Here is a 72,089-nt window from a genome sequence, read left to right as displayed (position 1 = left end):
TCCTGGAGAACTATCCCACCCCCTTTATCCGCTGATTTGATAATCAAATTGGTGTTGTTCTTAAGGGAGTTGATTGCTAACTTTTCATCCAGTGAGATGTTGTAGGGTACAAAGAGATGGGATTTCTCTATATTGGAGATTTCCTTAAGAATTACTTTCTCAAAAGTAATGATTTCTTTCGGAATCATATTGGATGTGGGTGAAAAGGTTGAGGGTGGTCGAAATGGAGTCGTGACACTTTTGGGTTCCGAGGGATTGAGTTCAAAGTATGAACGTAATCTCAATTTTCCCAAATTCATATTGTAATTTTAAGATTGTTCTATTATTTAGGGCTGCTGGTCCGGGCCGTTCTGAGTATTAACTCAACAGATACTAAATAAACGCTGCCTCGGTAAGCCGTATGTATTCTTCAGCCGCTTTAGAGGCATGCGCAATACCACTTTTTCGTATCATTATTGTTCCCGATTGGCACTACCACCATAAGGAATTGCATCTCACAACCCATTCGAATATTGAGATTAAGTAGGCACTATCGCAATAGGCACCATCTAAACCTCTGGACACACACATGTACAGGTCTTCGCGCTGCCACCCCTTCCTCACTCGTCGATACCATGTAATTGTCGATATATTAGGCACCACCCTCCAACTTGACACAAGTCCTAAACACCCACTGGTCCACGTTTCCGCGCCACCGCCACCTTGTCACCCATGGCAACCGTGAAACGTCTTCACTTTGGTATCCTCTGTATACACCTTGCACAAAGAGTCACTTGTTTCATAATTAAGTATGCTCTGTTCTTAAAGTGTGTATATTTTTTCTCCATTTTTTCTCCTTATTTCTTCCTTATAGGCATTTTGAGGTTTAGCGATTAAGGCAATTATTTGTTTGTCCTGATGATGGTCCCCATGACCCTTTAGGGGGACCGAAACGCCGTCAACTTGCTTAAGCACCCTATACGAATATTTGATTGCTAAATTGTTGTAATGGTGCAACCTGATATTTTCTGTGTAATGAACATGTAAACAGAAGAACGCTTGTTTGCCTTAAAACCTTTCCTTTCTATCACCAACTGTCAACACCCCGCAAGTGTTGGGCACAGGCTTGTGTACCGCACAGGGTTTTGTGGAAGGTATTCTTGTTTTATTCTGGAATTCTGTTTATTAAGTAAACGTGAAGGACCTCTGTCCGGTTGGACATGTCATTCTGAAATATAGAACTGATTCCGTCTATATTTATTGACACTGTACTAGAATGTACATGGGACCGATGTTGTTTGAAAAGAATTGCTCCCCGAGGTCCCTTGTTGACTAAATTGGGGCCCCTTGTTGTTGACAATATATCCAGGTAAACAATGACACCATCTCAATTCCTTCTCTGACAACCAAATTTTTTTCAGTTTTCCTTTTCCTCTGCCTCTGCTGCATCCTGTAAGTCTCTCACTTCCTCCCATTTATTTATTCCCTGTAGCATCAGAAGTTGGCAGCTGTTTCCATTTCCCCCAACCTTTATATTGATTGCTATTCGGTATCTTGCGCAATGTTGGGCTAACTGGTCAGCATATCGATTACCTGCTGTCACTTTGTGATCGCCAGATTTGTGAGCAGCACACTTGACCACAGCTAATTCTTTTGGTAACTGGATTGCTTCCAGTAAATCCTGCACATAATTTCCATTTCTGATAGGGGTGCCTGAAGAAGTCAGGAACTCCCTTTGCATCCATAACTGGCCAAAGTCGTGCACAACCCCATAACCATACTGGCTATCAGTATATATGGTTATCTTCAAGTTCCTCCCAAATTTACAAGCTTTTGTCAATGCAACCAATTCAGCTACTTGTGCAGACTTGACTCCGTGTAAATAAGATGCTTCCACTGGACCTCCTAAAGTACACACCGAGTAGGCAGCGCTTAGGCCTCCTTCCTCATGTCTCATGCATGAGCCGTCTACAAACAGCTCATAATCTTCATTATTCAAAGGCTCCTCTTTTATGTCTGGGTGTGGTTTAGTACTAAACTCTGTTAGATCAATGCAGTCATGTTCAATTTCTTTCCTCCCTTCTGCTGCGAATGAATTAGGCAGTAAAGTAGCTGGATTCAGAATATTACACCTAGCAATGGTTACGTTTCCTGCACCTACAAGGATTCTCTCATACTTAGTCAGCCGACTTGGTGCCAGATACTGAGTTTTAGTTCTTGTCAGCAAAATTACAACAGAATGTGGAACATAAACAGTTACTGGATGACCCATAACAATGGACTCACTTTATTCAAGACTCGTGCATGTTGCAGCTACAGCTTTCAAACATCCAGGTAATCCAGCTGCTACTGGGTCCAATGTGGAAGAAAAATATGCCACTGGACGTCGAGTTAAACCATGAATTTGGGTCAGGACTGAAAGTGCACAATTGTCTCGTGTGTCACAGAAAAGTGCAAAATCCTTTGAATAGTCAGGCATTCCTAATGCAAGAGCTGTACACAGATATTCTCGCAATTTTACAAAAGCAGTCATGCTTTCGTCATCCCATTCCACAGGATCTTTTGCTCCTTTCTTTGTCATTTTTATCAATGGTCTTGCTAGGACTGCAAATCCCACAATCCACTGCCTACAGTATCCTACAACTCCTAGAAACATTCTGATTTCTTTCTGGGTGTTTGGCAATTCCATGTTTCGAATTATTCTAATTCTTTCTGTGGTAACTTTCCTGATACCTCTCTCTATCTGGTGCCCCAGATATTTTACTGATGAGGTACAGAATTGCAGTTTTTCTGGCGACACTTTATGTCCTCCTTCACCTAAATGGTTCAGTAAGGCAATGGATTCGACAACACGGTCTTTCCTGCTCTTAGACGCCACCAAGAGGTCATCTATATATTGCACCAGGACTGATTTTCCGGGCAATACTAGAGTTTCAAGGCACTTTTTCAAAATTTGATTAAAGATAGAAGGGCTTTCTGTGTACCCCTGAGGAACACGATTCCAGACGTAGACATGGCTGTCGAATTCAAATGAGAAAAGAAATTTGCTGTCTGGATGCAATGGAATTGAAAAGAATGCATGACATAAGTCAATGACGGTAAACCATCCAGCATTCCACGGTATTTGGTATAGAATCACTGCAGCGTTTGGCACTACAGGACAGCAAGGAACCACGATTTTATTAACCTTGGGCAGGTCCTGTACGACCCTGTACTTACCACTAGGTTTCTTTATGCCAATTATTGGTGAATTACAAGGACTGCTCAATACCTCTTGCAAAATGCCTGCTTCTAGCAATCGTTTGATTTCAATAGCAACCCCTGCCTTCACTTCTGCACTCATTTTGTACTGTTTGGTATTTGGGTAGACTGCATCTTCCTTTATGGCTATTTTAATTGGGTCAATATTTGCCATTAATCCTACATCCTTTCCAGTAAAATCTCATACCTCTGGTTTCACTGTCTCTTGGAGTTCTTCAGGTAAGTCTTGTATTGTCAGTCTTTTAATTTCTGAGTCAGGTCTTGCTAACATTAATTTGTATATTCCGTCTTCATCTGGGGTCTGAATTTCAACACCATTTGGAGTGCAAAAGATGGTACAGTTCATTTTGCACAACAAATCTCGTCCTAATAAGTTCACGGGACTGGAATCACAAACAACAAATCTATGCATCTCTTTAAAAGTCCCAATTTTAATCTCCAGGTTCTGTAACTGGGGTACTAATTAGCTGATTAGAAACGCCCACTACTTGGATCGCTTCTCCCGAGAGGGGTAGGTTTGGAACGTCTGCTGTTCTTACAGTAGAACGGGTTGCACCAGTGTCCAACAGGAAGGTGATGTCATTTCCTTCAATGCATGGCCCTGACTGGTCCACCGGCAAGGGGGCGCCAAGCACGCACTCCTCGTCCTCTCCCCTCAGGCACCGTCAGTAGGTATTGTCACAGAGGAATGTGTCATTTAACAGAAATTGTGAAGTTGCTGCATTTCTATCCTCCCTTCCTTCCCAAGCTTCGGTGTCTTCACTCTGTTGTGCTTTGCTCCTGTAATTTGGCCTAGGTGCACGAGGCAACTGATTCTGTTTTACCTGCTACTGGGTCTTCCGTGGTGTCTCATTCTGCGCCTGTGGATTCAAATCATTAATTTGCACATTACCATTCTGTACAGCCTTACACTCGTCTCTCCAGTGTCCTATCTTTCCGCACCCGTGGCAGGGAAATTTCTTCCATGCCTCTTCTCGGCTCATTTTTACTCTCGGCTTTACCCCACCCCCAGGGCCCTGACTCTGATTATTAGTCATTTTGCTTAACTGCTTTTTCCTGGTGCTCTGCTAATTTTACCTGTGCCCACATGACCTTTTCCTTTAATTCTTTTTGTTTATCTTCCAGCTCATCTTCACAGTATTCAGCATATTTAAGGACTTCATCAATTGGTTTAGCGTGCCAGCAGATTTTATTGTCTTTGATCCACTGTGAAATCTCAGGCCTTAACCCTAACACAAATCGATAAATGAAATGGGTCATGTCCTTCATCTCAATATTTTCCAGGCCACTGTACGTCTTGAACACCTGTAACAGTCGTTCATAGTAAGAATGTACAGTTTCATATCGATTCTGGGTAGTTCTATCTATTCGGGTCCAATAAGTTTCTTTTGCAGGCACCTTTCCTTTGAGATACAACATTACCTGGTTGTACTTCCTCATCACATCCCCTGAAGGAACCTCTGTCTTTGGGTCTCTCGGGAACTCTTCACTAGGCCAATCAACAGCAATTTTACATTCTGTCCATAAATCTACAGGATCTACAATGTCAAAGAAACCATCTAAATCTTTCAGGAGGCATTTTTGAACTTTCACAAATCTCTCGACCTGTCTGTACCATTCTACAGGTTTTTCTCGCAATTTTGGGAAGTCATTTGTAAAAGACACAATATCCTGTCGGGACCATGGAACATGTACATATCCTCCACCTGGCACTTCTCGCATAGGATATAATTTTTCCACCTTTTCTGTTTCTTTTAAAACATATTCAGATGTCATTTGCCTTAATCTACTATCTTCCTTTTTCTTTGCCCACCTGGCTTTCCATTTTTCTAAATCTCCCCATTTCTGTACCAGGTTTAGCAATTCTCTGATCTGTACCTTTTTTCCTGACACATTCATGTTTTCTAAATCTTTGTCTGAGAATTCTGCTCTGTAGGGTTTTGGCAAAACTTTAGATCGGCTAATGTCTATTCCCATGCTAGCTGTGGTGTCTACTAATTTCTCATAGTACACCCTGGTATTTCGGGTAAGGCTTTTACAGAGGAATAACAATTCCTCTTCACTAAGGGTGTTTAGTCTGTCCAATCCTACATTCCCAGCCATCAATTCCTCCAATTCTATTCTCAATTTGAATATATCCAATGGTTTCGGCTGCGGATTTGGCTTTTCTAATTCTCGGGTCCATCTGTCGAATTCTTCAGGAGTCACTACCATAGCACTTCTAGTACCGGAAGACGACTCAATTTGAACCTCTCTTGAAGTAAAAGGAGTGTTCTTTCTCTGTGAACTCCCTTCTGGTTCCCTTATCGGTAAATCCATCAAGGAAATCACAGATTCGCATTCACTTGCCTGATCGTCTATTATCAAGGGCTCTTTTCTCGGCTGTACTACAGTTGGGGTTACAATTGGAGTTTTCGGACTAGCTTGCTTATCACCGTACAAAGGAACAACTGGGCCAATAGTTACTGGAATTGTCAGAGCTTCAGGACTGGTATTTAATTGGGAGATTTTCTGAATTAGTCCTGTTCTTTGTTTAACTAAAGCCTCTCGTTCTCTATCCTGCAGTACCTTATCCATAGAGGTTTCATGTACTATCTGCGGAATTAAAGGAGGATTATAACTCGGGCCACTTGGATTTGTCATACTTGGCCCCTCACCACAATTAGGTTTCAGGAATGGGTTTCTCGTGCTTAGGGACTTGGGTTCCTCATTATAAGGTGGTGGACTCTTCATTAACAAATCCTCCAGATATTCATCGTCTGAATCACCCGTGGTCATTAAATGTTTTGTTTTCTCTGTCCTTTTCCCTCCCATGGGCTCTTCTACTGTTAATACAGGGTACTGTCCTTCTACCATCATGTTCTGTCTCCATTCTTTCATTCTTTTTTCTCGGGTCTCTTTCTGTACCTTCGGATAAAATTTAGCTAACCCGTTGTCAATTCTGTGTCTGTCTCGCTCAAAAGCCTCTATTTCCCATTCTTCTAAGGCCTCATATTGTGTTAGTCTAGGTCCGGGATGTAAATCATTCATTCGGGTCCTCAAATTAAATAAAATTCTCCCATTAAATGTACCTTCTAAAGGAAATGTGAATAAAAAATCGTTTACAAAATCACTTCCAATACAAATGCGTCTGTTATTTTTCTTCAACCAACCAAATATGCGATTTCAAACAATTTCAACCAATGGGTGCGCGGCGTTTCTCGTAAACCGAGTTCCCACGCTCCTGTGCTCACCCCTCCTTTACAATGCTATCTCAGCTACACGCCCGCTGTCTCGACCAATACCAGCGCGGCACTGAGTGACATCAGCGCAGCTCCGCAACTGACTCCCTCCTTCACAAGGTATCGTAAAATGTAATTATTTATTCAAAGTGCAAGTGCTCTGTTTAATTTACAACTCAAAACATTCGCCACTGTACTCGAGTTTCTAGAAAGAAAAGGATTTGTTTCACTGCAAGTAAAACCCTTCTGTTTACTTTTCATATACTGGGAGTAGATCCCCTCTGCCTACTCTTCACACAAGCATCAGAGAACCTGCTACTCCTTCGACTCATCCACTGTGGGATATATACTAAGCCAAAAGTTGCACCAGCGAACCCCTTTGCTAACAATGAAGCTCATATGAACCTGCTACTCCTTCCGTGTGACCCTTACTAGGTGATATCACAATAGAAGTTTTGCCAGCGAACTCCTTGCTATCATTTATTGATACATTTATACAGGAAACCCTAATTAGTGCTTCCAGTTCTGCCCAACCTGCACTAACGTTCCTCAACGTAAGTGACCTCTATGTTACGTGGCTTCTATTCTACCACTCGCTATTCTGCCCCCGGGGATTCCAGACAAACATGTAACAATCACTAACGAGTTTGGTTAGAACATAGATCAATATAGCAGCATCTCAGAGAAAATTTTAAAACATTTTATAACATTTCAAACTATAAAAACAATTTTTCCATTTGATCGATCGATTCTTTATTTAGCAGCAAGTTTTGATTTTCACAGTTAGCAGCAGTTTACCTACCTAGCTATCTTAACTAGTCCCTAACCATCAATCTGCTACCAGAAAATTACTGATAGAGCGCGCAGCTCACCCGACTAACAATTTCACCATATGCACACTTGGGCCCATAAATTTAATTTACCATATTTATTAATCGGGTAACCTACACTCTACTACCAGCAACCCAGTTTGTTCCTACCTATTTCCTATGTACCCGACTTACCAATCCTCGTCACAGGTACCTATGATCACAATGGATCAGGGAGCTAGCTGAAAAGATAAGCAGTCACCAAAATACAATAACATTTATAATATTTGCACTCCTTATAATAACCACAGACTCAGGAAGTTTTGAAAACCTTTATCTATTATTCATCAAAGGAATCAAGCCAAAAGTTCACAGTAAGCAAGCTATCAATTACCAAAATCATGAAAATCGTATAACCATGCAAAACAGAGATTATGCCAACCATTTAGAACTCTAAAGGGAAGGTAAGAACAGGGAACATGCTAGTATGAAATTTCGGAAATTAGACTTGGTATGGTGTGGCTAAAGGACAGGAAAAATAAGGAACTTGCTAGAACGTCACAGTTTGAGTACCCCTAGAAGGTGGGTAAGGCCAAAGAACTTTAATTTGTACTAAAGGAATTGGAAGTAACCATGCAGCTATAGGGAAGGGAAAAAATGGAACACGCTAATGATTCAGAGTCATTAATTTAATTCGGCTAAAAGGAGGGTAAAGAAATTGAACATCTATATTTCATAAACTGTATGTCACCATTTGCTTAAAGGATGGGGAAAAATGGAACATGCTAATAAACCGTAAAAACTTATAACTTTTTAGTATTGATCAGGATAGGGAGGGTGAGGAAAAGGAACAATGGACAAGTAAGACTTTAATTATTAAAGCAAAGAAAAATGAAGTACGCGAATGGGTTCCCTCACAGATTTATATTTACCTAGAACGGTGTGGAGACCAACCCTGGCCACGGGTCAGTTAAGGACTGTAGGAACCCCAAGGAATGCAGTCGCCAGTAGGCCAGCAGGTGCAGAATGGAAACCCAGGAGAGGAAAACCAGATTAGGATCAGGACAGGACTACCAAAGTTGAGACCAGCACCCGCAGTTCAGTTGCAACGCCTGCATTACACCTTCTCTGCAGCTATTAGTCAAAACCCCGATTGGGTTCTCGAATTCCCCAGCAAAGTGCTTCGCCAGCACTTTAAGGTTCCCAAAACCCCGATTGGGTCTGTGAATCAGTCTCACTGAGTGCTCCGCAGCACCTCTGTTTCGATCAGCTATTGAGTGCGTTGGGTCAGTGACAGGTCAGCTATTCGGACAAAGGCAAAAACAAAGACCTAATGCACACCAATAATAAACAGTACAGTTAAGATGTCCCAATGGACATAGTACGTCCAAGTATCAACAAATGTAGAAAAGGACAACGATGGTGACGGTATTCCTCTTTTAATGTAAGGATGGCCAGCCGACACGTGTTTCGTCGTCAAGCGGTAACAGTGCTTGTACGACTCATCAGGGCTGGGGAGGATACAAAATACATAAATAAAATGAGATGTCCACACGATGTTTTACTCAAAACCAATAGCTGGTGGTTCGTGTGCCATAGTTTTATGGTGCACATGCAAGTGCGGGTGTAGATCACAAGATAGAGACGGTGGATTTAAATAGTGGAAGCACACTGTGCCAAAAAGGTGAGACAATAATAGGGGTATCGTCCCCAGGGATTGTCCAGAAGGTGAAGCACGGAGACGAGTGGTGCTAGTTGGTCTCGTCTGTGATGTGATCTATAAGGCTGTGAAACGATGGTGAGGGTGTATATCCCGTGACTCTATGGTGAGCGGAGGATGACACGGTAGTGCTGAGCAGTAATCATAGGTAAAGGGAATATACGGGAAGTCTATATGTGCCAAACGATGAAGGTTAAAAATATAATGTGTAAAAAACTATTAGAAAAAGGTGAACGCGAAGGGATGAGGGGTGCGCTTCCTACCTGTAGCGCGAAGAAATAGAACCACAGGTCTGTAACAGGACCCAGGAGAAGGAGACAAAAGGGGCAAAAACCGTATAAAAAACCAATAACAATGGTGGGGACGACATACAGCACTTAAAACTAGTCGTAAAAGAAGTGTTAGGGAGGGATAACACTGACAAGAAAGAGTATACAACAACAAGGACTCACCGCTTAGCCGGTGATAATTCCGACCCGGCCTCCGCTCGAGACCAGGTTAACTCTAAACGTGGAACTTAGGTATGGCTCCAATTTCTTAAAAGGTTCGTGCATCAAATATGGCTGTATAGGGGCAAAAATAAAGTAACGAGTTTGTAATGCATCGTCTGGTGGTATCTGCTAAGAGCGTATGACAGAAAAAGGTGGAGACGGGGGGATGGGGGCACTGGAGGTGCACCCTCAAAATAACATTGTTAATGCGCTAGAGGTGCACACTACAGGTAATATACCATTGTTAATGCAATCTCACCTTTACGACTTGTAAAAAGTGCTCAGGACGTCTGTGCGTCGTCGATGTCACCAATGGGTGGAGAGCATACACTTAAAGTCGGTGGATGGCGAGGAAAAGTAGGATCCGTGTTGGTGACAGCGGATAATGCAGTCACTTTCCGGATAAAGATCTGTAGAGAACAAAAAGTTGAACCAGAGCGTCAGAAAACACGCTCTTGGACCCAACGTAGGTATGGTAGTAGCACAGAGAGGAAGAGGGATCGGACCATGTTAATGATCGATGGGGTGCAAAGTACAGAGCATAGGCTTACCCGTTTCTTAGGCGATAGCCGGCAGGACGAGTACTCCTGCGTGAAGGTTCCGGGTACGGACACGTGGTGCCGACCCGGAAGTAGTTAAGTACTCCAATAAGGAAGGACCCGTATGTGAAGAGCTAGAGCGTCACATGAACCGCGGGTTGGTGCGTCTTTACGAAAAAGTAAACACAATTCGGACGCTTGAGAGAAAAGGGGGAGGGGGGAGGGGGGTGATGAAATTCAGAAAGATGTATAGCGTCATAATGTTCTATTGAAAAGCGGGTTTAGAAAGTATAAAAAGAAAAAGAGAAACACAGGAGGTGGGGCGATCACAAATCCCTGTAAAAGTGCTTAGAATGCCCTGCAAGCAGGTGCGCTTGAGGGAATATAACTACAGTAAGGACGCTCGTGTGGGGCGATCATAAATCCCTGTAGGAGTGCTTGGAATGCCCTGCAAGCAGGTGCGCTTAAGGGCATATAAGGGCATATAACTACAGTACACCTCCTGTGTTTCTCTTTTTCTTTTTATACTTTCTAAACCCGCTTTTCAATAGAACATTATGACGCTATACATCTTTCTGAATTTCATCACCCCCCTCCCCCCTCCCCCTTTTCTCTCAAGCGTCCGAATTGTGTTTACTTTTTCGTAAAGACGCACCAACCCGCGGTTCATGTGACGCTCTAGCTCTTCACATACGGGTCCTTCCTTATTGGAGTACTTAACTACTTCCGGGTCGGCACCACGTGTCCGTACCCGGAACCTTCACGCAGGAGTACTCGTCCTGCCGGCTATCGCCTAAGAAACGGGTAAGCCTATGCTCTGTACTTTGCACCCCATCGATCATTAACATGGTCCGATCCCTCTTCCTCTCTGTGCTACTACCATACCTACGTTGGGTCCAAGAGCGTGTTTTCTGACGCTCTGGTTCAACTTTTTGTTCTCTACAGATCTTTATCCGGAAAGTGACTGCATTATCCGCTGTCACCAACACGGATCCTACTTTTCCTCGCCATCCACCGACTTTAAGTGTATGCTCTCCACCCATTGGTGACATCGACGACGCACAGACGTCCTGAGCACTTTTTACAAGTCGTAAAGGTGAGATTGCATTAACAATGGTATATTACCTGTAGTGTGCACCTCTAGCGCATTAACAATGTTATTTTGAGGGTGCACCTCCAGTGCCCCCATCCCCCCGTCTCCACCTTTTTCTGTCATACGCTCTTAGCAGATACCACCAAACGATGCATTACAAACTCGTTACTTTATTTTTGCCCCTATACAGCCATATTTGATGCACGAACCTTTTAAGAAACTGGAGCCATACCTAAGTTCCACGTTTAGAGTTAACCTGGTCTCGAGCGGAGGCCGGGTCGGAATTATCACCGGCTAAGCGGTGAGTCCTTGTTGTTGTATACTCTTTCTTGTCAGTGTTATCCCTCCCTAACACTTCTTTTACGACTAGTTTTAAGTGCTGTATGTCGTCCCCACCATTGTTATTGGTTTTTTATATGGTTTTTGCCCCTTTTGTCTCCTTCTCCTGGGTCCTGTTACAGACCTGTGGTTCTATTTCTTCGCGCTACAGGTAGGAAGCGCACCCCTCATCCCTTCGCGTTCACCTTTTTCTAATAGTTTTTTACACATTATATTTTTAACCTTCATCGTTTGGCACATATAGACTTCACGTATATTCCCTTTACCTATGATTACTGCTCAGCACTACCGTGTCATCCTCCGCTCACCATAGAGTCACGGGATATACACCCTCACCATCGTTTCACAGCCTTATAGATCACATCACAGACGAGACCAACTAGCACCACTCGTCTCCGTGCTTCACCTTCTGGACAATCCCTGGGGACGATACCCCTATTATTGTCTCACCTTTTTGGCACAGTGTGCTTCCACTATTTAAATCCACCGTCTCTATCTTGTGATCTACACCCGCACTTGCATGTGCACCATAAAACTATGGCACACGAACCACCAGCTATTGGTTTTGAGTAAAACATCGTGTGGACATCTCATTTTATTTATGTATTTTGTATCCTCCCCAGCCCTGATGAGTCGTACAAGCACTGTTACCGCTTGACGACGAAACACGTGTCGGCTGGCCATCCTTACATTAAAAGAGGAATACCGTCACCATCGTTGTCCTTTTCTACGTTTGTTGATACTTGGACGTACTATGTCCATTGGGACATCTTAACTGTACTGTTTATTATTGGTGTGCATTAGGTCTTTGTTTTTGCCTTTGTATGTTGTGTGCTTTGCATACACCTGGAGGGGTTTAGGGTTTTTCTTCCCCTCACCTTCCTGCACCCAGACCCATTAGCATCTTACACTACCGTGTGCTGTGCGCCTAGCATTTCCCTAACCTTTAAAACCCCAGGTCTCTTTAGGCTTTGTAATTTTGAATAGGGAGGCAGCCGCCACGTACTTTAACCGGCACATAAAGAATAGCACTTTCTATTCTTCATAATGAATAGAGACAAAGCTGCTGAAGAGCTTTTTGAAAATCTCGCTAAAGGCATGTCCACACACAGAGCGACAACCAGCAGTGCCCCTAGCAGCACCAAAGAAGAGGGTCTTAGGGACAAATTCGTGAGACTTGAGAAACTGAAGAAATTAGAAAATTCAAAGTGGTGGGATGGCACCACTTTGAAACACTATGTTAGACTTAAGCGCATACCGAGAGGTTTAAGAGCGCAGATCTTCCCGACCTACGATAATTTGGATGCCGATCTTTTGGGTAAATGGGAAGATGCCCTGACCAACAACTCCAATATCCTCATGGACATTCTCATTGAGAGTTCTGACCGCAAGGTCGCCAAATTTCAAGCCGAGATTGCCATTCTAGAGCAGGAGATTAAAGACCTGAATCGGCCCGAATCTACTGTTAAAAATTACACAACACTAGATGAGATTCTCCTTAAACACCAGAATGAGATCAAAAGTCGTAAGGCTAGACAATTAAAAAGAGATGAGGCTGACTACACTGACGGCAGAATCTTTACAAATGACAGGAAATACGACTACATGATTAATAAACCATCACATAAGGGTAGAGATAAAGCGAACCTAACTGATGCAAGCTCTATCTCGTCCAGCAATACTTCACTAAGCACTGTCAGTGTTAGTGAAGACGAGTCCAACAGAACTGAGAACGAAACAACACCTTTTTTATGCGAAATTCAGCGGATCAGGAGAGGCATCCGCGCACTAGACCCAAAACCCGTAGGGGCAGGAAGGGGAGGGGTAGAAGACTACCGGAAGAAACTCAGATCCGGGAACCCCCAACAGTAACTAACACACAGGAGGGGGAAGTGCAGGTTATCAATCTATCATCCAAAACCCTCACTCCTCATATGGTCTCCCTTCTCAGTAAAGGTCTCAACTTTAACCCTTTCTCCAATACTGATATCTGTAGACTTAAGATTGATGTGTTTAAATTCACACGTAAATTGAAATTGAAAAAGCATTTCTCTAACAAAATCATGTCTAATAAAAACCCTACAAACATCCCTACTGATTTTGAACCTGGTGTTTTAACTATCAATGACATTCAAGCCACACACCTTTTACTCTCCTTAACGGATTTAGAACAAACTCCTCAGGATATGGACACCTTACTAGAGGAACTCAACATTGAATCTGACTTTAGTATTGTCAGTGGGCTCAAATCCAAATCCAAATGGATTCCAACTTTACCAGGAGGCAATTCTATAGATAACTTCTACAAAAGAGTACTGGAAGACATTGACAAACTGGAACGAAAAGACACCAAACGCACTTTCAGATACAAGGACAATCTAACACCAGGAGAACGAGCAGCCATGAACAGCCTCATGAAGGATCCTGACATCATCATAAGAGAAGTGGACAAGGGAGGGAACGTAGTTATTATGAACAGAACAGACTATGATGAGGAAATTCTCAGCCAGCTACAAGACAACGTTTGTTACCAACAACTGGACTACAACCCCACAGCATCTCTTACAACCAATATCAACCGATCCCTCACCACCTGGAAAGAAACTGGCCTAATCAATGAAGACGAATATCTCTACATGAAAGTAATCAAACCTTCGTACCCTTGGCTGTACACCCTTCCCAAGGTACACAAAAATCTCCCTTTTCCTCCCGGACGACCTATCATTTCGGGGATAGGGGGTCCAACTGAAAGAATAGCAGAATACGTTGACTTGTTTCTAGGGCCCCTGGTACGCAATCTGCCCTCGTTTATTCAGGACACTAAGCACATACTAAGCATTCTTTCTGATCTTCAATGGCAACCAGGCAATTTTCTAGTTACCATGGATGTGGTAGCTCTGTACACCAGTATTAAACCAGAACTTGGACTGGAAGTCATAACTAAAATTCTACAGAAACGACCAGCCACCATGTGGCAACACACCAACATGCTCGTTTCCATGATGGAACTTATCCTAAATAACAACATCTTCATGTTTAACAACTCATGGTACAGACAAACAAAAGGAGTCGCCATGGGCTCGAAATTTTCCCCATCCTTCGCTAATCTTTTCATGGGAGCACTTGAAAATGACCTTATTTGGGGTACGAAAGGAGCGGAATTCATAGACTCAATAGTATTTTGGGGAAGATACATAGATGACTGCTTTCTGATCTGGTCCGGCACACATGACCACCTGATGGAATTTTACAGACATCTCAACCACAACACGTGGGACATGAGCTTCACCATGGTAGCGAGCCTTGACAAGATTGAATTCCTTGATTTGGAAATTTACATCCTAGACAACAAACTGAACAGCAAACTTTTCAGGAAGAATACCGCCTGCAATGCGATTCTGCATGCCAGCAGCGCCCATCCTTCTCACCAAATCAGCACTATTCCATTTGGTGAATTCCTAAGAGCACGCAGAAACTGCAGCAATGATCAGGATTTCAAAAAAACATTGAAAGAAATGCAGGAACGTTTCAGAAAAAGAGGTTACTCTGACAACCTACTCAAGACAGCAACTTCTAGGATCATGAGAATCAAAAGAAAAGACACACTGAAAGACAAGCCCGCCAACAAGACAAGTGATCTTGGGACTATCCGCATGATCACTGACTTTAGCAACCACCACCAAGCACTACGCAGAACCTTCAGCAAGCATTGGAACATCCTAAAGAAGGACAAGAACATCTCGAACTTTGTAGGAGAACATCCACAGATCACCTACAGGAGAGGTAGAACTCTGAAAAATAGACTGAGACCCACAATCCCTCGAAGCAACACAGAAGACAACTGGCTAACCAAACGTAACAAAGGCTTCTACAAATGTGGGTTCTGCTCCATGTGCCGTTGGGCAAAACACAAAACCACCGAATTTCACGACACCAATGGAGACACCTATGTCATCAGAACCAACATGAACTGTACTACACGCTATGTAGTTTACATCATCGAATGCAAATGCAGGAAAGTTTACGTAGGGAGCACTATCCGTCCCCTCAAGGAAAGGATAGCAGAGCATATAAGAGCCATACACAAACAGGATCCTAGATACCCGGTTGCTCTACACGCGGCTGCGTGCGGGGAACAATCTCTGGACAAACAAGTCTCATTCTATGGGATTGACACTGTCCCAATCGGAGTACGAGGCGGAAACAGAGAACTGAAATTAAGACGCTTGGAGGCAATGTGGATCCTCCGCCTTCGTACCGTGTCACAGGGGTTGAACTTTGACCAAGAGATGCAATTCTTTCTAGGAGATTAAACCTCTGTACTTACAACTCCTGCACACACATGTACCTTTTCAATGCCATGACACATACGCTAATCCTGTTTTTCTCTGCAGTGAACATATACATAATGTTTCTTATCTCACTATAATTCCTTGCGTTCAGCTACCCCCAATGAGTCCCACATGGGGTACCTTTATGATACTAACAGGACTATTCTACAATACAATATGAGTACATATGAGTTACGAAATTATGTCACAATGGTACTGCATTCACTTTGGTATTTATGTCATGTAACATCAGGACTTGAATGTAATTTTGGTTTTTCACAGCAATTTGTGTTACTGTTATACCAACGACTTGTTTCCAATCCTGGTATTTGTACACTCTAATGGATATACATTAGTGACATAAACGTTATAATCTTTGTCATCACGTATCACCAGCACCACTATATGGTGTGGATCGGATGCATGACCACACGATCTTGCATGCTTTTGGAGACTCACTCCCCCGCCTTCCTTTTAATATTATTCTCAATCCATTTATTTACAGTCTTCTACCCGTTTTTCACATAAGAGTGTGACGCTATACATTTTTTCCGAAATCCGTCACCTCTCACGAGCGTCCTTACTGTAGTTATATGCCCTTAAGCGCACCTGCTTGCAGGGCATTCCAAGCACTCCTACAGGGATTTATGATCGCCCCACACGAGCGTCCTTACTGTAGTTATATTCCCTCAAGCGCACCTGCTTGCAGGGCATTCTAAGCACTTTTACAGGGATTTGTGATCGCCCCACCTCCTGTGTTTCTCTTTTTCTTTTTATACTTTCTAAACCCGCTTTTCAATAGAACATTATGACACTATACATCTTTCTGAATTTCATCACCCCCCTCCCCCTCCCCCTTTTCTCTCAAGCGTCAGAATTGTGTTTACTTTTTCGTAAAGACGCACCAACCCGCGGTTCATGTGACGCTCTAGCTCTTCACATACGGGTCCTTCCTTATTGGAGTACTTAACTACTTCCGGGTCGGCACCACGTGTCCGTACCCGGAACCTTCACGCAGGAGTACTCGTCCTGCCGGCTATCGCCTAAGAAACGGGTAAGCCTATGCTCTGTACTTTGCACCCCATCGATCATTAACATGGTCCGATCCCTCTTCCTCTCTGTGCTACTACCATACCTACGTTGGGTCCAAGAGCGTGTTTTCTGACGCTCTGGTTCAACTTTTTGTTCTCTACAGATCTTTATCCGGAAAGTGACTGCATTATCCGCTGTCACCAACACGGATCCTACTTTTCCTCGCCATCCACCGACTTTAAGTGTATGCTCTCCACCTATTGGTGGAAAAACAAAGCAATGGCCGGGCAGTATTGAATTAGCGTCAAAGTACACAGACCTAGTGTAATAAATCACTGGGTTGGACAACCATTTGTGTTGATTGACTTATTATTTTTTATATAAAATATTTTGTGCAAGAAATTCTTTGGCATCAAAAGATACAACACGACATTCATAACAAAATACAAAAACCAAATTCAGTGAACTGAGAGAAAATTGTCAAAACAGTGTGAAAACAAAGAAATTGTCATACATAAATAACATGGACAACTATGGAAAGGCCTCAAATTAATCACATTACAGAGGCTCCAATCCTGGATATGAAATAAACAAGGGGACTATTATGTTTGAAAGAAACCTCCTTGTTACAACCATCACAAGATACACAGTAGATACCACATCAGGTGCTTAGGCTAGGAATAACATAGGAACAGTTGAACAATTCCAGAATGTGTTTTAGTTGAATCCTAGCGTGCCCTAACAATTTGGTATCTTGGAGGTAAGAACGTCGACGCGTTTCGAACCCAATACCATTCACCGGGTTCTCCTCAGGACAGGGACTGGGGGGTTGTTGTCACTGTGAAACAATTAAGACACTGTGTAAGTGAGGGGTCGTTTCAATAAGCTCATCGCATGGACTCACCCACTTTAAAATAAAAAAGTACCTTATTTGTGAGGTGGGGAGGTCACTCCCTACGGGAAAAATGAAATACGAGATTTACATTAGATACAGTCTACCTATGTTGTAGATATGCTGCAGACAGATTGCTACATAAAATCAAGGCGTACCTTGACAGAGGGCGAAGTTGCCGCTGAGCAAGGACGCGGTGCCGGCCGTGATCAGTTGTTCGGTGTGTAGATCTAAAATCTGGAGAGAGGGTTGGGACTCAGTATAACTCTTGTTGCCAAGATGATGCACTGGTAAGACACAGAGTGAATGAAGGAAATCCTACCTTTTTTGACGTGGCCGTTTATTTAAATTAAGCGCGTGGGAGGCGGCGGCCGCCGCACGGGCTGGCGTGCTGTTAAAGAAAGGGGGGCACACATTTAGACTGGCATTAAGATGATCGTGATTTGATGCAAGTCCGAAAAGGGGATGCATATCCCAAGCGGATGACTTACTTCTCGGCAGAGAAAACGAGCTGCAACGGTCCGGCACACAGTGACTTCTGAGAGACAGCTTGTTGCAGAAGGGGGCGTGTCTCCCTATATTTAAACGGCCAGTGGTCCCGATGCATTGTGGGATTTGAAGTTTTTTTTGAACTGTAGCAAGGGGTGCGCGGCACACGACTGGTAGATCGTCTACATAAAATTTGTAGATTAGTGAATCTCCTATTCCCGAGGTTTTGGTACAGTGCAGTCACGAGAGTAGCAACGGCATAAGCAGACTAACAGAGCGAACAGACAGTTCATTTATAGATTGCTGAGTTCATTCAAATCGTTCAAGCCTGACACTGCAGTGTTGAATTTCAGGATGAGGTACGCCTCTTTCTGTGCCAGTCTTGCATCAGGGTCCCCTCCGGCGCCCGGGACATTCTTTATGCTCGCCATCCACCGACTTTAAGTGTATGCTCTCCACCCATTGGTGACATCGACGACGCACAGACGTCCTGAGCACTTTTTACAAGCCGTAAAGGTGAGATTGCATTAACAATGGTATATTACCTGTAGTGTGCACCTCTAGCGCATTAACAATGTTATTTTGAGGGTGCACCTCCAGTGCCCCCATCCCCCCGTCTCCACCTTTTTCTGTCATACGCTCTTAGCAGATACCACCAGACGATGCATTACAAACTCGTTACTTTATTTTTGCCCCTATACAGCCATATTTGATGCACGAACCTTTTAAGAAACTGGAGCCATACCTAAGTTCCACGTTTAGAGTTAACCTGGTCTCGAGCGGAGGCCTGGTCGGAATTATCACCGGCTAAGCGGTGAGTCCTTGTTGTTGTATACTCTTTCTTGTCAGTGTTATCCCTCCCTAACACTTCTTTTACGACTAGTTTTAAGTGCTGTATGTCGTCCCCACCATTGTTATTGGTTTTTTATACGGTTTTTGCCCCTCTTGTCTCCTTCTCCTGGGTCCTGTTACAGACCTGTAGTTCTATTTCTTCGCGCTACAGGTAGGAAGCGCACCCCTCATCCCTTCGCGTTCACCTTTTTCTAATAGTTTTTTACACCTTATATTTTTAACCTTCATCGTTTGGCACATATAGACTTCACGTATATTCCCTTTACCTATGATTACTGCTCAGCACTACCGTGTCATCCTCCGCTCACCATAGAGTCACGGGATATACACCCTCACCATCGTTTCACAGCCTTATAGATCACATCACAGACGAGACCAACTAGCACCACTCGTCTCCGTGCTTCACCTTCTGGACAATCCCTGGGGACGATACCCCTATTATTGTCTCACCTTTTTGGCACAGTGTGCTTCCGCTATTTAAATCCACCGTCTCTATCTTGTGATCTACACCCGCACTTGCATGTGCACCATAAAACTATGGCACACGAACCACCAGCTATTGGTTTTGAGTAAAACATTATGTGGACATCTCATTTTATTTATGTATTTTGTATCCTCCCCAGCCCTGATGAGTCGTACAAGCACTGTTACCGCTTGACGACGAAACACGTGTCGGCTGGCCATCCTTACATTAAAAGAGGAATACCGTCACCATCGTTGTCCTTTTCTACGTTTGTTGATACTTGGACGTACTATGTTCATTGGGACATCTTAACTGTACTGTTTATTATTGGTGTGCATTAGGTCTTTGTTTTTGCCTTTGTATGTTGTGTGCTTTGCATACACCTGGAGGGGTTTAGGGTTTTTCTTCCCCTCACCTTCCTGCACCCAGACCCATTAGCATCTTACACTACCGTGTGCTGTGCGCCTAGCATTTCCCTAACCTTTAAAACCCCAGTTCTCTTTAGGCTTAGCTATTCGGACAAGTCGGACAATTTCTCTAGCTAAACCTAGGCTAGTTATACTGTTTTCGGGTCAGTGTACCACCCCCTAAATGTTGAAAGTGTAAGTATCCCCAATTTTGATTGGGCAAAAGAGAGGACAGGTCATCACACCTCCTAGGATTTGACTTTCTCAAGCCCCTCATTAGAATCTTTAATACCCGCCCACCGAACTTCAGGTTCACATGATGATTTCAGTTCGTGAAACAATGGACTGTCTATTTACAAATACATTGTAGTCTTTTGACTTCTTCTTAGTAGGGTCAAGCGTGAGTTCCCAGGCACATCTTGGCTGGTGCTTCCGCCTGGCTTGCGTTCAATGACACAGAGTTCATCCTCTGGCTGTGGACTGTCATGCGCAGAAAGAAATTTCAAAATGGAGTATTCCCGTCCCTCATGCCCAAGGATTACGATACATGAAAAGTAAATAGAAACAGTTTTAGAGCATAGAAAAAATGAATGCACTGTATACCAGGAATCCCTATATTACTCCCATTATTTCATAATAACTATAGCCTTAATGATTAATGCAGAACAAGCAGCATAGCAAAAGCAGTGCAGGCATTGAGGACACAAAGCAGCCATCTTAGTTCTACTGCGCAAGTGCAAAGAGTTTCCCACCAGAACTGCAAGTACGTCACGTCACAGGGGTATGACCGACGCATGCGCAGAAGAAATTCCCGCGTAGCAGCAGCCATCTTAAGTAGCAAGCGTATTAGGATTAGTTAACACATAGGCAAGCGTCTCTCGGACACCCAAAATGTCGGAATAAGGGGTAAATTAAAAAGACAAACAGGTTGATTAGCACTATTAGGGTTATTTGAGGTTCATGAATACAAGCAAGGCGCTTTACGTGTGAATCCTTGCTCCATCATCGCCACCAACAATTTCCCCGGTCTCTATCACCGTTTTGCTTCAACTGTCATCTGACAAAGTAGAACAGGCATTTTTGATGATGAAGGGTGAGGCCAGATTCCCCATGTCATTGCAAGGTCACTCTCAGCCTAGCAAGATGTTCTTCCAGGGTTCTGGAAAAGATGAGAATGTCGTCACTCACATTAAGCGCATTGAGCAGGCCGGAAAGTGCTTCTCGTATGAAATCTTGAAAGACCTCTGCCGCTGATGACACCCTAAAACCCAGGCGTTTGAAACGCCACAGACTCACATTGGTAGAAAAGGTGATGATGTAATGTAGCTCATGGGACTGGCCCAAGATCAGGATTTCAACCAAGGAGATACCAGGTTGCCGCAGGATTAGCTTCCTCAGGTTGGACGATCGTCAGCCCTGAATTAGTTGAGCTATTATATCGTCCTGCTTATCTATACCAGTGCATTTGCTTGCCAACTTGTGCAGCCTTGCAAAGAAGGTGGTGTCTACTGAGTCCCCTTCTAGTTGCCGTACTTGACGAAATTCGAATTGTTAGTAATCTGGGTTCAATTGTGGATCAAAGTCCATATTTAATGTAGTAACAGCTGCCTCAAAATCATCATCCACCTCTTTGTTGGATAAATTCTTGAACAGGTCATAGAGTTCATTGTCTACCATGTGTAACATCATGGATCACATGACGGCGCTATCAGTCTCACGTGTGGTGCGAAAATAATGCCTTAGTCTCCCAATCCACTGTTGCCACCTTTGCACTGCAGTCACAGGATCAGCTAGTTGACTGAACGGTGGTAATGCGCCTGCTGGAGCCTGTGCGCTTTGACGCTGCACAAGAAGCACAGCTGCTGGATTCACCGCATCCTGGGCCGGTGCTGACATGGCTGTACACACTACACTAAGGGTGTATGGTGAGTATGAAAAGTCCTTGAGTCAATATGTTTGTCTGTAGCGTATTTTATTCGCTTTCTCTTTATTTGTTGTGTGTCTCCTTTATTATCTGATTGTGTCTATGTAGCTGGGCCTTTGATATCCAGGCCCCTAGCTATCTTCTGTCCTCCCCACAGAATGTGTGTAGGACCTCAAGTAGTCCAGTGCCTTCTTGAAGTGTGGCGTGCCACGTCTTTAGACTTGACTGAGAAATAGACTGGTATGAGGAAGTCTGTGCATTTGCTGTGGTGGGGAGTCCTTACACTCACACCTACAGTGTATGCCGACCTGCTTCTGTGTTGTCCACTCAGGGCCACGTGTCCCCACCAAGAAATCACTGATGGAATGGGTGGTTCATTGCAGGAAACTGGGCAAGCCATGTGACAGCCGGCCGAGGTGTTGCTCTCAACAATCAGCACAGGCACCGCCGACCACATGGCTCCAGATGTTGCTCTGCACAAGCAGGAGAAGGCGCTGCCTAAATGATGACATGCAACTCCATGCCCTCCCATCAACAAGAAGGCAGAGAAACTGTGGTGCGCTGATTAAGTGCCACAGGACACAAACTTCGGGCTGCTCCGGTGTTGTCACGCTGCATGAGCTGGACGGGTGCGCAATCATAGCTTGGGGCTCCCTCAGCACGCAACTGCACATGGCAGGCATGCCCCCCTTGTTGCCAGGGCCAGATTGGGAACTGAAACCAGCACTGGCAAACTGCTCGGCCGGCCCTCCGGGGAGGGGGCGGGGTTGTCGGTGCGGCCAACCTGCTTGCTAGGGCCGTTTTCTGACAATTTTGTTACATGGGGCTGATATTGCCTGCCCCCGGTAACAAAAACGGCCTACTAAGGGCCCAAAACCGGCCCGACCCTGGTGGCCCACCGGAGAAATGCCTGGTGCACGCTACGGCCAGTCCGGCCCTGCTCGTTGCCAATGTCATGTACCAGTCCCAGCAGGGGACCGACCTAGCAGGGGACTACTAATAATCGGGGACAAAGACACATGCACACATTACTGCAGGGTAGGTGTGCACTAAACTTGAGTGGCTAATGCCCCTTTATTTATTCCCTCTGTCCGCGTCCGGCCATATGGAATGTGTGCCTTAAAGAAAGTATGGTAGTGGCCCGGGGGCTCACTGCATCCCTGCCCCAGTGGTGTAACACAAAATGATGCCTCCACCCTTGCAGAACGTAATGAGGGCCAATAGGCCTCTCATATCTTACAGACATGCATTGACTTTGCCCTGAATGGGTTCCTCCTGAAGGGTTAGGGGGCCTGAAAGGTTCCCCCCCACCCTGCACTGTTGAAAATTAGTACGGTTTGGTGAACATTATCTGCGCCATCTTGCCTCTTCCCCTGATGCCACACTTTTGTCGTGCGCACCCGCCATTTTAGAATGCCCTGATCAGAACGAACCCTTTTGCATGCCGCTGGCCCCTGACATAGCCCTTCGCCTTCACTAAGCCTGCACGCTGACCACCCCCCCTGCTTGCACCTGCCTTGAATCATAAACCCCTCTTCGGCGCTGCTCTGCCCCAGGCCCTCATCCTGTTCCCAGCGCAACACCTCCCTTCTTCCCATTTATGATCCCCGGCCCTTTGATACAAACCCCTTTTCCCCGTGTGCCCGTTTGTCTTCCCCGTTCCCAGGCCGACACCCAGCTCTGCCGATACCAATCCTTGCCCCTCCCCGTACAATAGAAAGTCTCCCCCCAGCAAGGGATCCCCGGGTTGATCAAAGCCCCCCGCCCTACGAGATCCGATCGAACCCCACACACTCCGTGAATCGGCGGAATATCCAGCTGCGCGATGATCATCACCTGTTGTGAACGGGGCAGGGACTTCCACTGTAACCTTGCGTGGGAACGGGCTGGGAAGGGGGATTCTGAGGATGTCTTTCCGTACATCAAAGTATCGACGAGAATGTGTTACATGCAATAAAGAGATAAACCTGTGTATAAGAGGCCAGGCCTCAGGGATGCAGTTAGAGCACCTCAGAACGATACCTTCTGTCCGTTTTGCTGTGTTCTCCTCCGGAGAGAATAAAAACCTTGTTTCCTGCTTTCCAGTCTCCAGCGCCTGCCTCTTCATTGATTAAATAGCTAGAGGGTCACAGAGGCAATACCGCCGGGCAAATATCGATTGTCCCCGACCCGACACAGGTTTCAACAATTGGCGCCCAACGTGGGGCCCATCAGCGACTCGTGGATCCAGTGGGAGAGGTCCCGACGACAGAGTGAACGACTGCAACGATCGGGAGAGCTCTTGCCCAATAGACCCTCGTCTGGCAGCCGATCATCCGAACTTCACTAGTTCCGAACAGACCTCTCTCGAGTGATCTACGGTCCTGACTGGGGACCATCAGGAGTGCCGTGAGAAATACGAGAAAAAGAGGACGATCGGGCGCTGGATTCGGAAGACAAGAAACTGTCCACATGGTCCGGGTAAGGTCGTGTAATCACGACAAGTTGCGAAATGATTGCTTGATTGTTTGATTGCTTGATTGTTTAAAAATACTAGTATTGCTCTTTATTTATTTGGAGATTCACTGTCTACAAACGGAGAAACAACGGGCTCTCTCTTTGCAAGCAGTGGAGGATAGGTAGGGCAGCAGCCGTGCTTATTTTTTTCTCCCCCACTCAATAATTACTTGAAACTGAACTGTTGTTCGCAAAACTATTGTTTCCTGGAGATTCCCTGTCTGCAAACAGGGAAGAGACCACCCTTTTTGCAGATAGTGAAAAGGGTAGGTAACGCAGATCTTTGCGGACCTACTCATTCTCCCCATTGTTATTTATTGGTCTTTTTGTTATTTTTTGATCCATGAGGTATTCACTGCCTGCAAACAACGTAGAATAGAAATATTCTGTCCAGTCTTTGCACCTAGTGATAAGATAGGCAGTGCTGACTTTTTAGTCCCTCGTTACGAGCTGTCATGTCTGTCTTCTCCCCACTGATTAATAGCCTGTTTAGCCCGGACCGTGTATTAGAGGTGGACCATATAGCTCCACTAGAAGGCACCCCTAATAAGGACATGTTCATAAACTATGGATTAGTCACCATAGCCTATAATAAATTGTGGCACAGGTATACCGAAGAAAGTCAAGACAAACAGTGGCCACTGGCAGGATCCTTTGACCTTGATAAAATAGAAACGTTAGAAATAGCCCTTCGAAATAATAAGACAACGCCTATTATGCTCGACAGTCTCGGTATGTGGCGCAGAGAGGCTATGCAACGACAGAGAAAAAACGAGGACAAACCAAGTAGAGAAATATACTGACAGGACAACCCCAGGACACCGCTACCCACAACTTATCCCCCGACACTATGCAAAAGACGACCAGACTTAGGGCCAGACCAATGCGCTTTTTGTAGATATGTCGGACACTGGAAAGCCCAATGCCCGACTCTACTGAGCGTGAGTAAAGGCAAAGGGCCGACAGGAACGACAGACCGGCAGTACGAGAAAAAGCGCGAGACAAAGAAGAACCCGACTTACATAGGCAGACCAGATAGAACCACCACGTTTGATTATGCCCGATGGCACAGATTTCGCCAGGACAATTTCAGCGGCATGCTCAAGTTCTCCTAGGTCGGGCAACGTCAAGACGGGAACCCAGCCTCGCTTTAAAATTCACAGACGGAAAGAGATAATCATGACCAATAACTGTTTTATATTCGTCTTGGGTCTTTGTATGTCGTACTTGTACTGTCCCCCGTCTGAGTTTGTGTGTAGGTAATGTACGAATCTGCGTCATCCCTCTACACGTGTTTCCGTGTTACTCGACCTCTGTTAGCAGAAACTTAGCATAAAAGCAACCTGGAAAGAAAGAAATGGCAAAACAAAATCCGTAGACCATTGATGAACTTGAACTTTTAATTTAGCACAACAAACAAGGAATAATAACGGTAAAACTGTAGAAAATGAAAGTCAAACAGAACATTCACCCCCCCATTCTGGAACCTTCCAAGGTAGGGCAGGGTTACGGCTACGCCCAACCAGCGACAACCCATATAAGGCGGGCCCCGCTGCCAACTCTTGGTCAGGAAATCTTAACGTATGGGGGAGCCGGAGGAGAGGCAGGAGCCAGCAGCCTGGGCAGTTGTAGGTAGTCCCGCCACATGTCTCCTCAGCCAGCCGCAACGGGCCTGGATAGACTTAAGTAGTCCCGCCACATGTCCAGAGAAGAACGAGGCACCTCTTTCTTTTCCCTTCCGTAACAGCCGCAGCAGCTCTGGACGGCGGGATGTCCTGCACGTACCTCCACAACAATTTGTCCGAGTTGGGCTGGGAGGGAGAGGCGACGCGGACGAGCCTCTCCCACCTCCACCGATAGGAGGTCTCCCAGCCCCCGGCCCGACGCCGAACACCCCCAGCCAGGCGATGGTGCCAATACTTCCACAGCACCGAACACACCATGGTGGCACCCCAGTACTTGCGCAGCACCGAACGTGCAATGGTGGCCATATTTTCGGAACACCGAACCAGCAATGACTGCGCTGATACTCGTGCCGCGCCGAATGCGCGCCACAGGTGGCCATACTCCCACAGCACTGAGCACAAGACTTGGGGAACACCGGATGTGGAGAGACCTTCATGCGGGGCGATGAAAAAGAACAGCATGGAGTGCACCGGGAGAAGGAGACGGCGCGAACGAGTCTCCCTCGCCCCCCCCAGGTGGGGGCATCACAGCTGCACCCCAGCTGAATGTCCCGCTTTCACACAACAGGGACCTCTTCCTTTCACTCCGAAGGATCTCTCCCACTCTTGCAAAACTCGACGAGAGTGGCCCCTGTAGGGCCTCAAAATGGCGTCTGGGTCCGCTGGAAGGCGGGCCCCGGCCACTAGAGTTACTTTGACCAGCAATATAACTCAAACATTTGCCCGCTGGGGCACGAGCCCCCATCTCCGACAGCATCTCCGCAGCCTTGAAGATCCTACAAAGGTCCCCGGCGGAACCTTCGGCCTTTGCAGGCTTCCGGTAAGGGACGGCTGCCTTGATCGCCAACGAAACAAACATGACATTGCCACTCCTTCTGTTAGCATGAATTCTAGAACTGCCGAAAAGGACTCTGGTCCAAACTGCCAGTAATGGGAAACATTTCCCCCTGATGCTGCTTCCGGACTGAGCCGGCCCCACCCAAGATGGCGCTGGTATCCATCGGAACTTACGAACACCTCGTGGTGTTCCTTCGCACTAATATAAACTTGATGTTCTGAGACTTTATATGATCCTTTGTACACTTGGCTAGAAAAGACAAGGAGAGCTCACTCGACGAACAGTATGAAAGGATCGCGTTACAAATGCTGATTACAAATGTACAATGTATTATATTTTTTTATAGCTGATGTATAACCTCATCTACGACGCACACATACGGTATACATATAGGAAATCTGATTGCAACTATTATGATTATGCTTCTAAATTATGAAAATAAATGCCCCCCCCGAACCCCCAGCCAATTAATAGACGTTTTAGTTTCTTACAAATGAATGAATAAAACTTTCCGATGTTTTTATTGCTGCAAACGACACCCCCCACTGTACGCACTTTAGCCATTGCCACGACCGGCCAAATACGACCGCACCCTCATAATCCACGTGCTGAAATGATTTTGCAAAATAAAGTTTTTTGAAACTATGGACGGGTATTGCATGCTTTATTTTAAAAATGTGGGATCGGTGGGAAAGTTCTTTTCTGTGCACCCTACTCTGCTCTCTCTTTAAGGTTAAAAGAAGATGGTTGCCCAGCCCTGGAGGACGGGTCGGATCGACAACACGACACCCCGCCTTCAAAAGTACGCGACTGACCCATGAACTCTCGCGTAGAGGAAGGCCTTGACTTCCAAGGATGGGTAAAACGAACGGTGTAAATGAGGGAATGTTAAAGGAGGGTAAAATGAAATGGTGTAAATGTTATAAAGTACAACGTTCCAAGGTATCAGGGAACGGAGCTGACCCAAGAACCGAAGAACCTTAGAACGCCACAGCGTTGAAAGAGGTTTAAGGATCCCGATAGTGAGATACATCCTTTTGACTAGATACCTCGTACTAGGCACCTCTGGTTTCCTTTTTACGTTTTCCCCGCACACGACCTATAAGGGCACACTGCCCCCCCCCCCTGACTCCAGAAACCATATCCCCGGGGACTCTGCCCCGAGGAGGGAAGACGAGTAAGAGGTGAGTAAAAAGGACTCTTGAATACATGTATTTAAATATGCGCGAATGCTGTCTCCCCCACCCCCTTTTTCCTTCCCTCTGCAGGTTACATCAGAGATTACAGCCGAGGTGTGGCGAAGATCCGAAGCCTTGCCATGTCTAATACACGGAGCGGACTAGCACCGTAAGGTGGTGCCTAAGCACGCCTGCAAACTACTCACGTATCGAACAAACCCGAAAAATTAGCACAACCTGATAAAAAGTGATCACCCTTAAACCAGACCGGACGAATGAACCCATGTCACATATGATGCGAAACTATGAGAGAATGTGTGTGTGACTGAGGCGTTGACCCAACTGGTCGAAGGACCGAGAATGCGAGAAAGTGCGACAAAATGGTACCTCCTTTCTTCTTTTCTTTTTCTCAAGGCACGTCCCCTCTACCCTGTCTAATGCTCAACTGCATGATTACAAGATTCTAACGCAGACCCGTGAATGCCCTTTACTGTGTAATGCACTAAATAGCCTTTCTTGAATACACTGCCACCCTCTCTGTTGCACGTGTACTATTTAGCCTGCCGTTGCGCTCTCTCTCTCTCTCTCTCTCTCTCCCTCTCCCTCTCTCTCTCTCTCTCTCTCTCTCTCTCTCTCTCCCGCTCTCTCTCTCTCTCTCTCTCTCTCTCTCTCCCTCTATTTTTGCACTCCCACTCTTCCGAGTGATTAGCCCCGAAATTGGCAGACTGCCACCCCTAGCACACCACCTAATTGGCTTCAAATACCGTCAGTATTTGCACAAAAAAAACTTGTCTTTAATACAATCACCCTGAGACCGCGTCATTACCTCTCCTTTTCCGCTAGAAGTCAATGAACCGAGGTTGGGCCGTAAGGGAAAGGACAGGTAAGACGACAGAGGTTCCCTAATCTGGCCCGTAATAAGGGAACTACATGTCAACGGCTCCTATGGTATAAGAAAGGACCTCAGAATACGCGACCCTCCCCACCCCGACTTGTCGCAATACCCAAACAGGAAAAATGATCACCCCTGTTACATCCCCTGTATCAGCCGCCCAAAAACGGGAGTTATGAAACTACCCCTCATTTCCGGTTGTGAGAGATGGGTCGATTTACGCCCTTACCACAAGTTTCTATGTCCCTAGTCGTCTCCCACAAAACCCCTGTCTTTTCTGATTAAGTACTCAGGCTGTAGGAAGTTACGTAGGACCCAGAATGATGTTTTACAAGGTTAACTGACTAGTCCAAGGTGAATCATCGAAATGAACCCCGTAGTAGTTGAAAAACAGGATGCATCGATAGAAAAGAAATGTTTAGCCATGTTCGTCTCTCAGCAAAATGCCTGTGTAGTACCATGTTGACAACTCACAGTACCCTTTGTAAATGTAAAACTCTAGAGAACGGCATATCTTTGCCAGGTTCGTCTCACGAAGGTGGGTCACCATCAGATGAACTGTCGTGACTGTAATAAATAATTGTGAAGGAAAGTCATAGTAGATCCAACAGGCCCGTCACCGGTCATTCATATGCCAGTTGTGAACACTAATATAACGGGCATTTTCATTCTTTGCCTGGAGCTGGGAGAGAAATAGACTTTTTGATTATCTTCATCTGCAAATTCTCTAAAGACTGTCTTTTCAAACTTGTTTAAGGGTACTGCTGTTGGAGGAGAGAAGGACCGGATGTGGGAGCACGAGGCCTGACTGCAGACTAAGGAACACCTGCGACATTAGCCAAGGCGAGACCACGACAGAAAAGAGCTGCAGGACGAGGCACTGTTTTCGACAACATGAAAAGAAAGGGGCGACCTGATGCCCCTGCTCGATGTCCAGTGTTTGCCGACAAGTCCCCGCTCTCTGAATTCCGTCACACGCCCGCCTATCTGAAGTCTCTCGTTCCCCTAGTTTGTTCCTAATTTGGCCTTGCTCCATCCCCCTTTTCCTCCGACCTACCCTATGGACTCTTTTGTACGCTCTTCTTCCATCTGAACTTTCTGACAATCACCTCAAAGGACACAGGGCGAAAGGGACCTTTCCGACCAGAAACGCGAGGAAAGGGTCGTGCCCTGCAACGCAGAACTTAGAGTAGAGCTGGACCCGTAGCTCCATCGCCGGTGCTCCACAGCGCCAACGAAAGACCACAAAGAATAATGAGAACTCGTTAACTTCGAACATTTGACATCCTCAATCACCGTTTCTGCTATGCCTCATTTCTCTCCCAGCCGCCATTGTATTGATCCTGCTCCAATCCGAATCTGAGATATGTAATAACCTGCCAGTTCACGTTATGATATGTACTTACTGCTCTCGCTACAGAACCGTTTTTTGTATTACATTCCTATGACTTTCCTGCTGAACAAGTTTATCAAAGTTTATCAAATAGGTCCACCTCCTAAACCTAGAAATGTTAAAATGTATTGTTTACAACTCTTTTTTCATCTAGGGTTCCTACCGTTTTCTTTCTCATGCCCACCACAATAGAACCGAGTAGAAAATGAACCAGCAAGATGTCTTGAATATGTTAAAGGGAGGACTGTTGAAAATTAGTACGGTTTGGTGAACATTATCTGCGCCATCTTGCCTCTTCCCCTGATGCCACACTTTTGTCGTGCGCACCCGCCATTTTAGAATGCCCTGATCAGAACGAACCCTTTTGCATGCCGCTGGCCCCTGACATAGCCCTTCGCCTTCACTAAGCCTGCACGCTGACCACCCCCCCTGCTTGCACCTGCCTTGAATCATAAACCCCTCTTCGGCGCTGCTCTGCCCCAGGCCCTCATCCTGTTCCCAGCGCAACACCTCCCTTCTTCCCATTTATGATCCCCGGCCCTTTGATACAAACCCCTTTTCCCCGTGTGCCCGTTTGTCTTCCCCGTTCCCAGGCCGACACCCAGCTCTGCCGATACCAATCCTTGCCCCTCCCCGTACAATAGAAAGTCTCCCCCCAGCAAGGGATCCCCGGGTTGATCAAAGCCCCCCGCCCTACGAGATCCGATCGAACCCCACACACTCCGTGAATCGGCGGAATATCCAGCTGCGCGATGATCATCACCTGTTGTGAACGGGGCAGGGACTTCCACTGTAACCTTGCGTGGGAACGGGCTGGGAAGGGGGATTCTGAGGATGTCTTTCCGTACATCAAAGTATCGACGAGAATGTGTTACATGCAATAAAGAGATAAACCTGTCTATAAGAGGCCAGGCCTCAGGGATGCAGTTAGAGCACCTCAGAACGATACCTTCTGTCCGTTTTGCTGTGTTCTCCTCCGGAGAGAATAAAAACCTTGTTTCCTGCTTTCCAGTCTCCAGCGCCTGCCTCTTCATTGATTAAATAGCTAGAGGGTCACAGAGGCAATACCGCCGGGCAAATATCGATTGTCCCCGACCCGACACAGGTTTCAACAGCACCACAGGAATCTCAGAGATCTGCATTACACCCCTGACCTGTTTTGGGGCATAGCTTGGTTAGTGAGATGGGGAGTGGGGCTTCAGATTTTCCAACAGTGTTGCTGTCCCATAATATTAAAATACATTATACACAAGCAGGTCGCATAACAGGGGCTCTAAGTGAGAGAAAAAACACATTATTTTGTAAAATAACCAACGTTGTTGAAGACTTTCAAAACAGAGAGGGAAAAGAGTGTGTGTGTTTTTGTCTAGGTGTAGGTTAAAATTCCTGTGGAAATCCGGTAGCTACCTCACCATATCCGACTGAAAGTACCGGAACACAACTATTTGGCAGATACATACATTTATGAGGGGGGGGGGGACACCCCAAACACTGCCCCCTTCTCCCCTCCCCCCACGCTATACCCCTGACCCTGTCCGGTCATCAGGTAAGACCTTGTTTATATTGATAAGCATTTTTTTTTTAAATGTAAAAAAACGTGATTTGTTCAAATGCAGTTTGGCGCATAAAATATCTTAGAGGGAGAACCTCGCGCCACACCCCTCGAAACGGTGGAGCTTGGTTTGGGCAAAGGGTCTCGGCGCTCGATTAACACTCGCGAGGCGGTTACATCATGGCTTCTGCGAATGCAAGATCCCCTCAGAAAAGCAAGGATGGGGAGGGATGCTGCTTCGCCGTGAGCTCCGGTCCAGGACAACATCGGGAACACCCAGGAGCAGATCCAGAGGGGAGTAAGGCGACCCCAACACCAGCCCCCGTCCGGGTTTTCCCTGAGGCAGAGGCCGGTGGTGGAGCTTGCCTGGAGAGGAGCTGCGGCCGGTGTGGGGTTTGGGGTAGAATGAATGGGGTGGTACAGGCGAGGGAGGCTGTGCCTGGTGGAGGGGGTGAGGCCGGATGAGCAGAGAGCCCGTGGCACAGGAGGGGCAGTGCCCAGGGCGGGGCTCCAGAGAGGGCTCGGCTCCCACCATAGGCTGGGAAGCCTCGCTGAGGATGACACGTCACCGGGGGCGGGGCTTCCGTGCGCCAGCTGAGGAGGTGACAGCTCTCGGCAGACTGCAGAGGAGGCTGGGAGAAGGACACGGCGAGGGGCCGAAGCCGAGACTGCAGAGGAGGAGGAGGAGGCGGCGAGGAGCCCCTGGCACAGACTGCAGATGAAGGCCCCAGGCTGGAGGTGACCGCAGACTGCACAGAGGGAGGTGAGTCCCACCAGTGGCCGCTCTCCGGAGCCGTCGGCGCGGGCAGGAGGTGGACGGTCGGAGCTGGCACCAGAGCAGGAGTGGGGAGCCCAGGGACCTGCAGTGGAGGTGATGGGACTGGGTGTGAATAGCAGACTCCCGCCACTCATGGAGAGGACGTGTGCGCCCCAGAAAAGGCGCTTTACTGTGTTGTGTCCGTGAAAAACCCTCCTTTCACAGCGCGATATACCAGAGAATTGGCATTGTGAAATGAGGTGCGGGACTGCTGAAGGCCGGAGCATCCTCGACGCGGGCCTGAATCCGACAGGGTGGTGCGCTCCAGAGTGAGGACGAGGCTTGTCTGTGGCCTCCCACCGTGCCTGCAGGTGCGGGGGCAGCCAGGGGGGCTGCCGCCATTTACCACTGCGGGAGCGTGGCATGCCTGGGCATTGTCTCGGGCCACAACTACAGGAGCAACGAACCGAAAGCGGGAGGCCAAAGATGGGGGTGGGAAAGCTGCTGTACATCTGCAGTGAAGAGATGGGGGTGGGGGGGTTCTGGCATCCACAACCACTGCATGGGCTGAGGTTTGAATTATGGGCTTCTACCGTTCGCCATTTCAGGAGGCATGGATTCTGCCGGGGGGGGGGGGGGGGGGATCTTCATTCACATCTGCGGCAGTGAGGTATGCCATTTGCGACTCCCACTTTCAATCCCTGCTTAAAAGTCTGGTGTGTAATATGGCCTACCTCCATCCCTCCCTCCAGGGACAGTGGGGTATGCAGTGGTCTGCTTCCATCCATCCTTACTGTAAAAGTGAGGTATTCGAGAGGACGTGTCTGCGCCCATCCTTACAAGAACCTTGCAGTAGGGAGGTCGACCAGCCGCCATCCCTGCAAGTACTACCTCCATCCAGTTTTACAAGAGCACTGAGGTGTGCAGGTGGGCCTGCCTCCATCCAGCTTTACAGGAGCTGTGAGGTGTGCAGGTGGGCCTGCCGCCATGCACTTTTACAGGAGCACTGATGTATGCAGGTGGGCCTGCCTCCATCCTGCTTTACAGGAGCTGTGAGGTATGCAGATGGGCCTGCCTCTATCCAGCTTTAAGGGAGCTGTGAGGTATGCAAGTGGGCCTGCCTCCATCCAGTTTTACAGTAACACTGAGTTCTGCAGGTGGGCCTGCCTCCATCCAGTTTTACAGGAGCAGTGAGGTTTGCAGGTGGGCCTGCCTCCATTCAGTCCGTACAGGAGCACTGAGGTTTGCAGGTGGGCCTGCCTCCATCCAGCCAGTGCAGTAGCATCAAGTTATGCAGGCGGCCCTGCCTCCTTTCACCCATTATGCAAGTGAGACCTGCCCCCATCGACTCCCTCCACCCCAAGATATGCAGTACTCTGCTTCCATCCATCCTTGCAGCAATAGAGAGGTGTCCTATACCCGTCTCCATCCAGCTCTGAAGCAGCAGTGATATCTTCCTGTGATGCCGCTTAGCTCCCGCGCGCATCCCTGATCCCTGTCACTGCACAGTAGGAGAGTCCCCGAGGCATCTAGCCCAAGATACTGGCCAAGCCTCAGGGAATCTGAAGACTGCCAGGGAAGCCGAGCCAGTCCCCTTCCGATCGCCAGCCATAGGGAAGGGACGGTGCCTGCTGCATCCGAGTGCCTTTCACATAACCTCTGCCTGCCCTGGCCTCTCAATCCGGCTGGCGCTGTGCCCGAGCAGGCTTCCAGGAGGCGCAGCAGTGTGCAGCAACAGCATGCACGCGCAGGGTGAGGTCTGGGTGCAGGAACCCTGACACTGCAGGTAAACAACGCATGCATCCTCTTCACCTCTTATTGTTTTACGACTGAAGGGGGCGGGGCTAGGAATGCAGAGTACACGGTGGTTGGCAGGGGGAAGGGGCACGAGTTCCTTTGTATTAAATACAATTCGATTCTTTCGGTGGTCCTGTCCTGCCTGCAGGGGCACAGTTTACCCGGTAGAGGCGCGTTGTCTCTACCGGGCTATTGTCTTTGATTCCACCATTTTGTTTAATTGCTCAGATGCTGTTGGCATTAAAGCATATCTCGTAATTCGACCTCAGCCTAACACATCCCCACGGTCCACTCACCCTTCCCCTGTATTCACAGACCCCCCACTAAAACAGGAAATGACGGAGCAATCTAAAAAGTCACACAGAAGGGCAGTGTGTCAGCCTGAGGGACGCCGTGCTCAGGAATGTACACCTGACGTCAGAAGCCTTATATGTTGCAACATACAATGCACGGATGTGGTTAAATGAATCCGAGCAGCGGCGGTGACGGCGGGCTTACTGCAGAGAAAATGGGCTTCTATGTCTTAATGTGTTCACCTGGGGCTACAATGTGTCCTTCTGGGGACGTAGACGTCCACGCAGACGTCCGGAGGCGTGTGTACGTGTCTGCTCGATGGCACGAGGGCGTCTTGGTGCGCGGTCTCCTGCTGTTCGTCCTCTGTGCGCTTCCCACGGCCCTGCAGGTGCAGCCGGGTGCCGCGCTGTCCCTGCTCTTTGTCTGGACGGCCGGTGGAGGGGCGCGAGGCCGCCTGACTCATCTGTGGGGGTAAATCCGGGCTGGGACTGGATGGGCACTGGGGCAGGAGGAAGACCCTGTGCTGTTCCCTGAGCGAACTCCCTTCTTTGAGAGTGGCCCCTTGGCTATCAGAGGGTTAACGTAGAATTATGCCCCCCTCCTTCAGAATGTGACGAGGGGCCCTCAAGTCTATCAGCATCTCACAGTTATTCATTAACCACGACCTGAATTAAAACCCCTTGAAGTGTTAGGGCCTGTTTGGCCCCCCCCCCCTCTTTGCACTGCAAGAGCCTTCATTACGCCCCCTGGAACTCGGTCACCTCTATTATTATTATTTTAAAGGGGTCATCCTTTGGTGTAGTGACGAAACCTAGGCCCATACTAATCACCTTTTTCTGAGTAGAAGGGAGGGTCTTAATGCCTATGTTGATAATGTTGTTGCTAATGTGCTGCTTGTCCATGGTTGGAGTTTCTTGGTTCTTTTTGTCCTTTGTTCGGGTTCTGGTTCTCTCCAGGACACCCTGCCATCTCTGTTCCTCCATTTTCCTCCCCCTCGTTCTAAAAAAAGAAATGGTATTGGTTGTCAAGGCATACATTTATGGTGTGGGTACTATGGAAACCCGGAAGGGGGCCAACCCCATTGCTGTGTATAAAATATGCCTGAGTTATAGACACCTCGTGGTGGAGGGTTTTGACCTACGAACACACCACAAACAGAGGTGTTTTCAAATGAGATAAAAACCTGCCGCTTGCTTTGCATTTTCCTACCAGGCGGCTGTACTGGGGGAGGGTTAGGAATGCGGAGGGGGATCTCCTTGAAGAAGTAAGTGAAAACGCGCAGATTAAATAGAACACTAGTATCCTGACTTGGTGAGACACAATTCTTAGATACTCACAAAGAACCAAATGTAGTTATCATTTGTACACCTATAACCTAATGTTTTTTTTTAACAAAAAAAGAACAGTCTTGCTATGTGGAGACTGCGCTAAGAAGCAAAAAAATATGCTAAGCACTAGAGTGCATTTACGACTTCCTCACTATGTTGAGTGTGCATCCCACTAGAATTACCACTCTTTTTCTGTGCTATGGAATATATCTAATTTATATATTCCTTACAGTGTGACAATTGGAGTCGCCTACCCCTGAACAGACTGAGGCACATAGGCTCTTTTGATTTGGTGAAGTAGCAAATTTAGTTCTGTACAGTAGCATGGTGTGATCCTCACATGTGCTATTTCACTCGTCCGAGCATGCTGAGTATGTGAGTGCAGTGCCATATGTGTCACAGTTGTGTGTTAGGATTTGAAAGAGTTTAGAGCTGACCACAGGATACTAATGTGGTTGCCTGTTTTTATAAAAATGTGTTTGTTTATCCTATTGTTACTATTGTTTTTTTTCACTCTTATATTAGGTAACTCACCTTTATGCTCACAAGGGGAGATAGGTCCTTTCCATGATCATGTAGACTATTTCAGGGATCCTAAAATAAGCCCTGGTGAATGCCCAAGACCCAGTTAGGCTATCCAATGGGCAGACACATGTTGGCACCACAGGGGTACGCAAGGGCCATGATACCCAACAACGTCCGCTGAATATATTTTCTTAGTATTTTTATATGTATCTAGGGTACTATATAATAAAGGAATTCTAGTTGTTTACACTAAGATATTTTTACCTAAAACAACTGGATCCCACAGAAATTATCCAGATTAAGTAACTCTCTCAAGATCGCCGCAGTTGAGGTAGAGTCTGCCCTGGTAGTGCCATCTTAACAGGGTGGGATGAGGTGGCCGATGATGAAGCATATCATATTACATGAGTGAGCCCACCTCATCCCATTCTTTCAATTGCTCAGATCTAGAGTTGAAAAGTAGGAACGGTAGACAGAATCTATGGAAAGGCACAAAAAGCATGGTTGTGCCTAAACAGCGGGCTATCGTGCCAATGTGTGATGTGATGACTAGAGGCAGAAGCAAGGTCTATTACGGCTTCTTTTTCTCTCTTGGTGATAAGGACCATTAACAACAGTGTCAGACTGCAGAGCAGGCTTTTTTCATTCTCACCAAAAGATTAGCACAAAAACAACAATGTTAAGTGGTGTCATAGTAAAGGCTATTATGTACAGTGCTTAGAAAAGGCAAAAGTGTAAATGCAGGGAGCTTTGAGGGGTTAAGGGTGTTAGAAAGGGTACTCACTTTGGTTTTACCCAGGGTGCTGTCTGAGCAAAGACTGACCCTGAATATTCCACTGGCTTAAGCCAGACTTTGATTGATAAAGTTTCAAGCCAACAGCTGGAAGTGATTGGTTGAATAAAGCCAATGGTTGAAAAGGGCAGAACCACAGCCACTCAATGTATTGTGTAAGAAACAGATCTGATTGATACTAAACTGTAAAAACCCACACCTAATAAAATAAAACACTGGTGCACAATGCTTTTATGTACATCTGTTACACTTCTAAGTATAAAATACATGAGCATTTGAAAACCAGTGTTTTTCTGATACTGAATAGCATAGGAGCAGCATTTGTGCCTATAGTTGTATAACATTTCTGACTGTCGATAGAATTTGGGCTCCATCCTATAATGTGCAGTAACTCTCAGATGGTAAATAGCATCAGAGGAGCACATTTCTATCTTTAATAGTTGTCTGTCTCATATTAAAGAGCACATGAACATCCTGCCTTTATAGAAAGATGTCAAGTGTCTGATATAAGATAGCCTAGGTGGAGTGAACTTTCATAAAGACCTTTTAGCTTTCAGAAGTAAGCAGCTCCAAGGCAGAACGCCTTTCTGTATAACAACTGTATCACATGTTGGATATTGAACAGCGCAGGGTGTCAGGTGTCTAATATCAAAAAACGCAGGTGCACTGCTCTTAAGTGAACAATTAGGTGCCTGAAATTGCATAACACAGGAGAACAATGACTGAATAGATCTATTATCTTTGTGATGTAAAACTGCACAGGGGCATTGTGCTGTGCAAATGTCTTAGTTGCGTGAGTCTCGCTGCACAAAAGACGCACACGTCGCCAGATCATCGCTGTCAGCATGTCTTTTTAGAAGATGGCCGCAGCATTCTGTTCACAGAATGCATCTACACTCCTCACCTACACAATGGCAGCAGTCCTGCATGTGCTTGGGAAGGGTCCAAACCAGGAATAACATTGTGCACTGTGCTAGAATGCTTCTGTTCAGTTCCTGGGAATTTGTTTACCATTTATTGAGATCAGTGCGGATCTCTGGTTCACTCTAGGCAGAGTCATGGTCTAAATATCTAGAAGAGGCCAAAACAGGGACATTGTTTTCACTGATGAAGAACATAGTTATCAGTTATTGAGACGGCCCAGATTAGTCAAAAATTGTAATTTTAATTAACTGTGCTTTGTGCTAACTCTGTAAAGCCCTCTGAGGACTGCAGGACAGGTTCACGCAAGCGTCCACAAGTCCTACTGTCTATCGTATACTTCTTTTGTATACTATTCCCATGTATTTTTATTTACTCCATATGTAACTCGTGTAGTTGCTTCTTCGCTAACTCTCTAAAGCACTCTGATACCTTCGGGTCAATTTTGCGCTATAGAAAACTCGATAAATAAATAAACACATGGTCCAGAACGGTTCTGGCTCAGTTTTGTTTTTGTGGTGGCACATGCTGTTTCAAAGTGGTGATGTGTATCTCCTGTCCTGAGTCAAACAGAGTAAATAAGAGAGCCCCATTTTCCCTCTTGGGGGTTTGATGAAGGTTTGCTCTTTTCCCCTCCAAAAATAGAAAAGAGTAGAAGTTGTGTATTTTACAGGGTACATTTCAACAAAATAGGTTTTAAGGCCATGGGTGCTTCAGGCCATTGTGAATGAGAAATCATGAAACATTCAAATGTTTCTTAACAAACCATCGCCAAGAATGTTTTAGGGAGTCCTCCCCAAAGAAACACTTGAAAATATGACACACATTTGTGCTTATTAGAAGAAATGTGGTAAAAGTCCCTAGACTTCACATGCTGTTAAAAATCACAGCAAAATATAAAGAAAAACAGATAACTCATTCCCACCTTCCACTTGCATTCATTTCCCATCAAAATATTAATGGTTATGCAAAGCTCACTAGTACTAGCATTAGACGCAGAGCTATACCTAATGTTAGACATCAGAACTATTCTCGTTGTTATATGAAACTTACAAACCTAGGCCTCCATCCATGTGTTATACGATTGGACGCCTGAAGTATGGGAAATATTTCATGGATCGATATGAATATTTCAGGGTTCACTGTGAAATAATGATTTCTACATCATATTGACAACTCCCAAACCAGTAAGCCTCAAGGATGATTTGGCAAGGTTATCCAAAGTATGTAGCAAAAAGGCAAATTATGTACCTCATTCTCTGGCAGCATTAGATCCATCCATTTGAGCTAGAACCAATTTTTTTGTTTGTAAACGCTGTAAATTATTCAAATTATGCAGCAAATATGTCAAATCCATAATTATGTGGCTAACACCACAGCCCAAGAAACGTATGAATCCACTGTCACTCTCCATTGTCCAATTTAGTAACACTTTTATTCATAAAAGGCTAAAATAAATATTCCAGGTCCAATCAGTGCCCTTTGCTAGCTAAACTTTGGAAAAAACAGCGTCTTCAACCTAATTACCTCAAAATAAATACATAAATGTAAAGAATACATAACAGATAACCTGTGTAATATGGTCCTACGTTACCACCTTGGGGTTCTGCTGACATTTACGAACCACTTGGTCTTCGGTCTTGTGTTATATGATACCACCAGAACTTCTTCATGGCAATATTGGATCAGATTACGCATATATGCTAATAATCATGTCATGAAAGCTGCCTCCAGATATTGGGAAATGATCTCCATATGAGTCATGAAATATTCGCCAGACTATTAAGCACCCACTGCAATAAATGTATGCAATAACTTGAGTGATACATACTCTCATAGCATGATTCAACTCTCACATATCAGACGTAAGTACATATTTATTTATTTTTTATTTATTTGTGGTATTTGTAGAGCGCAACACTCATCCCAAGGGATATCACGGCGCTGAAAGAAAAAGGGGACTGCTGAGTTCATACGGGGGGAGTTAGTCTTTAGGAAAGAGGTGAGTTTTAAGTTTTTGCCGGAACTGAAGGAGATCTGTGGTGTGTCTAAGATCCATGGGCAGATCATTCCATCGTTTGGCCGCCAGGTGTGAGAAGGCTCGACCACCCGTTCTAGTTTTGTAGATGCGTTTAGGTTTAGCTAGGGCTAAGTTGTTGGATCTTAGGTTCCTGTTTGGAATGTAAAACTCAATTTTCCCTTGCAGGATTGTAGGGCCTGTCTTGTGGAGGGCTTTGTGCGCATGGCAGAGTAGTTTGAAGGTGGCTCGCTGGCGCATTGGCAGCCAGTGGAGTTGTTTCAGGCATGCTGATGCTGAATCTCGTTTGCCCTTATTGCATACCAGTTTGGCTGCCTGATTCTGAAGAACCTGTAAGCGGGAGAACAGTTGCTCGTTCATCCCTTCGAATAGGGCATTGCCATAATCCAGGCGGCTAACCAGAAGGGCATGAGTAATTGTGCGCCGATAGTCCAGTGGGATCCAGGAGAAGATTTTGGCTAGGAGTTTCAGGATTGCAAATCCTTTACCCCAGAGTATGCGTACATGATCTTTCATGGATAATGCATTGTCCATCATAATGCCGAGGTTTCTGGCATACTGTTTCGGGGTGGGGGCTGTTCCCAGTGTCGGTGGCCACCACGTGTCATTCCATGATAGTTTTGCTCCTCCGAACAGTAGTATTTCAGATTTTCCGGCATTAAGTTTGAGGCAATGGTTACGCATCCACTCTGCCATTTCAGAGAGGCAACTATGTAGTTTTATTTTGGTTGTTTCCGATCTTTCCGATCTTTCATCCATGGTCACCATCAGCTGTGTGTCGTCGGCGTATGAACATACGCCGATGCCCCACTTTCTTCCAATGTCAGCCAGAGATGAGACGTAGACATTGAAGAGAGTGGGGCTTAAAGAGGCCCCTTGTGGGACTCCACAGCCAATGTGACGGGGTTTAGAGTGGAATTGGCCCATGTGCACAGCTTGAGAGCGGTTGCTCAGAAAGGATTCAATCCATTTTAACGCTGTGTCTTGTATTCCTTTGCTCTGTAGGATGTTTAACAGGCATTCGTGCGACACCGTGTCGAACGCTGCCGACAGGTCTAGCAGTATCAGAGCCACCGATCCCCCTTGATCTGTGATGCATCTGACACTGTCCGACACTGCCAGCAGCGTGGCCTCGGTGCTATTGTTAGATCTGAAGCCGGTTTGGGTAGGGTCCAGAAGCGAGTTGTCCTCCAAATATTTGGACAGCTGTAAGTTTACCATTTTCTCCAGTGCTTTGGAGAGGTAGGGGAGCTGTGAGATCGGCCTGTAGTTTTCTGGGTTGAGGATGTCTGAGCCGGCTTTCTTCAGGAGAGGGGTTACAGATGCGTGTTTCCAGGAGTCTGGGAAGGACGCGTTGGCGAGGGATTGATTGAAGAGTTTGGTAATGAGGGGGCAGAGTGTTGGTGCAATTTCCGAAAACACGAAGTGCGGACAGGGGTCTGCAGGAGAGCCGGATTTAATTGCTTTGAGAACTGCCAACACTCCTTCTTCAGAGAGTGGTTGGAAGTTGGTTAGACGTGGGGAGTTGCCTATGTCTGGATGGGCGTTGTTTTTGTCGTGAGTAGGAAGATCTACATCAGGGTTATCGTAGTGGGTGGTGGGATGGGAGGGGGTGAAGGAGGAGTAAATTTTGTCGATTTTCTCAGAAAAGAAAGTGCTAATCCGTTCGCATGCTTCTGTTGAGGGGGTGAGGGTTTGCGAAGTGCTGGTTGGATTGGTGAGCTCTTTCACGATTTTAAACAACTCTTTTGCCGAGTTGTGGTTTTCGTGAATTCGTTGCGTAAGAAATTCTTTTTTTGCCTCTCGAATGGCAAGAATATATTGTCTCCTTGTGGTTGTATATTTGGCTCTGGTTTCAGAGTCTTTGGTTTGTCTCCATTGGTGTTCTGCTTTTTGACATTCTCTTTTAAGGCTTTTGAGGGTGGGGGTGTACCATTTTTCGTTGGTGGATGTTTTTTTCCTGACTTCTCGCAGAGGTGCTATTTTATCCAACGTTTGGCGAATTCCTGTTTCTAGCCGGATGGCGTTGTTACCGATAGATGAATTGTCTGGTAGGGAGATGTCTATTTCACGGAAGTGATTTTGGAAAATGGAGTCGTTAATTAATCTCCAGGCTCTGTTGGAGGTGAGGGGGGTGAGTCTGGTCTTTACGGGTTTGCCGGGAAGTTTAAATGAAAATGAAAGCATGAAGTGATCAGACCAGGACAAGGGGAGGATTTCCTTGAGGGTGGCTGACTCGATGTTGGTGAAAAGGAGATCCAGGGTGTGCCCTGCTATGTGCGTGGGGCCATCGATCAGCTGCTTGAGTTGCAGAATTTCCATGTCGTATTTGAGCTGTGCCGATCCAGGGGCGTTGGTATTTTCGTAATGGACATTAAAGTCCCCAATGACCATGTAGTTTTTGTGTTTTAGGCACAGAGGGAGTAGTTGGTTCAGAAGTTTGGCGCTAACGCTGGATTGTTGTCCAGGAGGATTATAGACAACTGCGCCTGCTAGAATGATAAAATTCTCTACGAGAATTTTGAATGATAGTAGCTCATGTTCGGGATATGCATTAGTTGTCTCTGTGAGACATGTTAGATGGTCCCTGAAAATTACAGCAACTCCACCTCCTTTTTTCTTGTTTTGCCTGTTTTGTGTGATTATTTTATAGTCAGAGGGGAGGGCGTTAGCTAAGTCTGGGGCATTGGCGTCTGTTAGCCACGTTTCGGTGATGAAGACCAAATCTGGAGTCTTAGAGTTTAAGATGTCCCATATGTCTAATGCATGCTTGGGGAGGGATCTGGCGTTGAAGTATAGACATTTTAGTTCCCGCTGGTAGCTGGTAGGGATTGTATAAAAATCCGTTGGGGATTGACCTAAGCTAGTCCATTGACATGAGCGGCATGAGATAGGTCCGTAGGATAGGCCTGGGCCGGTATGACTGCAGTTGGCCGTAACGGTGGATATGGTCATGGCTAGCAGTTCGCTGCGGTTGTAGCGGATGATGTCTGCCCTGGATGGATTAGAGCATATAGGGGGTATGGCCCCTGGTCCCGGTCGGTCGCGGACGGGCGCAGACGGGCTTGCCTTAGGCGCGCCTTCGGCGCGCATCCGTCGCGCCCGCTGCGCTCGCCCGCTGCGCGACCGAGGATTACACATATTTTTATGTTGTTTGGGGTTATGGGCCGGGGGGCGTGGCCTAAAAAGGGGCGTGTCCTCCGCTCGTGGCGGGAGGGCGGGAGGGTGGGAGGCGTGTGACGTCAGCGCTGGCTCCGCTGAGTCCACGGCAGGTTTGACCGGTGAGTAGATTGGTATACACAAGTATTCTGTGGCAGTATGATTTCTAAAGCACAAGTATTCTGTGACAGTTAGTTTTAAAAGCAAGTTAATCAGTGACACAAAGTACAAATTATTCAGTGACACAAGGTAATTTTAAAATCCAATTGCCTTACTCCCGGCTTTCCGCCTCAGGAGTCGATCCTTAGTCTTTGCTGATAGCCCTGGTGTGGCGCTTTTTATGCGCGAGTATTTGTTGGGGGCGTGGCCTAAAAAGGGGCGTGTCCTCCGCTCGTGGCGGGAGGGCGGGAGGGTGGGAGGCGTGTGACGTCAGCGCTGGCTCCGCTGAGTCCACGGCAGGTTTGACCGGTGAGTAGATTGGTATACACAAGTATTCTGTGGCAGTATGATTTCTAAAGCACAAGTATTCTGTGACAGTTAGTTTTAAAAGCAAGTTAATCAGTGACACAAAGTACAAATTATTCAGTGACACAAGGTAATTTTAAAATCCAATTGCCTTACTCCCGGCTTTCCGCCTCAGGAGTCGATCCTTAGTCTTTGCTGATAGCCCTGGTGTGGCGCTTTTTATGCGCGAGTATTTGTTGGGGGCGTGGCCTAAAAAGGGGCGTGTCCTCCGCTCGTGGCGGGAGGGCGGGAGGGTGGGAGGCGTGTGACGTCAGCGCTGGCTCCGCTGAGTCCACGGCAGGTTTGACCGGTGAGTAGATTGGTATACACAAGTATTCTGTGGCAGTATGATTTCTAAAGCACAAGTATTCTGTGACAGTTAGTTTTAAAAGCAAGTTAATCAGTGACACAAAGTACAAATTATTCAGTGACACAAGGTAATTTTAAAATCCAATTGCCTTACTCCCGGCTTTCCGCCTCAGGAGTCGATCCTTAGTCTTTGCTGATAGCCCTGGTGTGGCGCTTTTTATGCGCGAGTATTTGTTGGGGGCGTGGCCTAAAAAGGGGCGTGTCCTCCGCTCGTGGCGGGAGGGCGGGAGGGTGGGAGGCGTGTGACGTCAGCGCTGGCTCCGCTGAGTCCACGGCAGGTTTGACCGGTGAGTAGATTGGTATACACAAGTATTCTGTAGCAGTATGATTTCTAAAGCACAAGTATTCTGTGACAGTTAGTTTTAAAAGCAAGTTAATCAGTGACACAAAGTACAAATTATTCAGTGACACAAGGTAATTTTAGAATCCAATTGCCTTACTCCCGGCTTTCCGCCTCAGGAGTCGATCCTTAGTCTTTGCTGATAGCCCTGGTGTGGCGCTTTTTATGCGCGAGTATTTGTTGGGGGCGTGGCCTAAAAAGGGGCGTGTCCTCCGCTCGTGGCGGGAGGGCGGGAGGGTGGGAGGCGTGTGACGTCAGCGCTGGCTCCGCTGAGTCCACGGCAGGTTTGACCGGTGAGTAGATTGGTATACACAAGTATTCTGTGGCAGTATGATTTCTAAAGCACAAGTATTCTGTGACAGTTAGTTTTAAAAGCAAGTTAATCAGTGACACAAAGTACAAATTATTCAGTGACACAAGGTAATTTTAAAATCCAATTGCCTTACTCCCGGCTTTCCGCCTCAGGAGTCGATCCTTAGTCTTTGCTGATAGCCCTGGTGTGGCGCTTTTTATGCGCGAGTATTTGTTGGGGGCGTGGCCTAAAAAGGGGCGTGTCCTCCGCTCGTGGCGGGAGGGCGGGAGGGTGGGAGGCGTGTGACGTCAGCGCTGGCTCCGCTGAGTCCACGGCAGGTTTGACCGGTGAGTAGATTGGTATACACAAGTATTCTGTGGCAGTATGATTTCTAAAGCACAAGTATTCTGTGACAGTTAGTTTTAAAAGCAAGTTAATCAGTGACACAAAGTACAAATTATTCAGTGACACAAGGTAATTTTAAAATCCAATTGCCTTACTCCCGGCTTTCCGCCTCAGGAGTCGATCCTTAGTCTTTGCTGATAGCCCTGGTGTGGCGCTTTTTATGCGCGAGTATTTGTTGGGGGCGTGGCCTAAAAAGGGGCGTGTCCTCCGCTCGTGGCGGGAGGGCGGGAGGGCGGGAGGGTGGGAGGCGTGTGACGTCAGCGCTGGCTCCGCTGAGTCCACGGCAGGTTTGACCGGTGAGTAGATTGGTATACACAAGTATTCTGTGGCAGTATGATTTCTAAAGCACAAGTATTCTGTGACAGTTAGTTTTAAAAGCAAGTTAATCAGTGACACAAAGTACAAATTATTCAGTGACACAAGGTAATTTTAGAATCCAATTGCCTTACTCCCGGCTTTCCGCCTCAGGAGTCGATCCTTAGTCTATATATTCGATATGCACTCGTTTTGTTCCCAAACCATATATGCCAATTTTTAGGACACAACACAGATCCCCCCACCCCCAATACCAGTTTATCATTTTTTGTGAATTTACCAATCTGCCCAGAACGCCTCTTTGTTATTTATGGAAAATACACATATTGTGCTCCTGTGGTCACCTGCCTATCAGATTCCATCATATGCACCAGAAAGTGCCACAAGGTGTGAGTGCCTTTGATTACAGGAGGGAATTAATTGCACTATTTGCTCGGTTTACACTACCTACAGAAGAAACCTTGTTAGTACTGCCAATTACTTGCCATGGATGTGCACCATATGCTAAAGATGGCGAGCAGACATCAGGGGTGCCCAACAGGTGCTAGAGAGCTCCACCACGTGACGTTCCTAAGTATGCAGAATATGTTTTCAAGGTGCTTTACAGCGCTGCATTCCTGGGAGGCCAGGTCCCAGTGGGATGGCTTATAGCCAGCATTCAACAGTGAGCATCTCTGAATGACTTTCCTTCGCTCAGGTCGCAGCTTCCGGGGGCATTTCATGCAGAGCTCTGCAGTGGTCTGGTGTAGACAGGAAGGTGAAGTGCAGTTCAAATCACCTGTGTTTGTGGTGCGATATTGTAGGTCTAAGAGGTGGCACACCTGTGCCGCTTTCTATTTATGGGAACTCATACAGTTTTGTTAACTTTGATAAAGAGTAGAAAAAGCAAAATAAAGACAGATGGACCTTTATTTCAAATGGTGCTGCGGGTATTGGACTGTTCAGCATCGGGATCTAAAGTTTAAATGTATGCATTGTATATGTTGCCAGGTTCATCAACATTTCCAGTACATAGAGCTAGACTTCATAATTCAGTCACACCATCTTCAGAATCAGCAGCAGTGCTTAATTGGTGCCGGTGGTTGCAGATGGTGGGCATTGGCACTTATCTTTGGGCACTGGAACTTATTTTTCATTCTCAGACTTTGACCCAAACGCAGAGACAAAGGCAGTAAAGGAAGAAGAAAGGAGGAATAGAAAGATCAAACAGTGACAAAGACTGAAAACAGGGATGAAGAAACCAATCAAGACTGACAAAAAGAGACAGGAAGTATAGGGTGGTGTTAAAAAGAGCCTGGAGTTGGAATCAAGACTAGGTAACCCTAGTTTACAGCAACCCCGGTATTCTGCAGCAGGGCCGGTGGGCCCCTAAAAAATGGTGCCTCTGCACTTATGTACTTTACAAATTAAATACTAAACAGCTGATGAAGGTATGGATACCTGTCACAGAAAAAAAACAGTGTCATAGAAAAAAATCTAAATCTCAACATGCAGTAAAATAGTATTAGGCTGAAACAAGCTACTCTCTGGTGGAAACCAAGCCATGTATTTAGATCTATTAACCGTCGGATGATAAACAGCACAGGAGCAGCATTCTGCTATCAAACTTCCTCAAATTTCAATAAGGAAATAGTACTGACTTTGACTCCTTAATACACTCCATGATATTACGAGAAGTAATATCTTAGAATCTCTGACACTGGTGACAAGTCTTAGTACTTTTGTAGACCAGCCTTCACTGACTTCTTTGGTACGAGTCAGTGAATGATTTCTGATTGATTTGAGGCAAAGTTTTATCTATGTGTAAGATTTGGATAGCAGGACCCTAGCTATAAATCAAGGGAGCTAGATTCCCAAATAACAGCTAACCTGCCACCAAGACAAATTTTAAAGGCACAACTTACTTTTAAAAGATCAACAGTCAAGATTATTTTAATTATTAGAGTTTCAAAAACGTCCTGAATGGGTGCAAGCAGCACAAACAAACTCAAATTGATGCTCCTGCTGAATAAACATGGAAACATAAGGCTTTATGCATTGTGTCATAATGGTTCTGTGCATGACCAGGAGAAAACCTTTGGAGTGGTAAATTTCAAGAATTAGACTACACGCCAGGAAGTAGCCGGCTCCATTACATGTTATTGCTTTGGTAAAGGAGTGCTTCCATTGCAATGCATGGATAGTGACGTACCCATTGATGGTTCATTGTGGTGCATTGATCCTCGTTATGGAAATGCTGTTTTGCCACCTTTCCAGTCAGTCATTGCTAATAACAAATGCTTTAACTGATGTTGCATTATAGTCCTTTCATGTCAATACCCTTGAGTATGTGGCGAGAAGTGGAACACAGCTGGTGAGCTCGCTGTTGCTTTGACCATGAACCCTATTGGCACAAAAACTATGGCTACTCCTCAGGCCTCTCTGGGATGCCTGAGCCTTCAGGGAGCCTGTGAGTAAGAGCACATCATTTAACTGCTATGTGTGCCTATGTTACCCACACTTACATGGATCAGGCTCCTGTGAACAGAAGGATGTAACTCTCTATTGGGGGGACTGCCTGCCCAACTCAATGAGCCAGTGCATCGGACTGAGGTGACCCCACTAACGAGACTCGTGATGGTTATCAAACTCATTACAAAGGTGGGCTCAGTTTGGACGCTCATCAGCAGATTCAGTAGCACACAATCCCCCATCGAGAGCCATCGTGCCTGTACCTACAGCACAAACTGGTAACATGTGGCCCCCTTATTGCCTCATGTCTCTGCTGAAGCTCAAGTTCTCCAGTCCGGGCCTAGGTCATGACCTCTGCCACCTCGGCAAAGCACACAATGGTGTGCACTGGGTTCTGGTCGCCTTCCATGGATCCCAACTGGAGAGTGCATAGTCTATTACTATAACTCTATGTCAGGCCAGTGTTACCTGTTCTCTGGGAGAGGAAAGGTTGGATTAATGCGTAACTGCTCTCTTGCACCCCATGTGATCTGAGGCAAGTGTCGGGGATCGCTCCCAGACCTGGAAACACTACACCAGAGATAGCCTGCAGGACTGCGAAGATATAAAAGGTGATGGGATGAATGCTTTCAATAAATTTAACGGCTTGCAGTCACTTGTGGGAGCATTCTTTTCCTCACCATGTCACCTCAATTTGAACCCAGCCATATGCAAATTAGTCTTGACTCTGCTCTAGTAGGAACCATCCAATGCAAACTGCCAAGCCAAGTCTTCCCTGAAGCAGAACACAAGCAACCCAAGATCGGGTTCACCCAGATTGGGGTTCGTCAATCGGGTGTTGTTGCCAGGTTCCAGTGGCACAGTAAACACGGGACCCACATCTCGGTATACCCTTGCCACTTACGGTGGTACATCAAACAGACAAATGGTATTGGAAGGAATGTTTGCAATATGTTTAACCACTGTCAACTGCTTGGGATAGCATTCAAACTCATTTTTCTTTTGACCGCCATGCAACCTCAGAACGGACCCAGCCATATGCAAATCAGTCTTGTCCCTGCTTCAATAGGACCAGTCCAATTTGAACTACCAGGCTCGGCCCTCCGGGAACTGGAACACAAACAGCCAAAACTGATCTCACCTGGATTGAGGCTCGTCATTTGGGTGTAGCCTGGTCCCAGGGATTAAAGGGACCCATGTCTGAACATGCCCTTGCCCCTTAGGGTAGTACATCAAACACACAAACAGTGATGGGAGGAATGCTTGAAATAAGTCTTTACACTGGCAGTCTCTCAGGGTAGAATTTTAACCGACCACTCTTTTACTCATCATGCCGCCTCAGTTTTGGCCCAGCCATATAAAAATCGGTCCAAGCTGCCAGGCCTGGTCCTCGAGCAACCCAAGATCCGTTTCACCCTGAATAGGGCTCGTCTGTGTATGTAGCCTGAATTCAGTGGCACAGTGAGCACAGGACTCATGTCTGGGCATATCCTTGCCACTTAGGACAGCACAGCAAAGAAACAAAAGGTGATTGGAGGATGCTTGCAAAAAGTCTAGCCACATGCAATCGCTTGACTAAGCATCCCAAACCATTGTTCTTTTGCACACCATGCTACCTCAGTTTGGACTTTGCAATATGGAAATCCGTCTTGATCTTGGTCCAGCCCAAACTGCCATATCCTCCCTGTCAGTTCCTCCCTGACCTGGTCATCGTATGCCAGAGTTGAAAAGTAGTGCTGGTCACAAAGCTACAGACGAGGCCTGCAGAACAATACACACCACCTCAAAGGAGGGATCCTGAAATGATCACAACACCGTAGTAGTAGCCTTTATAGAAGAGTACAATGCACAGTCATAACAGCCGCTGCTAGTTATATATCTCCTTTGGGACCCAACATTCCTTTTGCCCTGCATGCGGCCTTACTACTTAGGATGGTTGAACTTGCTTTCTGGTAATGAGAACTCAGAGATGCTCAAGGACGAAAGTAGAATGCACTGATGGTGCCCATGCTGAACATGTTCAGTGCAGGCGAGGGAAGCTTGCCCTGCTGCTGGTGGGGCTGTACCTGTTCTGACCCGATGAGGGATCTTGCATACATCCTTCCTATGCTGTAATTGTGTAGCTTGTGTGCGTGAAGCTTGCCCTGGTACCAACAGTGTGTTCTGTGTTAGGGTAGCTTGCATTCTGATTCTCTCTGTGCTTTGTCTTTTCTGAGCGGTGTTGAGGAGAATCTTGTACTATGATGCCTTTCTTGTAATCATTTACTATATGTGAGTGAAACTTAATCCACAGGCTGTGATGTGTTCAGGATGCTTGCATTGCTTGTGTTCTTGCATGCGTTGAAGCTTGCATTGCTGATTCCAATGTGTCCCCGTTCTGTATGTATGTGCGTGTGTGTGTGTGTGTTCAGTGCTTAGTGCTTACAGCTCTATGAGCCTTCTTCTCCTGCATGGGTGGAATTGAGGCTTGGCGGCTAGGTTGGGCCTACTGGCAGCGTAGTGAAGCTGCATTCAGTACCCTCCTGCACCAGTGGCTTATAAAGGAAATGTACTTTTGCAGAACATGATATACAAGCCTGGCATGTTCAATGCATAGGAAGTCAGGAACCATTTCCTGCGTGCAGGCCTGTGCCTCTGAGGTATTCATCATGGTTGTACTTGTCCTCAGATGGGACTGAGGGATGAATATCATAGCAGATGACAGTTTAAGTGTCAAGAGAGGTCTGAAATTACAAACCTTTCCTTTACCCTGGCCCGTTGTCTTATTGGTCGACAATTATCGGAAATGCTATAACTTAATTCTTCACTCCCTTCTATCAACAGGATGGAGCAAAGTGGAGTATTAATCTGGGGGTTCTGGTCAAGCACTTAAGTGGACTCACTCTTTTTGTCTGAGAGGGAGCCCTTTATCACTACTAAATTCAGACCTGTGAAGTGTGGTGTCCCACATGTATCATCCCCTTCTCCTTTGCTGTTTAACCTGTTCTTGCCTCTCTCTCCGCAGGGGGTCTGCTTTTATATGTATGGTATGCAGACTATCTTCACTATCTCCTGCGCCCAAAAATCCCAGACTGTCTCTGTCAATCATGTTAAGTTGACCCATATGTGCTACATCTATGCTTGGCTTTTTGAACAGTAATTCCCTGTGGAGTGCTCTGCGCGGTTTTAGGAGTGTTATGTGTATCTTATGTGTACGAATTCTCATGACAAAACAATAAATCCCACTTTCTTGGCTCTCCAGGGCTCCCAGCATGTTATACCTGCTGGGTTTACCCTCCACTAGCAGCAGACTTCATGCAACTCTTGAACCTCTCTCACCTTACTCCCTGGCGGGGATGCGGTCCATTTCTTTTGCCCTGCCCCTTAGTTGTAGCTCTTCTGGCCAAAACAAGGCACGTCTCGCCTACCTAATGCACTTACATGAACAGTATTAATGTTCTGGACACCACTGCTAGCTGACATATAAAGCACGCAGCAATCCATTAATATTCATTTTCTTTTTTTTCGTGATTGCTTCTGCTCAAACATATTACAAAACAGGCATCATCAAACATAATAGGTTTGCTTTTTGTATAGTGCATGCTTTCAATGGCACACTATTTGTGGCTTATAGTGAAATGTACAAACAGCAGGAACACATGCCCGCAGACCGACACACACCTACGTACACCCATTTTCACAAATTTCAATGTGTGTTATTCACTTCATGGTCAAAGGCATGTGATCATCTTTGGGGCACATGAAGGGACAGTGGTGATGTTTAATGTACAGCATAGGGCAGTGAGAGGTAGATGGGTCCAGCAGATGTCCGAGAAGTTTTAAGTTATGCCATGTTAGGAACCAGCAGGACCCGTTAAGGTACATTGTGGAAAACAAAGAAGGACATTTTCATTTAGAGGGCAGGAAGCTATTTGTGCACAGATAATATGGCAAACCCTCTCAGGAAAATTTGCTAGCAAACATACATTTATAACCAAATTTACCTTTTTTAACATCTGCCGGGAATTCACAAATGGATTCCTGGCAGGCATAAATGCATTTATGAGTGTTTATTTCTCCGCCAAGACTGTGAAGAAAACTAGGCGGTAAATTCTGTTCCGCTTGTGGAATTTGGGTAATCTCGCGTTCCGCGGAGAACGCAAAATTGCCAAAAATTCTGTGGCTTCGTGGAAATTATTGCTTGTTAGCGCTTTCAAAATGCGTGTTTGTGAGATATTTCTCCCCGAGCACGCAAACAGAGTTTGCGAACAGGAAAAAAGCATCGCAACTGAGCGGAACAAGCAATTCCGCATGTTCGCTGAACTTTTGCGTGCTCACAGAGATTTTTTATCGTTTTGCGGAGCTTTGCGTAGTGCAACTACGCAAATTCCGCCCACCCCTAAGAAAACGCATTTGTTAATCCCACTCGAGGGGTCGGAAGGGGCGTTCCAAAGCACTGAAGGCCTGGAGAGTTCAGAAATGCCCACAAACGTATGTTTATGGACGGTCCCAAATTGACACGCCACCCCCTTTCACCCTGAAATGGTCGGGCATTTAACTCCCTTCCAAGATTGGAAGGAGATGGATCACTCACACATTTGGAGGGGGGTATAGGAAGGGCTTTCTCAACAGGAATAAATGGCTCCCGTGCATGGGGAGAGGAGTATGTGCTTGTAAAGGGGGCTCCATACAGCGGGGATAGAAGACCATGGGAATTGTCTCATGATATCGCCAGAAGTACTCCTGAATACCTGGGCCTGAGGAGGCTTTCTAGGCATACACCTGGAAATGTTTGTGAGTTCTAAAAAGTAGTAAATCTGCAACTATGCGTAGCTTGAATCTACAGGTCTAGTTATACCACTTTTTTTTAGAATTGCACGACCTGTGTGTTTTAAACAGCCAGACACACACACTCTGTAATGCTCGAATGGCGTACTGCAGCCAGAAAGACAATAAACACTTTGGCATGTCACATGCTTAGTGTAAGGGGCGGGACTGTGAGCAAATTGCTCTGTGTGAATTATGTGCACATGGTGGGCGGGTGTACACGCACTGTAAACACTGGTCTTTTGATGTGCTTAGCACAGCTAGACACATAGGCCGACTCTCAAACGATGCTTTGTGAATGCTGATTGTGGACTCTGACACATGGAGACTGTATTATGTGTATAATGTGGTTCAGTGCTGTTAGTCACTGGAGGGATCGCCATCTATTTGATATGTTGTGCCGCAGCCAGGTACACAGAAAGTGTGTACACCAAACTACTCGTATTATGGGGAGAGGAGTTGGCCTAACGGCTAGGGCAATCGACCTTAAATTTGGGGAACTGGGTTAGAGTCTCGGCAATGACGCTATCATCCTGTGATTCTGGGCAAATCACTTAATCTTACCATGCCTAACCAAAATGAATGTGTCTCCTCATGTAACGTAACTGGTGCTATGTAAAGCTCTCTGATTCTCCATTCAGGTCAAGTTCCCACTATATAAAACTCTGCAAAAAAACTTAATTTGCACAGGGTAGTAAGATGCACATGCCTGACTGTTAGTATCATCAGCTTAACACCGACAAACTGTAAAGAAAGGTCAATTTGAATTAAATGTTTAGTGTAGGCAGACAGACACACAGACGGTCCTGCTCTACATTCAGATTGTTGAACGATCGTTCATTGGCTGTTCTCACGGAACTTTAAGCGAAGGGGTGGGGCTCTATCCAGAATCTTTTTAAACATATTTTCCCTAAGAAAAGGCAAGGTTAAGATGGAATCTGGCTCACAGAAGACCCCAACTTTACTGAATCAGTCAAGAAATAGGGTACTTAGTGGTTTCCTAATTTCAACCTTTCTTGAGGAAGGGGCTGGCACAAAGAATATTTATCAACGTTGGTTTCGTAAAGCTACATAGCTGCTCTCTGTAATACAGCTACTGCAGAACTTTTTCGTCTTCGGGAATTATTTTTGCGACCATCGTCCAGGGGCCCTAACCCATGCCCAGTATGTAAGTGCGAGCCTGGGCAGACGTTTGGGGCACAGGGTTAGCCAGTCCTATTGTCTTAGAGAATAAGTTCAAATTAATTACGCGTGATTCAAAATGGGTTTCCTTTGCTCTGATTGGCTGCAATAAGGGGAAAGGTTTCAAAGTAGGGCAGTCTAGGCTCCATTGTAGCTCAAAAGCAAAACCAACCTACCAGCCAGAAAGTAACCTACAATCATTGTCCTCATTTGAGAAGAATGTTAATCTTAAACTTGAATCCGGATTCAACTGTAGACTTCAGGTATGGGTTTGGTATTACAATGGGATCTGTACAAGACATCTATCATGCCACCTGGACCGCCAGCATTTTGTTATACGCATTCCAGTGTATGGCAATAACAGCTTACATAAAGACAAGTCATACAAGCCTACTTAAAAAAAAGCTTACATAAAGACATATTGCTTTTCTTGGCAGCTGCCGACTAACAGCACATATCTAAATTACATTTCAAAGGTTGCCCGCATGATATGTGTGTGAAATAAAAGATGTGCTCCAATTGAGTGGTCTTATTGTATAACTACATGCTCACCGTCAGTCTAGTTTGATCATTGGCAAAAAAAATTCCAGTGACCCAATGAGAACGCAGTCAATTTGTCTCTTTCCATGGGTATTTATAGTGCATATGATATATAACCCACTCGCCCTGTAAGGTGAATGGAAACAGTCGTTTGTTCTGTGCTGTCTATTTGGCTATGTGGTCGGGTGGATTTCTTGTCCAAGCAGGGACCATGCTCCAGCGTTTTGCCTTGACCCTTGACCAAGAAGGTTGAAACCTCTATTCTGGGTCTGTTATACTCTGAGATTTGGTTCTGATGTGTGTCTTTGATTTCAGACTTAAGCTGGGGTGATATTATTGAACTTTTCTCTCATCCTATTCTATGTAAATTGCAGTGGGCGATGTAGATGACTATGAAGGAGATTCTCCTTGCAGCTAACAGCCAGTGCATCACATGCAGGCTTAGCCTGATGTCATCTTGTGTTTGCACACATAGGAGGAGTCTCGCTACTGAGTTTTGAATCCCTTGTAATCTGTGAGGCAGGTATTCGGATGCATCGATGTGGGGAACATTTGCCTATTCAAGGCAGGATTGCATGAGAGGGATGATCCTCTTATCAAAGCCTGGAAAGCAAATTTCTCCTTAGGGTTTTACGCTGATTACAGGAAGTCTTAGTAAATGTGTTGGTATGGGGTCTGAGCCTGAGTTCTGTGTTCAAAGTCCCTCTAAACTTTTAACTGTGGGTACTTGTGTTTGTGGTGTGGGAAGTTCCATCAGCCACTAAATTGTACTAATTGAATGAGTCAATATATTTGAAAGTGAGGATTTCTGTCATTCCAATGTTCAGCTCAGGTGGTTTCTGGTCATCCAAAAATGGGTGGCAATGAGGCAGGGCCTGAATACAGTTGCAAGTCAGGATAGGGTTCCATTTTTAGCAAGATTTGGATGTCATCTTCACAGCTGTAACAGTTTGGGCTAAAGGTTCTCTTAAAATATAGCAGGAGCAGAAGGCAGACGTTGAGTTGTGATGTCAGTGCTGGTTGCCAGATGCAGCAGAGCGTATGATAAGCTTCTCCATTGGGGCAATCTCACAATGACTAGTTTTTCAGATCCCTTTCTCTTTAACTCTTTTTTGAGCATTCATAATTCCAATCTCTTTTGTCGGAGTATGTTTAATGCGTTACCTGAGTTCAGAATATTTGTGTGATACTATTGAAAACCATAATACTAGCTTACATTATGCCCCTTAAAATATATTTGCCACAAATTACAACTGAGAAGTTGTCGTGATCACGTTTTTCATATTTATTCTCTATATTTGCAACCGGAAGAGTTTATGCAATAGAAGGCATGAGATCGAGTGTTGAAAGGGGATGGGTTAGGGAACGTTATGATGATGTGACTGTGTATAATACGGAAAAAATTACTCCAAGAAGGTTAAATGGATATTGCAAGTCACCCCAGAACTTACATGACCTTATAAAGGAACTTCGCTACCGACCTCGTGGCTCGTTCCGCTTTATTTCAGTGAAGCGCTTCTATTGCTCACTTACCCTCATTGCACACATTGCTCTTTTACAATTGCGTTATGCATGGCACAGAGGATACAACAAGGCACTGAACAAATAATATATTACTCATTTAAAAATGGGACAGCAAACAACATTTTTTTAAAAATAATTTCTAAAAAGTTGAAATCAGAATAGCTGTCAGTTGAATAGCGAAAAAAACGCATAGGAACGTCCTAGACTGGAGGCGAGGGGGTTGGGGGGGGGAGGGGGGGGGGGGTGGAGGGGGTGGAGGGAGGGGTAGCGAGAGCACACAAGTGTTTAGAGGCGTTAATAGAAAAACAGCAGAAATGAGAAAAAGCTCAACAAGGAAGAAGGCTGGAGCAGCAATTAAGAAGCACAGAGAGTGTTGACTCAAAATATATGGATATATGTTGGAGATAAAGCATGAATGTCTTTGAAGTAAGTGGGAAGAAAGACAAAGTTGGGTCTGGTGGCTCGGTGGATTACTTTATCCAGTGATGGAATCTCTATTTGATCACATGGTCACAGGTTCGAATCCAGGTAGAACAGTGAGTTTAATAAGAACAAACGACCTTTCTCTGTTGCCAAATCCCCACCCCTCAATACTGTACATCTCCTACATGATGTGAAGAGAAGAGTTAAAAGTAGACCTGAGGATGATACATTGTAGGTTGGATGATCATGAAGAACAGAAGAGCAAAAGTGCACCTAGGAAGATGTATGTAATGGGCTGGCAGGTTATTGAGATGTGGATGTGGAAAATTATTGCACGTTGGTAAAAGCACATGATAATAATCAGAGTAAAACAAGTTAAAAGAGGTTTTGAAGTGCACACCTTAATAAAGGAAGGACGGAAGAAGATGGATAAATTGTCAGAGGAAGAAGGAATGCAACGGGCATAGAAGCCGTTCAGACCCTGGAGAGAAAGATGGAAATAATAGAAATGTCAGTTTTGTTTAAAATCTATGTAGAGAGAATGTGGGTTCATCAAAGTCTGAGCGGGAGAGAGATAGTAGGAATCGTGCAATTAATCATATGAGTAACAGAAGAAAAGGGAATTGGGTTAATCAGCAAACACAAACTGGAGATAATGCTAGAAAGTAAGATAGTAGTTTGAAATAAATGAGGTCACATGATAGAATTCAGGGGTACATCATCCAAGTGGGCCAATGTAAGAATGCTCATAAGCTTGTCCTTGCTAGTAAACTTGCCAACATGTAAATTAGACTACACTGGCAGAATAACCATGTGAGCGAATTCCATTTGTAATTGCACAGTCCCACGATTCCTGTATCTGGAAATCAGAGAAGGAAGTTTCCCTTTGTAAAAACGTTGATGTGCAAACCTTAATTGAACTTAAGTGCACAAACAGCTTTCTGATTCGAGCCCTAAATTGGGCTCTTAGTCATGCTGCTGGCAAGAATGAAAAGTGGCACGTTCTATCTTCATTAGAAGAGAGAAGTAAGTGACTTTTCAAAGGAAACTCAAAGATTTGCTTATTCCCCAAGATTAATGGAATTCACAACCACTCCATTTGATACAGCTCCTGGATGGCCAGGATAGTACATAAACAAATTCAGATACAAGTCCATGTTGCCACTGTATACCCCCATCATATATAACCCAAGCTTCACTAAAATCAGACAGGAGACATATATTAATCTGCAGAGGAGCTAACTATGATGCCTTGTGCAGGGTCGCAATGCACGCCCCAGTAGCCCCTGCGTTGGAGCAGTGCCTCCATCCTTTAGTGGGGGCCATTTCAGCCCAAGGACTAGGAATCTCTCAGAGTGACCTCTCACTGCCTTCACTGGGGGCGGGGGGTGGGGGGGGGGACATCATTTTGTGTTAGGTGATATTACTAGGGCGACCGGGGCATGATTTCTCTGCAGCCTTGCACACTGTGAACATGAGCTGTGCCATAGTACCATCATGGCGACACTCCCCCACCCCCAAGCACCTCGCATGCATGCAAATAAATACACACCCCACAAATATGTTGTTGGGAAAAACTGCTGCAGGTTTATTACATACAACGTTATGTAATATGGTGGGTTATCTTACGGGCGATCCAAGGGCAGGCAGCATTCTCGCCACCTGCCCGCCTGATGAGCCAAGCAGCACTGGGGCAAACCCCATCTGTGCTGCCCCTTCTGGTGATCTTCCTCCAGATCACCTGACACTTATTACTCACACCCCTTTCAGGGCGGAGCGTAGCAAGGCAAGCCCCCGGTTGTTCAGGCCCACAACCGCCAGAAGGACCAACGGGGCGCCGACACGGTTTCCAGGAACCTCCCATGAGGTTCCTGGGCTCTGGCACCCCTATGTGCCGTGCAGAGGTATTCTTCTGTACCCATTTGCTTCCAGATCGCCCTGTAACTCCGCCTGCAACAAAAAAGAACAAGATTACAACATTCTCACCATGCTTCCTACCACCGACCACGCCGGGTAAGCGGTAGGGTGGGAGACGGTGTGTCCAGCGAGGCGGCGTCCGCGCGTGTCCGGTGCGACGACAAAGAGGTCGGCAGCGGGGCGAGGGGGACATATATACCCCTCGCCCCCCTCCCGTACCGAACATGACGCGGCACTGCCCGTGCCCAGGAGGGGAATCCCCTAGAGTCCCTGCCCCGTTGGGAGGAAAGGGGGGTGTGGGCTGCCCGATGGCACTACAGGGCCGCCCTCTTGAGTGGCCTCCTGCGGTGTCCTCGGGCAGCCGCATAGTACCATCATGGCGACACTCTCTACCCCCAAGCACCTAGCATGCTTGCAAATAAATACACACCCCACAAATTAGTTGTTGGGAAAAACTGCTGCAGGTTTATTACATACAATGTTATGTAATATGGTGGGTTATCTTACGGGCGATCCAAGGGCAGGCAGCATTCTCGCCACCTGCCCGCCTGATGAGCCAAGCAGCACTGGGGCGAACCCCATCTGTGCTGCCCCTTCTGGTGATCCTCCTCCAGATCACGTGACACTTATTACTCATGCCCCTTAAACAAATTCAGATACAAGTCCATGTTGCCACTGTATACCCCCATCATATATAACCCAAGCTTCACTAAAATTAGACAGGAGACATATACTCATCTGCAGAGGAGCTAACTATGATGCCTTGTGCAGGGTCGCAATGCACGCCCCAGTAGCTCCTGCGTTGGAGCAGTGCCTCCATCCTTTAGTGGGAGCTATGATTTCTCTGCAGCCTTGCACACTGTGAACATGAGCTGTGCCAAAGTGCCTGTGGGTGGCAGCATTTGTTTACATGGGGACTGGGAGGGAGGAGCTTCAGCATTGAAGGTTTAAAGCACACAGCAGCTTTGGACATCCGTTGACCATTAATAAGGAGGAATGTGATCCCATGAAGAGATACGACTTACACCAGCCCTAAAGCTACTAATGCTGCAGCCAGCTGGACATTATCCCACTGAGGTTAATTGCCTGCCCCTGTGGCTGCCTGCACAACCTTTCTACTTCTGTCTAAATTCTTGCTAGTTGGGTGCCAGCAGTCAAGGTCATGTGTCAAGGTCTCATCTACAAACCCCAGATCAGCCAACTCACACAATTTTACCTTGTGTCGCAGGAGATCAGCTCTCTATCCCCGTCACCCAATGAAGAGCTGATGTTACACAGTGAACACCAAGCGAGCTGGAAACCCCTACCCAGAGTGGGTTTCCAGCTCATGTGAGAAGGCTTTGCACTTTCAAAATCCATGACTTTCTTCTAAACTTAACTGGAGCACAAACCAAAGGTGGCTTCAGAATAGGGTGACCAGAATTGAAAAGCTAAAAACCGGGACATTTCACGAACATAGAAGTAGGACTATAGTTTTACTTCAAGCGAACGCACAGAATGACAGCGCTCCTCAGAAGAGAAATACAGAACAGGCAGTTAGACTATCCATAAAATGCAATTTTTAAACCCAGAAGCTCTCCTGTTAATTTCTTTAAATAAGTGCTAACTATCTCTGCTTTGTAACACATAAAAAGGCACCTCCCACCGTTTTCAGCCGACCCTCTCTAAAAACCAGGACAGAAGCTAAATTTCCCGAAATCTGCCAAGACAGCTGGTGAAAAACCAGGACTGTCTGGGCAAATCCGGGACGCCTGGTCACACTACTTCAGAAGCCCTTTGAGCTTTTGGTCGGGGTGGGAGTGGCCATTCAGCCTCCAGGCCCCACCCCCTCCAATGCCGCTCTGTGGCATCTTAGCCTAGGCTGTGTCTGCCTGAAAGCCTAGCCCCATCTAAAACCACTGCCCCCTTTGATACCCTGCCACCTCACCGGCTTAACGTTCTTAAGTTGACAGGTCTGAAACCCCTGTCAGTAACTCCTCTTCTACAGGAGAGGCATTCAACAAGTAAGGAGGCACACAGGATAAATACAAAATGGGTAGGGTGCTGGTGGAGTGATAACTTTCTCTCAGGATCTCTTTTTCTCTCACTTGGACTGGAGGGTGTACTAAAATAAGCCTATCTTGCCCTGATGGGTTAACGGGAGAGTTATATTAGACTTCACGTTACTTTTATGTGGTTAATGTAGAGTGTTCTAGAAGGACAGATATTACCCTGATGCAGGCAGAGGGAAGTGTTAGAATAGGCCTAGCTTATCCCAGTGCAGGCTGTATTAAAATGGGCTCGAACATCCATTGAGTTAGCATGGTATTAAAATAACCCTGGACGCACTCCAAAGCAGGCAGAAAACTATATTGTAATAGGTCTTGCCTTAGTCTGCACGTCATAAGGCTGTTCGGAAGTAGGCATTAACAGCATACGACACATTTTTTGGGGGCTACAAGCATTTCTTTATTCACTTATATATAACTGGAGTGTTTGTAAAGTTCTGGCATTTCACGTTATGGCCACTTTCGGACACTAGGCAACACATTGCATTGTCAAAATATAACTAATAGTGTTATTACGTTTTGTCTCACGTACTGTGTGTTAGAGGATGTAATTTATCCACTTTTTTGTGTTCCTTATGAATTTCTGAAGTTGTGTGTACGAGGGGAAAACTTAGGCGGATTAATTAAGAGTTCAGAGCAAATTTTTGTCACATCCGCAGATTGTCTGTCTTCAGTTTCTCTGTGTTATATGTTTGTATAACATAACTACTGTACCCCACTGTTATAGCTAACCAGTCATGCGTGGTGCTAGCGAATGGGCTTTCTTTTCTTAATAGCAAATGCTGACTTTTATTGGATGTCAACAGTTGGGCTGGACTTGTGAATGTTAACTTTCTATTGGATTCAAGGTACAGCCATGTAGTGTGGTCTCGCTTTTATTATTTCCAAGTGACACCATTTTAAGTTGGTCAAAGGCAACCTGACCTCTTCTGCTTCAGGCGTGTTTTGAGTTGAGCATGGTTCTGTTTTCAGTCGGGGCTCAAAATGTTCCACAGTCTTGGACGTAGCTCTCCAAGAAATCTGTTCCCCTGTTTCAACTGCATTGTGATTGGTTGACTGAGGCAGAGTTTTCTGATCTGTGGAGTCTGTTTAGTCTATAGTGTAGCGCCAGTTTCTGAACACAATCTAGGCCTCCACTTATTCCTGTAGAGACTTCTAGATGGTGCACAGAATTTTGAATTTTATTCTGGCCTTATCTAGGAGCCAGTGAAGTGCTTTAAGAGAAGCTTCAATTAAGTCTCGCTTGAAATCTGTTTATGCTTTTAAAAACAGCTTTGGCATACCATCATTAATGTTTGTGTTAGTGCCACTCAACGAGATATTTGAAGTATGAAGAGATATTAGAGAATGGGCACTTCGATAAAGCGAGGTAATAGCAGTCGCCTTATGATACCACCTACTAGTGCTGCTAAATTACTACAAAATACCTGAAAATGGCATCTTTTTCAGAATATGGGGAGCGCTCCAGCAGGCAAAATTCTATTTTGCATTGTAGCCCACTTCATTATAGGTGACACAAAGGTAAGGATTATGTAAGAAGCACGTAGAAAGAATTCATAGCTTCTCCAATATCAGAGTGCAAATTGCATATTTAGTTTCAGATCTTGATGTACACTTACTGTTAATTATATAATATGCACCAATGATATAGTGCACACAGTAAACCAAAACTTCTGTTGAACTTTAAAGGTATTTCTGTTTTCCGAGGACCCATACTTTATGAACCTCTTAAGGTCAAACATGTAGGTTACACTCATTTATTAATATTACGTGCACTAATCCTGTGAGTTTATTGCTTTGGCCCGCATTACAATTGCCCTGGAAATGGGTCGTTACTTCCCCACCCCTAGAGTTACCATTACCAGGAGTACCAGTAACTGCTGGGATGCAGAAAGTCCACCCTATTACCAGTTGCACTCTGAGGGTCCACTAAGCAATGAAGAATTATAGGAGCCCAATAACTCCAGAACTCATTCCATTTTAGCCGTACTTTCACTTCGAGTTTTTAGCTGCTGAAAGCAATGAAACGAAAACTCTGGGTGAAAGTAAACAATCTCATAATTCCGATGTTGCCAGCCCTATTGGAATTAAGTGGCAACTCATAATGAGGGTCTAAGACTTCAGCTGTGGAGTAATTTGTTTGATAGTAGGCAATTTCCGTTCTGCTTTGAACTGTGCTGGATTAGATGCAAAGATTATGTTTGCTTTTAGTTTCCTTCCGAATGCACCGCCAGTGCCTGTAGACTGTGTGTGTGTCTGGGTCAGCGGATATCTGCCCTGGGAAACATGCCCTCCCAGCCAGCCATCGCTAGGTAGAACGGCTTGTGCTCCAGCTAGAAAACACTCTAAGCCTAGGGCAGCAACAGGGAAACCTATAGGTGGACGGATTTTGGGAGGCAAAGGACAGGTAATGGCAAAGCTCAGACCGGGAAATCTTCAAATGCACTCTGTTTTACAAAGAAGCTTCAGGTACAGACCAGACTGCACTATCCTCATTAACACAATTCAAGGAGCACCAAGGGATAGTACCTGCCATCCATGGTTTGCCCTTTGTTACAGCTGGCACTTGCTTTATTACCCCTGCCTCATGGGTCATGAGCCAATGGCTGGAATAAAAAGTGTGTTGGACTCTATAAACGTAAAGCTATAACACAGCTCGATGTCATCAGGAACACCAACCATATTTATGTAAAGTAGTTCCTTCTGAAAATTGTGTCCGATTGGTTCATTTGAGGTGAATCTGGACTAGGATTCCCAGAATGCATTGGGTTGTTTAATAAAGGCCCATGGACTAGAAAATACTTGCACCTTCATCATAAAATAAGAAGCTATTTCAGGGCATGGGGGAGTGGGACAAGGTTGATCAACCCTGTAAAGCCATCAGGTCAAGGCGTGCGATATGTCACTTTTGCCAACTGTGATATTTCAGTGCATAGACGCGTCAACTCTTCCAGGAAAGGAAAGGGAAGTTGACGAAAAACAGCCATTTTGACATCAACTCATTTGGAAATCCTTGCTACTTTTATATAGACCTATTATAAAGTTCGGGTCTGCAGATAAACAAAATTTCAAAAGACCTGTGAAGCTCAAAAGGCAGTCCAAGAACTGGGAATAGCCAAGAAAAAACGTAGTGCATGACTTCTATAGGCACCTTGCAGCAGCTGGTTGTCTTTGGCAGTGCGCAAGCAGCTCTTGGGACACAAGGCTCAACTTCAGAGTCAGACAGAGCTAGACTGTCTCTTTTAACCACCCCTTCTCTGACTCCTTCTCTGCTCTTCCATCCCGCTCTCATTTCTCTCCGTCCTTTATCTCCCCCTTAACTTCCACTCTCTTACCCTCACTTTTCTCTTTTACTCCTACCTCAGAATCCCGGGCACCCACACTTCCCCTCTGGGACTACTAGAATAATTCCCAAGGAGCCCTTGATAATGACAGAGGCATCATCGCCCCTTCTAAAACCAGCCTCCAATGGCTCGTGCCCCCACCTCCACCAAAGCCCCTCGGTACCCAAAACCCCCATGAGATTAATGCAGATCTAGTCCTAATTCCGGAAGAGGTGTGGCGCCGCGGCCAGGGCGACTGACGCTGGAATCTGGGGATCAGGGTTCGATCCCCGGCTCCGGCGGCAGGTTAGCCCAGCACCATGTGACTCTGGGCAATAGCTTGCTTAACTCCTTCGGCGCTGATGACGGAACCGCTCCGTCATCAGCTGCGGGTGCGCTGTGCTGATGACGGAGCGGTTCCGTCATGGCCCGCCCCGCTCGATAGAACGCTCATGCGCGGCGCGAATTCCGCGCCTGCGGTGAGGGTTCTATTGAGCGGGGCGGGCCATGACGGAACCGCTCCGTCACCAGCATAGCTCAACCGACGCTGGTAACGGAGCGGTTCCGTCACCAGCATGCGGCCGCCGCGCGGCCGCCCCGCACCCTTAGCACTGCGGCGGAATAGCCGCCGCAGTGAAGGTGTTAATCTTCCCGACGGCCCCCTGCGCCTAGAGACCCTAACGGGTGATTGTGCGCTATACAAATGTGGATTATTATTGTTAAAATCGCAGTTATAACCTTACCCTAGCCAGTCTGTGTTGCAATAAAAATATTTCTTTAAAATAAAAACGTGTGTTCGCATGTGTGAGAAAACACAATGAAACTTTAATTTCTATTTTTTTTTTGCAGACTTTTCATCTAATGTTGGAACTCTCGAAGAAACGGCAGTGACCGCAGGACACAGGCTGAACGTTTTGTGACTTCAAACCGCCAACTTGTCTGACCGGAAGCTCTCCCCCCTGTCGAGCCAAGAACATCTGAGTGGATTCATGAGGCGCGCGGGAGCCGCCGCCGCGCGCGAGAGCATCACCTCACGGGATCGGAAGGCCCGGCTGCGGGTGTGCCCTGGCTGCTGGGCTTTCAGGCTCGCTGGTATCCGACCGGCTGGTGGGAGTGCGGGCGAAGTCAGCAGGAAGGAATGTGCACCCGGGTTCTTCTTCCGCACTGGGATCTGCTCATAACATAAACCACAGGTCGAAGCCTTGAGAGGAGCGCGCGCACCTGCACGGAGGTGTTCACAGACCTTGAAGTCCTGGCCTGTCTGTCTTCGGTATCAGTCGGACTGCATTGGTTGCATTCCGTCCTTACACCATGTTGGCAAGCATAACCCATTACTCAGTGCCGCCTCCCACCTAGCGCGAGGCATTGTAGAAGCCAGGTGGCGTCGACTTTGCATACCCTAAATCATATCCAGGCGAGTGGCCAAGAAAATGCACGGATTGTAATATTACTGTTTACTGCGGTACCATTAAAAAACAACCATCGGATGACTTATCAGTAAGGCTCTGGCATCTGATTTGTAAAGGGAGATCTAGGGATTTGTTTGCAAGGCATTACCAACATTGATTTCATGGATTTTCTTTCCACGCATAATACCTGCGTGAGCAAGGCTTGATGGAGTAAGTAGCGGACTCATTAGGGTGGATTCAGGAATTTTTAGCAGTAGCTTTGAATTCTTTAAACTGAGACTTGTAAACTTTTGAAATATGGGTGCCTACTTTTATTCGAACTTCCAACATTCCTTTCCTGTCCATAATCAATTTCAGACTGGCTGTGGGGTGACACTGCTGTAGCCTCATGCAGGCGACCCTTGGAGAAAACAGAGTCGCGGACAGTAACAGTAATGTAAAAACAATCCTTATGTCGTGTCTGAAGGGGCAGCAGGTCATCATCAAAATGGAGGCCATGAAGATCATCCAGGCGGAGAAGTTCTCCGAGTGCCAGAGCTCCCAGACGCGGTACGCACCGCCTCCACGAAGGGAGCCGCCACTGGTCGCCAAGCGTGCCTGGCCATCTGAATCGGAGATTATTGTCAACCAAGCTTGCGGGGACATCCCCGTTCTAGAAAACAGCCAGAGCTCCCTTGGCCTCACCAGAACACCACCTCCACCACGCCGGGAGAAAATCTACCCAGGCCATCGAAAAACCAGCTCAGAGATCTGCTTCCATCGCAAGACCCCGTCAGATGAAGTCATAGTCAACCAGTACGTTCTACATCCTTCGACTCCTTGTGAGCCTCTGGAGTGCCCAACATGTGGGCACATGTACAACTTCACCAACAAGCGACCAAGGATTCTGTCTTGCCTCCACTCAGTCTGCGAGGAGTGCCTGCAGATCCTGTATGAGTCTTGCCCCAAATACAAGTTCATCTCATGCCCAACCTGTAAGAGGGAGACGGTCTTGTTCACAGATTATGGCTTGGCTGCCTTGGCTGTGAACACAAGTATACTCAACAGACTGCCGACGGACTCCCTGTCAGCCAACCCTGTCCAGTGGAGCAGTGACACCGACCGGAGTTGCTACCAGACCTTCCGCCAGTATTGTGGAGCAGCATGCACCTGCCATGTCCGAAATCCACTCTCTTCCTGCAACATTATGTAACCCACCCCATAATAGAAGCCCCACTGGACTGGGCTGATTCGTCATATCCCCCTCTTCAGCAGTACAGAGTGGAACTGGAAGCCAATAAGTATCTTAGGGCTGGCTTGGCAAGTCAGTCTTGCTCTTCACTTCAAGACCTTTCATCAGACCACCGTTCCAAGTCCATCCTGTCAAGCAAATGCCGTTCAGCTTCAGTGTGTGTTTGGCTGTTACCTGTTTCCTAGCTGCTTTGCTCAGCGTGCTAGTCCTGTTTGTCTTCTGGTGCCATGCTGCTACGTGCTATTTGTCTTCTCGATGATGTTTGTGAAGTCCACAAACTTCTGCATTTGTTTTTTTTGTTCCTCCTCCTCACTGAGCGATGTATGAATGAAGCAGCTTGCTTGGAACGGCCTGAACAATGAATGTGACATGGCAGGGGCTTATCCTTATACTGGAAGATCCCACCACGCCACCACCGGCCATCACTAAGCCCAGCCTGGACAGGTGTGGGACTGATATTGGGTGCAGGTTGGAGCTTGGTGGTTTTGCTTTGGTCTAACGGGGCTGCACGTATGTGAAAGTGAATCGGCAAGACCTCCACATTCGCCGCTAAGTCCATCATCCAAATTTTATTGCCAAAGCTTTCTTTCAGTAACTAACTGGAATGTGTAAGAAAGGAAAAGTAGACTTATTTAAATTATTATCATCTGCCACATGGATATTAAAAGGACAATATATCCCCTTTTTTGGAAGTCCGCCCAGGCCCGTAATGGGAAGCCAGACTTATTTCCTCATTCTCGAGGAGCTGTTTTGCATCCAATGTGCCTGAGCTTCTGAATTTATTTTTGTAATTAATTTAATATCTCAGTGGATCTTATTTCACTGTGCACATGTCTGTTTATTTGCCAGCGGTTGGCTTTTATGTCACTGAAGTGGCTTTGTAAGGTCTTTTTATTAAAGACTTTTGTGTTAGTTTGCTGCTTTTAAAGTATCATGTTCATATCAAGGCAGGCCATGGCGAGTTTTGCAATTCTTTCTACTCCGGGCCTTGAACGACTCTGAGAAAGGGGATTTACAAAATTGAGTGGAATTCTGATCCTTTCTGTGGGCCATCGTATGTGGCCATCAGATATTTTCAACATCTTCACATTCGTACAAAGAGCAGTTAGGAATCAGCCCATGGCTTTTTAAGTTACAAATTGATTTTTCCTTTCCCCATCTGTCCATCTCCGGAGTTCCTGACTATCCTAAATTCTAGCCAGGAACCTATTTCCCATGAGCCCATTTCTTGGCCTCCACACCTTCCTACATTTTAGCTAGCACCCTGTTTAGGATAACCAAAAACTGGGTTATTTTCTATTTATTTTTTAATTTAAAAGATGATTCTACAATGTTGCGAGATCATTGTGGTTGTGCCCAGTGTGTGGAGAGCTGCTGATTTTTTACATTACAATGTACAAAACGTGGGCATGCTGTGCTCTCTGTCGTCTGGTGAAGATGTTGAACAACAACTGCCTAAATTAATCCAGGGTAGAGGTGTCCAATGTTGGTCTTCAATGGCATGAAGCCATACCAGCTTATAAGGATAACTATTGACTATGTAAATGCTTTCCATTTAGATTAATTATGTGTACATTTATCTTGTGGATAGCCTGAAAAATTGACATGGGTTCTGTGGATCAATGTTGGATGCCCTCAAGTTGGTGCTCAGTTTCCTTTCCTTCAAATGGGCACATGCCCAGTACACTGGAAGACATCTTTACATTGAAGGACAAAGCATCACAGACAGTGTGTTGATCGGAGATACAATTCCACTTTCGTGCAAGGGTGGTCAAGCCCACTTGTTATAATAACAACAATGACTGGCCACATATCATAATCAATGACTCTCAACCAGCGATTGATCCGTCAGAGAGGATCCTAAGCTAATAGAAGTACCTAACATTTTATTTTTTTATTTCCAGATAAAGTATGCCATCTTCCTCCCCATGGAGTCATGATTCAATGAGTAAGAATGAATGGAAATGGGAAGCTCTGTTGTCGAAGTTGTCTTTGTGGTTGTCATTTTATGGCTGGTGCCATCACTCATGTCCTGATTGGCTCTCCCCTCTGTGCAAGGTAATAATGCTCTTAGGTCAATTGACTTGAAGCTTTTTAAGAAGAATACAAATCTCTTATCTACCTGCAACTCACTCCATGCAAGAGGCAGTGTGGGACGTTACACTGGGTTCCTCCTCTTAGTCTTCATTAACCTTGAAAAAGAGTACCATTAGGTGTTATTAGCGCCATACATTATTAAATCATGCATGTCAACACTTTAGAACAGGAATGTGGGAGATTAAAAAAAAAAATCGGGGGAATGCAGTTTCACCGTTTATATCAATCGAATCAGAGGCAATTTCAAGAAGGCGAAAGCTATAATAAAGCTATTTTTTGCTTCAAAAATCGCTAGTCTCCAACCTGAATAAGTCTGTTGGCATGTATGGTATATATATATAGTATTAAGGTAGATAAGCAAGATCACCCCATTATAAGGCAACAGTGGCATTCCTTATCACCGACCTGTGCGGCCTCTGCAAGGTCTTTGTTTTTTTTTTTTTGTGTTGGGGATTGGTGAAGTAGAGTCTTAATATCATGTTGTGCTGTTCTGTTTACTGCCTGGATCTTTCAGAATGGCATCTTCATGCCTTGTAAAACACAGAGAGGCAGCTACCTCTTACAGCGGGATGTGGGTTGAAGTATGAAAGTGTAGGAAATGTCCAGGAGCAACAGAGGGTCACCATTGCACAATATATGTTCTATGGAATGATAAGATGATCCAGGGTTTTCAGATCTTGTACACATAGTACTGGAAATCTTTGGCATGACGTTGCCCAATTGGGAGTACTGTGGATGCTGATATTCAGTTTCAATCTTCCAAGGCTGGAAATAATATCCAACTGGCAGTCATGGTAACTGTTGTCATGTAAAAGAAATAGCTTCTGCAGTCCATGATTTTGAGAGTTTTGATAGATAATGCCACCTGGAAACGTAAACCTTTTTTATTGCCATGCAGTATATTTTTAAATAGGAAAAATCTAGCCATGCATGTTTTTAAATGCCTAGAGGTCCACTCCCACAACCACTTCAAAAGAAGCGAATGGCCTTGTTAGAGCATTGCCCATGATACTTTGTGTCACCTTGTTTAAGGATGGCTTTTATAAAATGACATATCGGACCATCTCTTTCAGTCTTCCTGTCCCCTTTCATAAATTGCCTTTCACTTGTGGAGAGTGCTAAGTATAAACAGCAATGACTGTACTGGTCATACTAAGAGCACCATCCCCTATTATGAGAGTCATCTTCAGCTCCTAGCACTCTAGGACCTCGGGATTGTAAGTCTGTTCTTTGACTTGGTAAAGCCAAATACCCATTGCAGAACTTTGAACAGCGTGTTCATCCCTGGCATCGCTCAAGAGGTCTAGTCCATCTGAATGAGACTCACCCCTTGGTTGGTGCTATGCTGGTAGTGGCAGCAGTGTGCCATGACTGGGTCTTCTCATAGTTATGTTACTTGGAACTGCGGCCTAAAGTGGGTGGTAAACTCCATATAAGGTTAAAAAGCTGCACAATAAGTATAGCTAACAACTAGTATAAGGGAAAGTTGAGAAGAATTTTGAACAACCTTACATGGTTTTGCCTAAAAAGCCACAATATGTTGAAGCTTATTTTTGTGGCAAGCAGCCAGTTGCCAGCTATGGAAAGTTCTCACCTTAACCATGGATATACTCCCTTAATGGGCATGCCCACAGATCCAATTGCATAACTTTAAAAATAAGTGTATACCTCTGTCTTAAGAGAACAGAAGAGGTGGCAAATGTCCATGTATTGAAAAATAATATGGATCCATTGTTCTCTTTAATTCCTCTTCGAGATCACGGCTATCAAAATAATGAACATGAAGGCCAAAGTTGTTTAAAGAAAACTGTTACATTCCTCTTGTGATGTCATTAGCTTTGCTATTGAGAAGTATTTTTCATCATGTGGCTGGCTGCTTGACTTAAATATTTCCACACTTCTTTGTTCAAGACAGAAATTTGCTATACAGAATGAAAACATGTCCTGTTGAGCTAAACACAGCCAGATTACATAAACCAAGGCAAGGTTTCTATTTGAGCATGCTCTAACTGAACCTTTTACCATGGTATGCAAAAAGTACCTCATATCAAGGTGCAGGGTGGGCATCAACAATTGCTGTCACCATAGATTTTCTGAATACACCCCCAGCCGTACCTTGGAAAGGGAGATCCCGGAGAGTCTTTGTACCACCAGTATACTCTTTTGAAATTTTAATGCACCTCGCTTCCCCACCCCTCACAATGAATCGTTAAATTTCCCGTACCTTGTGGTAGCTGACATTCATACCCCTTCTGCTTAGATATCCTTAATTTCAAATAGTGAACACTTCCTTGCAAATGTTCAGGTGCACACTGCACACCTGTTTGTGCAGTATTACAGAAGGAACTGTGCATCCGGCTGCATCTTTTATTGTAGTATACGGTTGTAGCCTGGAACCCGTTGATGTTCCACCACAATTTATGTAATATGACCCTCTCTATCTGGGTGCTTTTAACTCCAAACATGATAGAATTCTGCAAATTCTGAAATAAATATCTATGTTTTAAATAGTATTTTCTGTTGATATCAATGATCACTTCCCCAGGAGCTGTGTACAGCTTGGTCTGTTCGCACCACTATATTTGGGACATTTTAGTTCTTAAATAAGCCATAACATTTGAGCAAACTCATGCCAGTATTCAGAAACAATGCATATTCTATAGGAGGTGCATGCTAGCTCTCATCCTTACCTGCACATGACCACTGTGTGAAAACAAAAAAACTTTTTCGTTTGCCTCCTTTCCAGAAAAAAACATGGGCAAGAGCTTGTTGGACCTTAATCTCTCCCCTCTCCATTAGTCCTATCCCAAACCACAGATACACACTGACACAAACTGGTCTTTTTTTTAGAAATTGCGATACACGGTTGCAGGATATCTCTTAAAGTCTGTAATGACTGGGACAGAGTCGGATACATATTAGTTTGATGGAAAATGTGCCCCTGCCGCAGCCTGCTGTGATATGTTCCTCGACACGTGTGGGTAAGGCCGCCTCACAGTAGAACTGATGCCGGTGGCACAGTAGATCTTACACAAGACCAAACTTGCACATGGGGAAGGAGTTCAGAAGACATCCTTGGAGAACAGAGCCTCTTATTTCCAGGCAGCTCTGCTGATTCTTTGTGAAACGGGTTGTGAAAATACCAATGTTTTATACCTGGCCTTGTTCGGTTTCCCAAATAAAGATTATATTGGAACTATGAGTGTCTTGTGTTCTCCAAGTCATTTTGAGTGATAATTCACAAAAAGGTCAATTACTGGTGGAGAAAGGATACCTTAGGACGTGCAACCCAATGAAATGTGCGCTCATAACACAGTCATACCGTGGGCATTCAACAGTAACCACAGTGTTTCCTTGTGAATAAAAACAGTGTACGTGCCACACTAGTGATAGCTCATTGGTTAAGTGAACTTACACATTTACCT

General features: G+C 45.8%; 1 protein-coding gene across 1 annotated transcript; it reads left to right on the top strand.

Annotated features, from left to right (window-relative positions):
- The first annotated feature begins 32,468 nt into the window (after positions 1–32,468).
- On the top strand, positions 32,469–66,676 carry RNF208 (ring finger protein 208). Its single transcript, XM_078642144.1, has 2 exons — positions 32,469–32,639; positions 64,777–66,676. The coding sequence occupies exon 2, from the start codon at positions 65,725–65,727 to the stop codon at positions 66,526–66,528; it is 804 nt and encodes a 267-aa protein (XP_078498270.1). The 5' UTR covers positions 32,469–32,639; positions 64,777–65,724; the 3' UTR covers positions 66,529–66,676.
- Positions 66,677–72,089: the final 5,413 nt, after the last annotated feature.

Source organism: Lissotriton helveticus, chromosome 5_1 (genome assembly GCF_964261635.1).
Source record: "Lissotriton helveticus chromosome 5_1, aLisHel1.1, whole genome shotgun sequence".
Taxonomy (NCBI): domain Eukaryota; kingdom Metazoa; phylum Chordata; class Amphibia; order Caudata; family Salamandridae; genus Lissotriton; species Lissotriton helveticus.
Note: the sequence above shows the minus strand (reverse complement) of the source record. Positions and strands in the feature narration are given on the sequence as shown.

What these genes read in the sequence shown, in the direction of transcription:
- RNF208 (XM_078642144.1), top strand. Translation starts at nt 65,725, where the DNA reads ATGCAGGCGACCCTTGGAGAAAACAGAGTCGCGGACAGTAACAGTAAT.